The sequence below is a fragment of the Motacilla alba genome, chromosome 1 (genome assembly GCF_015832195.1).
Source record: "Motacilla alba alba isolate MOTALB_02 chromosome 1, Motacilla_alba_V1.0_pri, whole genome shotgun sequence".
NCBI classification, from domain to species: Eukaryota; Metazoa; Chordata; class Aves; order Passeriformes; family Motacillidae; genus Motacilla; species Motacilla alba.
Genome location: NC_052016.1, coordinates 37224094 through 37280579, shown reverse-complemented (window position 1 = coordinate 37280579; position 56486 = coordinate 37224094). Strand labels below are relative to the sequence as shown.

The window sequence follows — 56486 nt, the reverse complement described above, 5'->3', positions numbered from 1 at the left end:
ACCTGCTGCTCCTGGAAAGAGCCAAATTTCTGCATTCAGTCAGATACTGTGGTACAGGAAATGCTCATTACTAATGAGTGTGCCAGTCAGTCTTATTCTAGATCCTCTCCTTCTAGGGCTCTCCACAAAGAGCCAAATTAAAAATCTCAGTAAAACTGGACCACATGACATTGCTATAGAAAGGCATGATGGGAAGAGAGTTCTGTGGTTGGAACATGCAAGAACAAAAGGCAATTTTCTGTGTTGAGGTCCAGTAGTATTTTCTTGTGCTATTTTGGACAGTGTTTATCTTGAACATGTAAGGGTCTTCAAATCTTGTGTGCCTGATTTGAAAGTAAGCTCCCTCTAAAGTACAGGAATTTTAAATGAGTCTTCATTTCAAGTCCTTAAATTTGACTATTGCTAGGAGGAACAATTATGTCCCACTCCATAGGATATGTCAAGTGTTTTGACATCTTTGCATGGTTAAGGATATAGAAATGTAAAATGTTAATGGCAACTCAACAGTCAAGAGAAATTGACAGGAAGCTAGATGAAAGCCTGTTACATATTGCACACTCCAGAAACCAAACATGAGGAAGATTTTCAGGTGAACTGACTGCATGATTTGGTCTTGCAGACAAAGATGCAATCACAAATTGGGAGCATATGTCTAGCACTGTACATCTGCATATGCTTCCACTTATTGAGGAAAGCTTTTACCAGAACAGCCAGGGAATGGGAGCTCTGTAGCACAGGACTTTTGATGAGCTTCATCTGTTGCCTAAAAGTACCAATTCTGACATTATTCTTTTAGAGACAGATGCTGAAGAAGAGTTGTGTGTTAAGACAAAAAGCTCAATGTTTTCAAGATGTTTTACATTTACAAAGCAACTTCTATCAAAGGTATGCAAGGCAGAAATATGGAGAAATGTAAACCCATTGTCTTCTCTATTCCATTTTTCTATTACCCTCTAAATAGCTGAGCAGAGACAGCAGTCACCTATACATACACACATAAACACAAATTCTATTCTCTCTTTCTTCCCACACTTAACTTCAAAGTTAACTTTGCAGTTCTGAGTCCTAATTTATTGAATTTACTAAATGCATTTAATTTCTTGGGGTTTTTTTTTCCCCAGTTCAACTTATTCATTATTATTCTGCAGCACTCATATTTTCCTCAGAGCAGAAGCTTGATTCATATGTTGTTTCTCTTTGAAGCAGGGAGATCTGAATACTAACATGGCCCAACATGAACAGGTACTGGAAATGTCAACTATAATTTGACAGTATATGAAGTAAATTAGGCAGCTATTATGAGAAAAAGCTTTTAATCTGACACCACTCAGCTAAAAGCATCATCCAGATATAAAGGCATCTCTAAAAGACTGCCACCAGACTGAATACCTTTCATAAGTGCTGAAAGGAAAATATTATTACAGAAGCTGAAAGTGAGTTCGTACACATGAGTGTGCACACATGAATATTCACAAAGTGACAGGCACACAGATATGAATGAGGCCAAATCTCAGAGTCCTTTATATACTTATCTAGAGGACAACATTTATTTTTCTGATCTTCTGTAAAGAAATTGCTGTCCCTAGTAAGCACTGTGGGAATAGCCAGGACTCATTGTCCCCCTCAATGATCAATAGCTTTTCTAGCTTGCATTTTTCTGTTTCATTCCATGTCCTCGTGGCCATTTCTCTGTCTGTAATGAGAAATCAGAACAATTTTTTCCTTCTACCTTCCTCATCTTGTGCAGGATTTTTTCATCTCTGCATTCTTTGGAGTCACTGAGTTCTTAGGAAGAAACATAAATAGTGTATCTGCCTTTAACCCCTGTGATCCTCTGCTATCTTCTTCTTCTATCTGTAAGAATTTTTAAGGTTAAGGCAAAGCAATACTTCACACTGTGTCTGGCAGACCAGTCACTGAAGACTGTTGTTTTCTTCTATTTATGCCTTAAGCACAAAGCAAAAAGAAAAAGGCCTGGCAAAATCTGATGTGTGCAATGTATTGGATCCATCCTCATGTCACAATGTTTTAGGGTTTCCTGTCACATTTGCTACATGTCTCTGGGAAACATCTCTTTCTCACATATGCACTGGCAGTCTCTGAGCTGAGAGAGAATAATGAGATTTAGCTTCATTGCTCATTTTAGCCATGGGCTAGCCAAGGATGCTGATCAGGAAAAACTCAGCCACAAATGGAAAAATCAGAGTGCCTCTTAATCCCATTCACTTTGATCTCTGCTGTGCCAGGATTTCAGTATGTATTAATGAAAATAATTTGCACTTCTCTTCTAGTAAATATGGGAAATATTGGACCTAACAAATCATCGATTCTTTCCTTTCTTTTTCACCGACTTATACTGAGTTGTAGCTTGAAAGAATAATGAGTGCCTTTATTTTCTAAGTACTGGGTACTTTTGATAATGCCTGGAAGCCCCCCAACATTGTTGTAATTAGACAATAGACAATGTGAAACAATGTCTATTGTCTTGTGTATTGTCTGACAGAAAGAAGAAACAGTTTCTGGACAGGAAAATTGGCAAAAACAAAGCCACATAGCAGTAGAAGAACAGGAATAATTGAAAACACATCTTCAGATGGAATGATTATCTTGTTTTCTCAAATGAAAAATAAATCATGTACACAGCTCTGGAGCAAGCTTAAGGGACTCTAAACAAATTCCTCCAAGCTGTCCTTTCAGCTAATAAAGAAAATATCTCAGATGTTCTTCATTGCTTTGATGAGAAAGAATGAATGCTGGGAGTTAGCAATGCTCTGCTGTCTGTGGCAGGAGCTCATCCTCTCTCTGTTGGCGTGTCTACAGAAGTTGTTTCCCTTTCTGTGATAGTTAAGTCAAGGCTGAATGAACTCAAGTCCTTCATCACCATTCCAATGACAGCTCAGCCACTGATGTGGAACACACCTTCACTTGCTCATGCATAAATATCCTATGAAACTCATGACTCCTCCAAGGCTAACACAACTCCCTATCCATGACACGCTCCACTTGTTCAAGGCAAGATTAAGGCAAAATCAACTGTGGGCCATGGAGGCACTTCCCCTCTTCTGTCTCAGACTGTGATGTTTTACACGTTTCAGTTAGGTGTTACCAAACTCATACATCCTGCGTGTGTGAAATGAAAGATGGAAATCTGAGTCAATGCCTTCATGTCCAGTGTAAAAGTTTATCACTCCCTGCAGGTCTGTGATCCCCTGTACTGTGAAAACAGTGTTCCAGCTGTTTTAGGGGGAGCATTCACCACCACCTGTGATGATGGTACAGAAACTTTTCCTGCTTTTCATGTTGGCGTAAAATACAGACATGATCTAAACTTTTTAGGAATCACTTTCTCTTTTCTCTTTTTTATCTGTTTTATTTCTGTCTGTCTTCTATATCTCTATTTCTAGTCTGATCATTATTTCTTTTCCTTTCCTTCATCTTCTCCCACATGAAGCAGCACGTTTATTAAAAATGTGGAATGCAAGAAAATAGAAAGACGGAATGGAGAAATTCTGGTTGTTCTAGCCAGACAGTTCTCTGAACCTACAGTTGTCCTCTTACAGTTAAAAATTCCATTTCTGCCGTCTTGCATCTAACCCTCCAGTTTGGAGCCCAATTTCTAGGCTCAAGGCTTGGAGATCCATTGCGCAGTCTTGCAGATTGTCGGAAGGATATCAAAATTCCTGGCCAAAGTGACTTATCTTGAGGTTTTCAGGAGTCTACTTTTTTAATGTTTCTTCATAGATTTTAGAAAAAGATAACATCAGAAAGTTTACTTAGTTTAACTTTAACTTTGTAAAACAATCTTTGGAAACACACTGAAATGAACTAGATTGGAAAATAATTTCTTGATTGCCCCAAATATGTTTTCTCAAGCGTAGATTTGAGCTCAGCAGAAAATTTTCCTTTACAATGAAAATTATTGCATTGCCAGCCTCACATTCACAAAGCCATCTGAAAATATACAAGTAGTACTATAAGTACAGGGAACAAGGTAGTTTTCAAATACAGCAGTGCCTGAATGAAGCAACTACACTATGGGGCCGAAATTTAAACTGCTTTTTTATGAAGTGAACAAAAGTGAAATGGAGGAGTCTCTGACAACTTTGTGATGCTTTGATTATAAAAATGCCCCTTATTTATTTGCTAAAAGTTATTTCTAACATCTTTTTTTCTGCATAATTCTGGGTTGGGGTTTTTTTTTAAACACTTTTCTAGTTGGCTGAAATGTAAAAATGTAACAAAATTATGAGACTTGGCAAACAAATTTTGCATAAGTTCCCAGTTTCTAGAGGCAAATGTTTTGACTTACTGAGCTGACATAATGAAGAGTTAGGGTAATGTTAGAGGCCCAGTGTCTGACCTCTTTATCATTATGTTTTGAGAGAGAGCCACATAGGGATTTTTTAAGTAGAAAAGCTTGAAATAAATGACAGCTGCTCAGTTATGTGCCAGTCTAGAAAATATAACTTCAAATTCAAACAGGATATCAAAGTAAGAGCTGTAGCACTGCACCTCCCCAAGTGAAGGCCTTTAACACAACCGAAGAATATACCTAGACACTTGTTTTGCACATGAAATTTCCAGGGGAATCTAAGAATCCCTCCAGGTTTAAAATACTTTAAAAATCCATACTACCAGATTTTGGATAGTGGCATGCATGTCTTGTTGAAGAATGATGGAAATCAGGGTGTCTCATGGGCAGAAACATAGGGTCAATAGTTTTTGGAAGTCTTCAGTATTAGACAACACCTGTGCAAATGATTCAGCCAGAAGAATGGGAAAATTCTTTAGTGCTATTTTCAGATCCAAAGAAAACTTTATCTTCATATTATTTTCCTCATGATTTTCAATTTCCTTTGGTTGGTTGGTTGGTTTTTGTTTTTTGGGGTTTTGTTTGTTTGTTTGTTTTTGTTTTTTGGTTTTGGGGGTTTTTTGAGTGATACTTAGGAATTGATCTGACAAGATTTCATGTCAATTAAATATAAGTGTAGTGTAACTTTGATGTTATATTGGAAATCTTCCAGGCATCTGCATGAATAAAGTGGAAAGGGTTTGGCTCCCAACATGACAGATCACCAACATTTCCATTGTTCCCTTTGTTAACTGCCACAGAATACTTCTTTTTACATTCTCCAGAAGAGCTACATGTCGTAATATCAGTTTCATGTTCTTTTTCAGCTTCAAGTGAAACAGGGCCTGGGCATCTTCCTGCTCATTGTCAAGAAATATTTATTATAGCAGTTTGTGGTTTTTCCCCCTGTAAAACCATCTCCATTAATAGGATCATGGGCTGTGTTCCATACAGCAACAAGGAAGGAAAAGTTGAACTAAACTTGTCTTCTTTGAAAACTAACTATTTTCTTCTCTTATATCTTTATGTTCTATATAATGAAATACTCATGAAATTTAGTATTTCACACTAAACATCTCTAGCTTTTTTCTTCTAAATTTTCAGTGACAAACCCATGAATAAAACATCACTTGCAGAAAAGTTAAACAGTGGTTAGTCACTTCTGGATTTGTTCCATGCATTTGCTTTCCTTTTAATCACTTTTTAAAAACTCTCCTGTCCTTTCTAGATTTTGTTTTATTTATTGGCATGCCGAACTAGTCAAACAGGACTCTCACCATTGCTGACTATTTTTTTATGTGTCACAGGGTTTTTCCCAGGTCTCAAAGGCAAAATATGCACGTAGGTGGCAAATGCAAACAGAGAAGGGTTACTTGTGTGCGTACTGAAGTTGGCAAGTGAAGAAAATGCTCAGTGGTTACAAACAAGCAATTCTCACTTCTGTGTGTGTTGGGTGTGTGTTTGATGTGACCAAAATGAATAGAAATACACTAACCACATGTAACAGGGTGTTTCTGGAAAGACAAATGTCTGCCCCTCTTCCTACTTCTTCCCCTAGCTTTTATTGCTGAGCACAGCATCATATTGTATTGAATATCCTTTTCATCAACTGGGATCAGCTATCCCAGCTGTGTCCCTGCCCAGCTTCTTGTGCATGCCCAACCTCCTTGCTGGTGGGGCATTGTAAGAAGAAGAAAAGACCTTGACACTGTACAAGAATTGCTCAGCAACAACCAGAACATCTCTGTCTTGTCAACACTCCTTTAATCACAACTTTAAAACACACCACCATACAAGCTATTGTGAGGAAACTAACTCTATCCCAACCCAAACAAGCATATTAAATTAATTTTCTGCAAATATTATTGTGCAGGAAGCCTAGATGGCTAAATCACAACGGAAGATAGTGTGGAAGAAATCCCCAAATGAGTTGGCACAGTAATAATGTGAAACAAGAATCCAGCTCCCATATTTCCAAACTCAGCACAGATGTCCAATGAAATAATGTGAAACCCTGGAAAAAATATTTAAAGCAACCTGCATTAAGTACCCAGTTCTCTTACGTGTTTCTGTACCTTGTTTGCATACTCTTCACGCATGCCTACAGAAAATACTCTGGAAATCATCTGACCTTTCCTGTAAGCCTGAACTCTGTAGTTCTCAAAATGCTTTTGAATCTGCTATGCAATTACTATTAAAAACAAAGATACTAATAATAATGCAGCATTTCATCATTTCACCATGAATGTAAGTCCAGGAGTAAAACCCTGCTGTTCCTGAGTTTCAAAAAAAGCAAATATGCTTTGCATAAACAGAAGAGATCTTGGGTGTAGGTGTCTTGAAAAAGTGATTGTATATACATAGACCTTTAAATGGATCTCAGTGGTTAGGGGTCTGTGAAGATGATAATGAAAAACTGTATTGTAAATTGTTGATCTATCTCATTTCTGACCTTCAGCAATGTCAATCTGAATAACAGAGTGCTGTTCCCCCGTGCTGTGGGGAAAAAATGATTATGCCTTTGTTCTCATAGGCATCACCATTTTAGTATACTACTGTACTACAGCAGGTGCAGTTATGTCTGCCTTAATTTCAGGGTTTTTTTAATTGAATTCCTTTACTTTTTGTTATGGGCCCATACTGACTGTACTCGTTTTCATACCTTTAGCACAGAGCTCAGGGCATGAGTGGAGGTGCTGCGCAGACAAGTTAATTCTAGGCTTCTTTGAATTGTAAGCTATGAGGAATATCTTACAAGTTTGAGATTTTTTCTGTATTTTAGCCCCAGGAAAATATCTTTCTTTTTCTAACTGGCTCTGAACATTAGTTTCAGTGTTAGGTTGCAATGTGATGCTGAAAAGGGAATTTATTTGTTGCAGAGCTGCAAAACCCCCAAACCAGTGTGCAGGTCTATCATGTAATAAAACTAGGAAAGGTTTTGATTGTATATTTTCCTGTCAGGGAGTGGCCCCAAACGAAAAAGTTTTAAAAGACAAATTGGCAAAATCTCATACAAATCTCATACTCAAAGAACTATATGAAAGTATTTAGGGAAGGAGCTGCTGAAGTAGTGAAGAAAGAGAGTAGATGGAAACAGAAAACTTCTTCCCTCCTTCCTACTAAAGAAAATCCATATATAGAGGTATATAAAATATGAAGACAAATATACATCTAAAGGAAGTACTGCATAGCATAGATCATCAAAATGGCTGTCAGAACCACTTATGACCAACAACACAGACACAACTGTTGTAAAGTAAGGGATCTGTTTAATATTATTAATATTAAATATTAATATTATTTAATATTATCAACATCTTCTGACCAGTCAATAGGAGAGGTGGTGGCTCATAAGCAGGCACAATTAAATATAAATATTTTATTTATTTAGCATTCAATTATATGCCTGAATCTTTGGACTCAAGTGTTTGGAAATTACTGGAGAGGTAAGGTTTTAGAATAGATCTTCCCAAGAAGATACTGTTCCTGATAAGAGTTCCTGACTATATCACTTTACCCTTTTCCTATAATTAGTGATCAGTTGTGCTATGGTTCAAAAATGCCCCTCACTTTTCAGAATTCATATAATATTTGTCTATAAATAGGTCACTTCTTGTGTATTATGAGGAGCTAGCTCTGACACTTGATCATTTGTGTTGATGGCTCAAGAAGACAAGCACCATGGTGGTTGCTTTTGTAGTTTGCTAAGGCAATGCTGCTTCAGATTCTCCCAGCACCCTGTTCACCAACTACTAATTCTGGAAAGTCATCTTAAAAATGCTCAGAATCACTTTCATTGAATCTTGCTTTACCCGAACAGTGTTCAACATTATGCATCAAACAATCTTGAAGGAAAAATGCTGCAGAAAGACATAAAGGACAACTCCTGTTTGAAGTGAAGGAGAGGTGGAAACGCATTGGTACCATATGTAAAAAGCATTTCAAAACATCCTATCCTTGCCCTTCATAGAGAATAGGAGGAGAGCATTGAGGCTGGTTGTGGAAAGGTGGTGGCTAAGATCTTAGCACAACCAAAAAACCTGGACTGACTACATGTCTTCTTTCAGCATAGGTTCCTCCAGACCATGAGTCTGTTGAAACTATTATGCTTTAAGCCCAGGAGAGCAGCTAGGATCACCATCAGCTATTTGGTGAGCCACTCCTTCCACCAGCCCTGCCCCAGTGAGATCAGTATTTGTTAAAGGTCAGTTGCTTTAGAATGAAGATCGATACTCTGATACGTGTGTGCAGGACATCCCCAGCCAATGCCAGCTGCTGACACAATGCAATGAAGCTGACCTTTTGCACACTGACATTTAGGATCCATTCCTGATTATTTCATACATGGAATATCGTACAGTCTTCCCAGTGGGAGTGGGTGAGGCCCATCCCAAACACTGAGCCACAGGAGGAAGAAGCATGCCAGCATTGTCAAGCATCTCAGCAGTATTTCCAGAGTATCATGTTAGAAAGAGCCAGCCTCTACTGCTTTAACAGTCCAGGGCACTTTCCCCAGGAGACCAAGCAAATTAACAGGACTATAAGCTTGAAAAAATAACTAATTCTCATCTGAATTCATTGGATTCTGTTTCATATCTGACATAAAAGATAATAAGAGGAAACACTATGGACATCCATGTGCAGAAGGAAAATATATGCAGCTGTATCTGCCTTGTACCTCCTTAAAACCTATTCTTGTCATTTTATTATCTTTTAGTTGAAATGCAAAGAAATGAATTATTTGCCCTGCTATGTCCTTGGGAATTCTAGGAAGCAAGCACTTTCTCCTCAGTTTTCCATCCATGACCCAGACAGAGCAATGCACAGTATGGTGTTGACAAGTGGCTGTCACAGCTGCTTGACTACACCAATAAAAGAGTTGATTAGTATGTGTTGCAGATATTGTCACTCTGGAAGCTTGGATTTATTGATATTTTATATTAAAAATCTTCGATTAACTTAGAATTTCTCTGAGATTATAAAGAATAATTTATTCTGATACTTTAAGCTGGTTGAGCTCTCAGAACAGTGTTTTCTTTCCTATCCTGATTATTTCCAACATACAGTCTCATTGAATTCTTTGCAATAAAAGGAGAACTTCAGCCAACCAATGCATTTGATTAAGGAGTAGGAAGGTGTTCTAAGGACAAGGTTTTCATGTATGCAGAGGGTTGATGGTAGAGTGTGCTTCTTTTGGAGCAGCAGAGAGGAAACAATTCACAATTATCAACTGAGCATAAAACCATAGCAAGACCAGAGGGTTTTCATATGGCCCATCTCAGAGATGCTTGCTTACATCTTTACTAGTTTCTTGTCTTGGATTTTAGATTTGTCAGGACACAACACTTGCCTGAGACTTCTCAGTGCACAATTGAGAGCTTGATTTAAATTCTGCAATTTCAGAGATAAAGTTAACCTTATTCTTAAAATCAATAGTTAATTGCTCTAAGTATTACCCTAATCCTCTATGAATCAAGTATTTGTTGAATTGGTTCATTCCCATTTAGGAAGCTTTCAAAAAATCAACTTGAATCACATTTAAGAAGTGGTGCAAACATCAAATTCAGTGAACCATGATTATACACTGGCACATTATAAAACTGAGTTATCTGTACCTGTTTTGCATGTGCATTCCTGAGAAAACTCTGCATAAATGTGTATTTTATTGGAGTTGTTGCCTCACTGTCCAACATACATCATTCCATGAACATGAAAGGACAACTTCTTCCCTGAAGAAAACTGCCCTGCAGTTTTCACTAAACTCTCAATGACTTTAAAAAACAGGGCCTTGGCAATTTATAGTTTGAGCCAGAAATAAGTATTTGGAACATTATACAAACTTTGTATAAAGAAATACCAGACGTGGATTTCTGTGGAACAACAGATTTAATTAAAAAAAAAAAAAATTAGCGTGGACCCATATGTGACAATACAAACAATTGGTCAGCTAATGCCTATTATTGCTGCTAGAAAAGCAAACACAAAGATTGGCTCCTGATAGTTACTTTAGACACAAAGAAGCAGTCAAGGCACTCCATATTTTTATTGTCAGCAAAATATATCTCATTTAACTACAAGCAAGTGGATCAAAACATTCATTCATCACATTATCATAAACTTCAGTAACGCAGAAGACAGTTTGAGGTTATCACTTTCAGAGAGGGGAAGAATGCTTTGAAATCGTTGCAATATTGTTAGGAGAGAGAGAAAAGACACCTTGCAACAGCAAGGAGCAGCAATACTGTTTCAGAATTTTAGGATATAACTACACCAAAAAGCACAAAACTTGAAGCAGCACATTCATGCAGAATATTACAGTGAAAGTGCTTGGCCTCTGTGTGACTGCAGTCACTGCTGTTGCTGAGTCAGACCCAGATTGCATTGAAACAGCTCAAAGGTTATTCCAGTGCCTCCTATTATTTCACCACCTGAGATTCACACGGGTGCATTTCATGTATCTATGTCCAAATGAAAGAGGGTAGGTAGTCCACATTTACATATTAAATTTAATATTCCCAACAACTGGTGTGCCCATTACATCTGCCAATTTTCCACACCTCTAGTTTTCTTCTGTAGCCATTTATCCTACAGATAAATAAAATAATTCTAAAAATGGTCTGCATCACCGATCATCAACAAAAGACTGGGGAATCAATTTACTATTGGTAAAATATTCTGCCCCCTTTTGCACAAGGGGGTCTTTCTCCAGTGTTCTGGTTTTTTTAAAATATGTAAGTCATTTTAGGAAATTGGAAGTCAAATTCCAATAGGAGCCAGTAAGAAATGTTTTCACAATGAAGGTGGGGAAATACTGGAACAGGTTTTCCTCAGAGGTGATGGGTGCACCATCTCTGGAAACATTCAAGGTCTGGTTGGACAGGGCTTTGAGCAACCTGATCCAGTTGAAGATGTACCTGCTCAGTTTCTGGGCTACATGACCTTTAAAGGTCCCTTCCTTCTATGATTCTGTGATTCTCTATCCTATTTACATTAGGCAATTCCAAAGTCAGAACATCAATCACACAGTTCTGATGTTGCTGTTTGCAGGGGTTCTATGCAGGAAGTTTGAAAGCTGAGTATCACAGGATGCAATTTTAGGGAAGGAGGCACTTGGAGAGCAGATACCAAAATTAAAAAAAATGCCTAGGGCTGGTAACTGAGTTATGTTCTGCCTCCTGCCACGTCAAAGTGTTGTTTAAATACCTAAGATCAAATTACTCAATGTTTATAGCAAAGAAGAAGAATGCAAAATCAGAACCAGGGCCTACACAACTGGTACTTCAAACTACCATTATTATTATTATTATTTATTATCATCCTTATCATTATTTTGTCACAAGGGGGAGTTCTTTCATAGAAATGACAGTATGTGGTTCCATTGTAACTGTATTTTAGCAGTTTTCAAACTAGTAAAAATTCTTCTATATTTGGGGCCAGGGATAGAACCTGGAAATCCTTAGTTCTCCCCTTCTGGCTATTGCCTATTCACTATGAAATAGAATTAATCTACAATCAGAGCAACATTTCACAGTTCTGGTTAACATACCACATTGCTCCCGTTTCCATAGATCTCCAGTGAAAAGGCCAAAGGTTTTGGGAAGGACTGACAGCACTTCAGTGACTGAGACCAGGCAACACTTTCAATTCAATAACATCAGTCAACTCAAAAGCATACAAGCATACAATTGAATTCCAGAGTGACATCCTTCTGTCTGTCTTCCATTGGCAGACAAACAAAAAGAAAAAAAAAAGCATTCAAGTAAGAGAAAGTGGGCATTTAAATAAATACACACGATTGCAAAGATCATGATACTCATTACAGCACCTGCAAGTGAGAAGGTGTAGGAGAGGTTTGCAGTGATAATTCAATACAATCAGAAATCCACTGGATTCAGTTTTTTCATTGTCTGCTTTGATTATCACAGGGTGACTTGGCTCAAAGTCTAGTGCTAGATAAAAATCTTTAATTTCTTAAAGAACAAAGTTGCTGTTACTAGTACCATTGGAAGGAAATGTTAAGACCGTGGATTGCTTTCTGCTTAACTTCTGCTACTGGAATGAAACTCCACACTCCTGAGAATGCAAAAAAAAAAAAACCTGAAATGACTGTCCATTTCTCTGAACATTTCTTCATTTTTCTTAAAGTGGCCTGAGGCAGATGATAAACTGACAGACTGGCACATGCCTGGAAGGGAACTGTTGATAGTTGTTCATTGGACAGTTTTAGACTTATTGTTCATTGGATGGTTTTAGACTTTCAGAGAGAGACAGAGAGAGCACCAGTTTCTGAACTGTCTCTGCAATAGCTCTTATGCATCTATCCAGCAACTCCTCACCATTTCTTTCTGTGTTAAGTAAGAACTCACTACCTTGATGGCTCATTTGTAAGTCAGGGAACTATGGTTCAGAAACCTATTCTTCCACCAAAAACAAAAGACCAGATTTAGCTTACTTGGGAGATAAATATCTCTGCTGAAATTTCACACTGCTGAAAGTCACCTAACCAGGTCATACACTCTCTCAACTGGAAAAGAAGTTCCCACTTTAAAATCCTCCCAGGAATAGCAATCACATCTTTTCAAAAGTTTAAAGTGCATTCATGTGACAAAAAATTAAAACAAACAATAACATCCATCACCAATAAAAAAATCCAAACAAGCAAACCAAACCAAAACCAAAACAGTCCTGCTAAGCCAGAAATGTTGAAATTGCAGTTAATGGAGACTGCCTTTCTTCAGAGGGCAAGTCTGTCAGGCCCTGAATGCCAGCTGAGTAGTTACAGTCCTTTTCAAGCATCACAGTGTCAACAACTACCTTCATTCCTGAGATCAGTTACAGGATTTGTGGGATTTTGGGGAGTTTGGGGTTTTTTTTCTGTTCTGCGTCAAATCATAAATCAGAACTTTAGTCATTCTTTGCTATGAGAGCCTTGCAATTTTGTGAACCTGGGGGGGATGATACTCAATGTAAGTCTGGAAGAGGGCTTACTGTGATCACTTCATTGTAAATGGATGAAATCCCACTGCAGGCTTCTTTTGATCATTTGCATAACACAGCTCAACAAGCCCACCAGCTCGGTGCAAATATCAGTGCAATTGCAGAGACGCTTATAAGTAGGAGAGACAAAATTGCATTCTTTTGTCATAGCACAGATGTCATGAACTGCTCACAAAATCTTCACCAGCAGAGTTCTCCAAGGCTGATGAATGTGTGTGGCACAATGGGAGTGTATGAACAGCTGTAGAAGACAACTGTCATGGCAAAAGGGCCACTTCACATATTGTGGAGTGAAAATAGAGGCTTCTTAGACATCATAGACCTCCTCATCCACAGCAGGACCGACCTCTCCACAGAGCTGGCGGAAGGTGTTGCGCCTCAGTATCTCCCAGCCACGGTGAGAACTAGTTCTGGATGTGCTTCGTGACAGTGACAGAGCAGACATTTCCTTCTTGAACAAGGTGTCCCCATTGGTTTCCAGCTTTTCTGAACCTTTGTCATAGTTATCCCTATCCTGAACCTTAAATGCCTCTGTGTACCGCATCATCTTGTGCTTGTTGGGATCAACCCTGTCTTCAATTCTGGAAGAGGATTAGAAAATATAAACTGAATGAAGCAGAAAAGTGCCAGTTTATCAACAAAACCTCTCCAAGAAACAAGCCTACTGACACAGATACTCCAGAAAAATTGGCACAGGAAACTGATAATAGGCAGGATGCTAGGGGCTGCTAGCACAGTCATCTCCTAGACCTTCATCCTCATCATTGTCTTCAGTACCTTTGTCTGTCCGTGATTTCTTGTCCTTTAAGTCATTTCCCAGTTATGATTTGCCCTTTCCATTTTGCCAGCTGTAAGCAATTAGCAGACCTTGATATATGCATATATTCATATATATGCATGTATTAATTTATTTTCTCTGTTCTTGACTTTCCTCCCCTGATACTCTATGGCTGCTAGCCTCAGGATGTCACTCATCTCTAGCTGAACTTTCATTTAACTGCTCCACTTCCACCAATCTTCTACATTACTTACAGATTGCCTTCTGAATTACTATCCCACACACATATAAGGAACACCCATGTGATTTGACAGAACTTAATCACAGCACTCTTTTCTCACAGCATCCAGTGAATAATTGGCATTCCTAATTATCCCTGTGAATTTATGGGACATTGCTCTTGCAATGTAAATTCCATGACTTGGACTGAAAGTGTTGCACCACTTCAGGTCTGCTTGTTCTGCCCACTAAATATGAAAATCCACAAGGCTCAGTTTGCCTGCAAAACCTACAGAAAGCCCTGTGCAGGGCCAGGAGTTGGAATCTGATGATCCTTGTGGGTCCCGTCCAATTCAGGATATTCTATGAGTCTATGATTCTATGATTCATATAGCCACCACTCCCCCTTCTGGCTTCATCAGCAAAAGATGGCACAGTTAGAAAAGGCAAATGCCCAAAAGTTATTTCTTTTCTCACCAGGAATAAATATTGATTAAAATCAGAAATAATGAGGAATTTTGTGTTATCCAGACTACAAACAGGTTTTTAGTTCAGTGCCTAAGCTGAAATCCTGGACTTGTACCTTTACCACCTGTGGATATTATGTTCTGTGCCTTCAAGACTGGCTCTGAAGAGTGAATGTTTTGTTTTGGGTTTTGTTATCAGCCCGCTCCCCCACGGCTGGCGGGACACAGAGACAGGGAGTACATAGTGCGGCTTTTGCTTTTTGCTGGGCTTTTTGCTTTGCTCTTGCTCTGGCTTCTGCTTGCTCCTGCTTCGCTCTTGCTTTTGCTTCTGCTCATTAGCTAGTTTAGCTAAGCAGTCCAATTTTTTTTCCTGGACTGTTTTTTTTTCTTTTTCCTTTTTTTTCCTTTTTCCTTTTTTTTTTTCCTCCCCTTTTTGGAACTACTTGAACCTGCTCTGGACTGGGACCTGGAAACACCGAGAGCTTGCACCTCGTGGCTTGTAGCAGCCATCTCCAGCGTCGGAGGGACTGACAACAGAGCAACCACCCCCCAAGAGAGACTTTCTGAATTTGTCATCCTTTTCAGAGTGGTGAAGGAGTGTTATCATCTGGTATTGTTCATTCTGTGTGCTGGGGGGTGCTGTGCCTGTTAAATAAACAGGTTCTTTCCACTTCTCTCTGAGGAATCCTTCCCGAACCGGTTGGAGGGAGGGGTTGTGTGGGTTTGCTTTCTGAAGGGGCCTCCTTTTGTAGATTTTCTCCCAAATTTGCCCTAAACTAGGACACATAGTCATTGCAAAGTATAACATATTTACTGGGTTCCCTCAGGAGAGGAATTTTGACTTTAATTATTCCTATTCTGATTCTGAGTCATTCACAGACCAGCCCATTGCTGCTGAATGCCTGATAGATTGATTCTGCCTCTGCCATTTCACGTATCCAAGGGACAGGGACAGCCAACCAAGCACAGCAGTGAAGTTCAGTGATACTCAGTACAAGAAGTTTGAAAGAAAAATTCAGGTCTTATAACGCATGCAGTTTCTGGGAGTCTGTCCAATGTGATTACTGGATGAGAAGGCATCAGCTGATTTCACAAGGAAATGCACAGCAGAGCTTTCTGAGGGGGACAGTGCTTGTCTATCTATCAGTCACAGACAGAAAACAGATTGGGGTCTGTATTCTGTAAGGACAGCACTTCTAACACCCCCCAGACCACTGGAAAGACTCTTTATTGACATCCATACATTGGGTTCTTCTCATTGCATCCTGGCATGTACATACTCCAAGAGAACTCACCTGAGATACCATCGGTCCCCCAGCCCGAACTCCCGCCCACAGATTCCCGAGCGAGGCCAGAGGCACCGCGGCAGTTTCCGTTCCAACATCACAGTAGTAGCAACAACCTTTGTAATGAGAAAAAGGAAAGCATTCAGAGGAATTAGGAAAAAAAATCAGACTCACTTACAAAAACATTAGTTTCATGAGCACTGACCCATACTGTACTTCATTACAGCATCTTAAGGAAGAAACAATATAGAGTCTATACTCCATTTCAAATAAGGCTGTCACTAATTTAGGTCTAACTGTGACATGTTATGAAGAAGTAATGGTGGTCTTAAAACTCTGTTCCATTTCTTTCTTTTTATACCTCATGGAAATGATTAGGGTAATTAATTGCAAGCTAGAGAAGAGGACAGTATCTATACCCACTTTAATTGTCATCAGAACTTGCCACTGTGGCCACATGACCACATGTTACCATTTTCTGACTTCTTTCTCACAGAAAAGCAGAGGAAATGGATTTCCTGTTGATTAGCTATAGAACTGGTTGAGTGTGTTTGCCTTTTGACCAAGACAGTCAGGCCAACTTCTCTTAGTGGATCAAAAGACATTTCTGGCCTTCCTGTAACCATTACCTAGTGTTCTATCACCACTCATTCGATCCCTATAATTATAATTTAGCTCTCAGTTACACAGCAATGTGCTTTGCAAAAAAAAAAAAAAAAAAAAAAAAAAAAAAAAAGATGCAACTTAAATTCTATTTAACAAGAGATTCCATCCATAGGGAACAAACTTCTAGGGAGACGCAGCATGGACAGAAAGGCTGATGGGCTTCTAGCTGCTATTTGAAATAAGGTAGGAATGCCCACCTTAACTAGATTACCTGGGCTCTCCAGAGCTCATCCTGCTCATGGGCCACTCTCCAGTGGGTGTCACCCATCATGGCAATTAACAAGTTGAGCATAAGGAGGGTGGCAATGATGGCGAAAGCAAAGTACACCACACTGTACATAAAGGGCAGGTCCACATCATAGTTTGCAGGGCCATCAATGATAGTGAGGAACAGCTCAAAAGTGGTGAACAAGGACATGGGATAGTTGTAGAACTGCCCAAGGTTTTCAGGGTTCTCCGTCTGGAAGATGATGTAAAAAGCTGGAAGAGAGAAATCAGGAGTAAAAAAGAGAGTTTAACAACAGGAATCACATTCCAGGAGGAATAACAGAATTCTATAAGAGATTCTGACCAAAAAAACGGTCTAGGCAGAACCTGCATGTGCTTCTATGCAAGGACAAATCCCTGATTAGAATCACTGGTCTCCATGATAAAATGACCCAAAATTACTTTGATTATTTATTTCTCATTTATTTGATTTATTCATTTCTCAAAGTAGTGACTTTTTTCATCCTCAAGGATATAATAAAGCTATGTGTGTTAATCAAATTTTCCATAGACAAATATCATAAATGCAGTATGTTCTTAAATGTTGACTTAATAATATATGGAATTATCTGAATTATCCTAGTTTCTATTACCCTGGAAAGAGCAAGAATTGAAAACCGAACTCATGGTTTGAGAACTGAAGTCAGTACTGGGAAAGTGACCACGCTCAGAGGAAACAGAAGCTAAACATCATCATCAGTTTTCCCAGCTATTCAGAAGTCGATCAGAGATTCAATCAAAACACACACTCTTAGTTCCTGCCAAAGCAGTTGGCAGGGGTAACATATGATTATTTTCTCTTCGTAGACTCACCTGATGCAAAGCCCAATATCACCACAGCCATGAGCCAGCAAAAGCGCATGAGATCTCCAAATATCATCTGTAGAGCAAAGACAGAGCCACCATGAGGCCCAGCTGTTCCACCAAGGCACAGTGCCACCCCATGTAAACCTTTCTCCAGATTCTGAGACCATGAGCGAACTAAAGGAAACCTTTGCACTGAAGAGAATGTGAAAGTTCTAAAACGCTCTGTGCAGACAAGAACCTGTCCATTTGACATGAATGTGAAATTAAGCAAATAGTCCTGAGGAGGGAAAAAAGTATTCTTACAGTTCTCCCCATCTGCAAAGAGGTGCCAGGATAACCTGTATTTGTTTGTGTCTCACACCTTCTGGATCATGATGGTGAAAGGTCCTAGCATCTGGAAGCCCCGAGCGAAGTACATGACGTTGCACCACCCCAGCACCAGGGCGAAGGACATGGGCACCACCTCCCCAGTTGTGCTGGTGAGACGCATCACCATGGTCACCAGGATCATGCAAGCATATGTGATGCTGCAAGGAAGAAGAGACAGCAAAAAGAAGTTCAGTAAAGGAAATATTAGTCGAGCCATTAAGAGAAATAAACCCAGAGAAAGAATACTCTAAAAAAACGGAGAAAGTGACTTATCTGGCAAAAGAGAGCAGTGGGGAAAATGATAGACAATGTATTTATTAGACTTATTATGTTCTCTACTTACACAATTATGTGGAAAGGCCCTCCTAGGATTGTTTGTCCGAAGTATTTCGCTGCTCCAACTCTAAGGATATCTGGAATCTAAGAGAGACAACCTGTAAACTTAAGGACTCAGACAGTTTCCACAACACCACTAAATGTCACGGCAACCACCAATATTCACAGGTTCTTAGGGTCAGCCACATCTCCTTTGATGGATCAATTCCTATGCTACTTTAAAATCTAAGAATGCTTGGGCAGATTGAGAGACTTGTCACAGAGAGGTGCCTCAGTAACAAAGACAAAAAAGACCTTCTTGGGGAATCAAAGGAGTTTGTTATAATTCACACTGTGCTGGTTGTAGCCTTAGCCCCGGAGTCCTGACTAAGCACAGGAAGAAGGATTTGTCCTTCTAGAACATACCATAGAATCAAAACTGCACACTGCACTCAAGCTGAGGTCACACCAGTGCAGAGCAGAGAGGGGCAATCACTTCCTTTGGCCAGCTGGTTACACTGTGCCTGATGCACCCCATATAGGCAGAAAGCTGTTTACAAGACCTGTTTTATTTCCAGTTCTTCCTGTCATCATCTTCTGAGTTTTCTCAAAAAAGTTTCAATCTTCTATTTGCTAGTATAATAAAATCAAGTGGGGGGTAGTTGAGAAAGGCTCCTGTTACAAGTCTATAGAGTAACTGATCTCCAATTAAATGCAAACTTTTCTGTTTATGCACAGAAACCACTTCACCCAGCACCCCTAAACACAGGAATATTTATGGGTGCTGGGTGAAGCAACATCTGGGAGTTATCTGGACCATGGACGGTGCTACAGGAACTGTGGATTACCCTGCAGACAGTACTTGAGAGTGCGACCAATCCTTCTAATTGCTTCTTCCGCACCTGGAGTCTTACCAGGACATTGCCACAGTCTCTGTCTCATCTAATAGATACTGTTGGCAATGTGTATTGCCATAGACATATATTGAAGCATTCAGACTAAGCAAATAAGCCCTACCAAGTAGTGAGCACAAATCCATGTTTGCCTAGTAAGCAAAATCTGCCTTGATGAAACTTGAATCTGTATAGCTGTTTCTCTTACCTCAAGGACCAAAATTACTACAGCTCCAATGACTGTGATCAGCTCCCCCACCAGCCTCAGCTCATCCTCATATGCCACATATGATTCCTGAAAAAAAATTATTGAAAATTAAAATTGAATTTTAAATAAAGTGAAAGTAAATTTTAAAAGAGGAGGGGGGAGAAGAAAGCCTGTTGTTACTTATAATAAACATGAGTAGATCTGGCAATGCCAGAGGAACCAGCCCAGCCACAGCAATGGAGAACAGAGCACACCTCCTATTCCTCCCTGACAAAGGTCAGCTGGCTGAAAGAAGGGAGGAGGACAGCAGCAACAGCTGAGGACTGGGCAAGGATTGGCTTTTCCAGTTAAGTAGGTTAGATAGGAATTGCCCAATGGGGGCTCGGACTCCTACAGTCACAGTACCTGAAGCATTTTCTGGACATAGACTGTGTTGTCCCTGCTGCTGGTTCTGTTGCCTGTGCGGGGTTTCAGAGGCCGGTAGACGCAGCACATGGTGAAGCAGACCATGTAGAGGATGTAGAATAAGGCCAGGAAACAGAAATAGGGACGACCATACATGTTCCACTTCAGGCTCACCAGCTCCTTCACAGGTGTTAGGTCCAAGATCTGGCGTGCCTGAGGAAGAGAGGAACAAGGAATTAATTGCCAAAAGTGCACTGTTTCATAAACAGCATTCACAAATTTTCCTGACAGAGTGTTAAAAAACTATTCTCATCTGCCCTATTCAGCATTATGAAACTGAATTTACTTTGCAAAAGTGGAGTGATCTAGTGGGCATTGGATTTGCTCAGTCTGACAATAAGAAGCTTCGGAAAAAATAAATATATCCTGCAGAGAACAGCTGTTAAGTACCAATGGGAAATACAAGAAAAGCATATTAGATACTGGAATAAATTTGTCCTCTGTGTAGGAACATAGAACTGAGGATGACAGAATATTCCTGTTAGGACAACAACACAAGTTTCTGTATCAGGCATTTTAAAATAAGAAAACCGAAACATTTTTTCTAGAAGATATTTGTACTTGTCTGACACTCTACAGCTTATGTAAAAATACTGCCTTTTAAGTTTCTGCCTTATTATCTAGGTGATAACTAACTGAATTGCCTATACCAAGCCTTCAGCTTATACTAAAAGACTGGCAGAGCACAAGTAGGAGAGACAGGTGTACTTACGAATTTGAGCCACATACTTTTATTAAATATTTCTAGACTTACTTTCTGTTGTTTAGGGGACCACTGCAGTAAGTGAGAGGAAAATGTGAGTCAAATTGTTGTGACTGGGTTACTTAAAAGAAAAATTACTTAATGCACTCTGGATGTTTTTCTTGTCTTGCTACAATGCCCTGTTTCCTCTAAGTCAGCCAAAAATTGCTGAGTGCACAAAGTGCAGGGAATGTTTCTATAAATGGACATGACTCCAACAAAACTCTTGAATGGCCTATGAAACATCATAAAGGATCAAAACTGCATGAGAGAGAATCCACCTATGGGTGTTCTGGTTTTCTGCAGAAGTCAGTATTCTAAAATTCTTTGCATAGAAGAGTAAATGTCATTTTCAAAGGGATAATACAGGTTTGAAGCTTACTATAATCTTCCCGTAGCTTAGTTGCCATCTACTTTTTTACTTTTCAACCACTTCAGGATCAGAAAATATATCTTAGTACCTATGTGTGTATGCATTCCCCTTAATACAAGAGGAACCTACTTCTGTCTGGGGGCTAAAGGTGCTTCTCTAGTACATTATTGAACTGCGAGGGGATGATGGGATGGGGTCACACGTGGCATTCTTCTAGAGAGACAGCAAACATTTTGGGCCAAACATATCAATTCCAAAAAAGAATTACCAGTTATGCATCAAAAAATTACAACTGCATAGAAGCAAGAGGATTCTGGAAAACAAATCATTATATCTCTTGATATTTGGAGACATCTTATCTTCTGAAATTAGGATTCTTGGATCTGCATGCACTATATGAATGTTTTGGGATAAGAGAGGCCCAATATTCTGCTTTCTTTTTAGAATTACGGTTTAGTCTTCTGAAGTGGACAACTTCTAAGCCTGTTATATTTTTTGACATGGACTGCTTCTCCCTGGATTTCTGTATGTATCCCCACTCATGGAAATTTAGAGGATTTCACAGAAAAGCAAATAAGAGCTCTATGGACACGGCAGCTCCACAGCAAAGCTCTCCAGAAGCACAAACTTTAGTTAGAAAGGTTAGACTAAAATTTTGATAGATGAAAATAATACAGGATGGGCAGAACTGTGCTAATTGAAGTGTCTTCTGATTCATTTCCTGTCCTGTTAGGGTTATTTAAGGTCATTACAACTGATAGGGCTGTGTACCTTGAAAGTCCTAGGGAGATCTATCAAAGCTCACCATTACACTCAGATACTTTTGTCTTATTAATCCCTTTACAAGCTTTTGAGCCTACAGCAGAGATAATTTGCCCACTTTGTTTTGAGTCATAACCTGTCATTAAATGAAGGGAATAATAACAGTGAGTGGTTTTTAAAGGCACTCCAGTTTAGGATTTCTGAATGTACTCCTGTCTCACAGGGATATTGTGAGAGTTAATCAGTATCACAGGTACAGGAAGATACTTGCTAGAGCTACTCTACAGGTTCTTAGCGTATCTTTGAGCCTGCTGAGAGAAGACTTTTTTCTGTAGTTTGTTCTTTCAATAACCTTCAATTTTCACACCTCAGAAGAAACTGTATGTAAAGCATCAGATGAAGCCAGACCATTAATAAACTCCTATACTTCATGTGTCCTCTGCAGCTCATGGTACAAAGTTCTTGCTCTATGGATTGTATCAGTGAGCTTGAACCTTCAAACTCATCATTCTTCCCCGTCTATAATCACCATGGTCTGCACACAGAGTGCATGCAGTGCAGTACCTCTCTCTTCTTGGTGGATACTATGAGCTCGAGGAAGGACTGATCTTCAGCCCAGGAGTCAATCTCTGTGATATCATACAGCACGGTGCTCAAGGGGCCAAAGGACCAGAGATTCTGCTTCCGCTTCTGCATAAGGTATTGAAACATCTGAGGAGAAAAGAAGGAGGCAAGGATATCAGAAACTTCCCAGTATATAGTGTATTTGCAATGAGAACAAATACAGTTGTTCAAAACCCTCAACTATTACGTGTTTTCCTTGAATTTGGTAGCTGTTGTAGTTCTCATATCTCTTGGGAACAATTACAGCAGGTTAAGAAGTGGAAGAAATTTTTCTGATTCCCATTTGATTATTAGTTCATGCTTGACGCAAAGGATGAGTTATTTTTACTCTAATCAAACTACTAAAGTTACTTGACACAGTTATATTTCCTGACAATAGACTTCAGATGGAATTACATGTTGATTAGAAAAAAAATGTTTTAATACTCTTCTACAAGACATCAGAAAAGAGGTGTGACAAGGGAAATGATCCTGTCCCTTGTGAATCTACAGAAGAAACACTAACCAACTTTGACTTTTCAGTGAGTGGAAGGATGAGGGTTTACATTAAATTCTAAGATTTTGTCTGTGAAAAAATGCCTGTGGGTACCTGAAGAGGTTTCCCATGTGTCACACTTAAAGTAATGAAATCTAGATAAACAAGACAATAATTTCTGCGAGCCTTTCAAAAAATTACTTGGGTTAAATGTGTCTGTTAACACCTGTTTAACTCAAATGGTCCAAAAATTGGGGAAAAATATCTGTTCTTTAAGCACTCATTTCTTTCATTAGGATAAAGAAATTTCTTATAAAGGGTTTTTGAGACCTACATAAGACTTCTGGGAAAAAAAAAATCTTGTTAAGTATCTCCTACCCACTCAGAACATGCACAAACACCCTTGCTCTCAATGATGTTATTTTAAGGTGTCCATTCTTTTGAACAGAGGTACCAGTGTCACACAAACTCACCACAGTGTTGCCCTCAACTCCAGCCAGTTTGAATGGACTAAGCCCCTCATTGTTAGGAATCAGTTCAAGAGACCCTGGTCCCTCTTTGTTCCTGTCATAGGAAAGTATCAGGCTGTACATGTGGCAGGCAAACGTCTTATTAGGTTGGAGAACCAGGATGTGAAGAACAGTGTTACCTATGAAGGAAGCAGACAGGATGAAGTTTCTGGAATAGCCCAGCCCTGTGCAAAGATAGAGAATGGACTGATGGCTTTTTTTTTCCTCATATCCCTCATCCCACAGCTGTTTCTAGTGAGAGAAGAATATTTGCATGCATGGATGACAGCCTGAATTAAAACGTCCAGATCCACTCTATGCAATTCACTGAGCCCCACAGCACATACCCAGAGAATCTTGAGCTTTAATGTCAGCTCCATTTTCAATGAGCAGCTGCACAATTTCCTCATTTCCCACACAGGCAGCAAATGATAAAACATGTTCTCCTGAAATGAAAGGAATGGGGAGAAACAACATTAGGGATCCAGGAGGTAGGAGAGGTTGAAGCATGCTGAGGGAAAGCTATCCATGCTATGAAGCCATAGGATATGAAAGGAGGAGTTACTTTAGGTAATTTGTAAATTTCCTGTCCCACTTCTCATCCTAATCAGAAAGGTTAAAGAAGACCCATCCCACACAACACTAAAAGGAAGAAATGTTCTTTTCAGTGGTTTACCTCCATAAGAAGGTTGACAAGTAATTTGGTGCTAGGAAGACATTAAATTACAATTTTTATATATGTATTTATTTGCAAACATGCCAATCTATAAAATGTGTATTGTTTGTATTGACATAACATTCACAGGCTCAGAGGAAGTCTTACTCTCTGCTAAAAGGTGTCTGATGACACTTGGAGATAGGAGCCTCTGTTTATCCACTTTAGATGGGGACTAAAGTAAGGCTCCCCCATGTCCCCTCACCACTCTGCTGGTTCCCTCCTATAGCAGCAAGGGGAGAAGTTAAGGCTGTACCAAAATAGAAAAGGTTCTGGGAACTGCGCCTGAAGAAGTGCCCAGTGGCCCTTGCTGTGCTGGCGTTGGCTCCTCTCTTAAGCAAAGCCTTCACCAACATGGTGTTCTGGTTGGCTGCTGCAATGTGGAGAGCTGTCTGCCCTGCAAGACACAGAAACAAAACCTTGCCTTTCAAGAAAGCAACTTCAGGCTGATCAGCAGCCTGCAGTTCACATGTCAGTCATGGCAGATGGACATTAGCTGAAGGAATTGGCTTTGAAGTTATCCCTGTTGTGTGCAAAGGGCTGTGCTAGAGATTTTCCAGAGGTTCCATTCTAGGTAAATATTTTCATTAATTTATTAAAACTGACTTTACAAATTGCCAAAAAACTCTAACAGGGTTCACTTTCTAGATTTTTTCCTAGGGAAAATCAAGACATGTCACTCTCTCCTGGGAAGCAAACAGAAACTTGTGAGATTGACTATGATTTCCTTCATAAGAAATAAAGATAAGGTCAAGACAAAACTCCCAAAGACTTCCTCTAATCTTTTAAACTAGGCTTTAGAATTTAAAAACCCCCATTATTATTATTTTATTGAGATTCAGACTGGAATTTCTGTGTACTCAACCAGAAGCATTCTTTAAAAATATGGGTAAGAGTCTAGCCTCAAAAGCAGTGGCCACATTTCTCATTTTCTCAACCAAATAACTACTTTTTCTCCTTTCAGGGAAGATCAGGCAGATATCCCTTTTTTTATAAATGAGTAGCTCAGAAAGCAAACTGTATATATCCTTACAATCCCTTTCCAATCCCTTGCAATTCCCTGCTTAAGGCCTTTGCATGTTTGCACATGTTTAATATAATTCCACCTTCCAAGAAAGGTCAGAAGCCATTTGCATGTTGGTTTTGCTGTGTAACAGTTCAGCAACATATTGAACCAGGAACTGTATAAGCCTAAGTTTCCCAAAAGTACAAGTAGTACTTCCTCTCCCTTCCTGCAGGGAATCCTGCCCACCCTCATTCCCAGTGATATTACCTTCATAAAGTTCTGATGTCATCCTCTCATTGATAAGCTCAGGAGCTGCTTCCATCAGAGCCACTGCTGCCTCCAAGTTATCGTACATGGCAGCTACATGAAGGGCAGTCTCTCCCACTGCACCTAGAAACAGTAGGACAAGCATGAGAATCACTGAGAATAGATTCATTGAGGTGGGGTATTACAGGAGGGCTATGTCCTCCCTTGAGTAGTGCCTGGTACAGCCACACAACTGCACAGTCTCTTCCTGCACATCAACAAAATCTGAAAACTGAGCAGAAACTTCAGGTGTCTGTAAGTGACGGCCAACCTCAGGCCTGAAGTGAATGAGCATAACCAAGTCAGAAAACTCACTTTGTTGCAAAGCTGCTGACATAGAGTTAGGACATCCAAGTCTGCTGATGCAAATGTTTTAACAAACAAGTTGCTCACTGTAGGAAGCTCTTTCCTTCCACAGAAAACCATTTTTCTCAAGTAATCCAGTTACCTCTCTGATAGATATCGCATGTTCCGTCAGTGAGAAGTTTCCTAATGGCAGCAAGGTTGTTCTCTTTGGCAGCCTGGAGGAGTGGGGATTCCCAGATCCTAGAGTCAAGAAAAAGTGGCTGATAAGGAACAAACACATGGTGCCTCTCTCCTGAGCTAGCACAGCTTTTGCTCGAGACAGTTTGTATCTGGAACATTTTCACTGCAAAATCAGCAATGCACATCTACCATCTGAGGTATTCTGTGAATGCACCGAGAGAAGAAAAAAACAAAAAAAACAGAAAAAAGCAGAGCAGTGCAATTCTAAAAACACATTGAAGTTCATAATCTCTTGGCTTACTGGTGCTGAGCCATATGGTGGCAGCAGAGGGAAAGCTGTCTAAACCAAAATGTTTATTGTTTTTATATCCCACTTTTTGTGGCACAGAAATAGTGAAGGATGGGTCATTGAAGCCCTTCAGCAAGTAGTTATCTCAGGAGCCAGAAAAGGCCTGTTGCTTCTTCACACAGCACAATAAATTAAGAAAAGGTTGTTGTCTGAATTGTTCCCATAGTGGATAGAAAAGGGAAAACAAGCATTCCATCTGCTCTAGCAACACTTCCTATAATTAAGAGACTGAGCTCTGAAATGTAGTTCTTGCATATACAAAGTTAAGGAGAAAAATTTGACAACTTAGCTATACTACTGTTTTCTCTAATGCTGAGAGAACTGAGGAAATTGTTGAGAACTGAAATATGTTCATGTGCTGAGAAAGTGCATGCGCTCAAACAAGTTCCAGACAGAGTGGTTCACTCATAGCTGAAGCATGTCCTCGAGTCCTCCATGAGGATCTGGGTTATTTGAGCATATCTTTTAGGCTTGGTGAAGAATTTATAAGTACAGCCACCAAACTTCACTACAGCAAGGTCTTCGGAAGCAAACAACAGGTCAAGGGAGGTGATCCTCCCCCTCTACTCAGCCCTGGTGGGGCCATACCTAGAGCCCTGTATCCAGGTCTTAGGATCTTCAGTACAAAACACAAAGGAGCTACTGGAGAGAGTTCAGAAAAAGGCAAAAAATGATCATGAGAATAAAAAAATTATCCTCTCAGATGAGGAAAGGCTGAGAGAACTGTGACTGTTTAGCCTGGAAAAGAGAAGGCTCCAGGCAGTGTTCCTATCAATTTGTATAAGTACCTGAAGAGAGTCTGCAGTGTTTGTTCAGCATCCAAACAAGGCTTGCCAATGTTCAAAATCATGAGCTGGCCACACAAAATTAAAAAAAAAGAACAAAATCTCCAAAACTGAGGTAAATATTTCTGTTATCCTTGAGTATTTTCCGGTTCATATTTTAAATCATAAATTAAAAAATGGTTTGAGGTGGGCTTTTAGATTTCTTGATTTTATACAAATAAAGAATTATAAGTATCCATATTCAGGAGGTAAAGATTAAAGGGGAGGAAATACTCTCAAACCAAAAGAAAAAAGTTATGTCTCATGAGTTTTCAGTATGAAATAGAAAGACATTCCTCTCTCCCAACAAGACAAGGTCAGTTTTAGAACTCTGTTCAAATTAAAATTTTGTGCTTTTATCTCACCCCTGCTGTTTTCTAGTACACATGTTTAATTTGATCTTAATTATCTAGCGTGGCCCAGGTCAGCCTGCAATGTGTGATGTGAAGTAAGTCTAAGGATTACAGTAGAAAATAACAAATTCAAGCTGATATGAACCAGGATAACAACAGCCCTTGTTTTTCTACCAGCCTCTATCTGGTATCCCTTTACTACAATCTAACAACTGGCAACAGATGTCTTAAGCACTCCTCCCAAAAACCCACGTGGGACAAATACATTAGCCAAACCTTACACCTGCAGATATAGTAAATGCTTCCCCCTGGTGATGTTCCATGTATTCTGGCATTATTTAGTTACAAGATTTTGGGGATAAAGCCTACATAAAGCAATAGGTGCTTTGCATTAAGTGGTAAGCACTGATGTGAGGATACATTACCTGTGAATATAACTCTGTTATAAGCCACAATAAAACCCACATCAGAGACACGGAGAATATAAACGGCCCATTGCAAAAAAATGTTTTCTTACAACTCAAACATCTTAAGTACAGGATAATTCAACAATAAAACAACAGGAAAGCAGGCAACACGAATTCTGTGCCTTACAGGAATATGTATTTCTTGCTTTAAATTATTATCTTATGAACAACAAGATCTTGAATCTAAAAGAAATTTATATGCTGTTATATCTGGATTTAATCCACTTGAAATGTGAGAGTTCTGCTCTCCTATATAGTGGAAAGACACTGGAGATACTTGAGAAAACTTGGGGAATAAAGCAAAACAAAAAAAATATCAGAATTATACAGAAATCATTTGAGTAAGTGTAAATTAATGGACATGGGCTACAAGTAATCGAAGCATAACTGAACATCAGGTTTATCACCCCACAAATTGAGCACTTCCTGTCACCAAAACCACCCCATTTTCTAAGTCACTAGGAACTAAACTAGAAAACCCCTGAAGAGCAGAGGAGAAATAAAAACATTCAGGATAAAAAGAACCATCCTCAACAAATCAGGGAGCCATTCTGAGATATTTTTATATGTCCTTCACACTCCTAGTTAGGGAAGTATTCCTTCTATAGCTTACTCATGCGTCAGTTTCATTACTAACTAATGACAAGATGATTTGATGAGGAGATTGCATCTAGGACCAAACAAACAGGAACTAAATGAAAAGGCACTCTAAGCAAAAGTCTTATAAGATTCAGTGTTAGTGAAGTCAGCTTGCCACCTCTGCCACTATTTCGGCTAAGAAAGACTGTGGTTCTGGAAAAGATAAGTTTCAGAGGCAGGAAGTGGGAAAGAGGTGGGGTTTCAATAGTATAAACAATGCTACAATTAATATGTTGATGCTTTACTGGGTAAGCCTTTATCCCTCAAATGACCTCAGAGAGAAGGAAGGATTGGGCAAGAGATGACATGGGAGGACACAAACACAATATCTTTCTCTCAAAAATTACCAAAGTTCTTGTAAACAACTAATTAAATCACGATACTGCTACAAGGAAGGCACCTAAAAAATACTATGCTGAGCTTTTGGAAACTGAGGGCAAAATTGTCAAACATTTCTTCTTATTGCAGCAACTTCCAACTGGGATTAAAATGCCAGAGATCTTGGGCCAAAGAGCAAACCAGAAGAGGAACTCAGAAATCCTGGCAAATGCCATGGCACGCTGCTTGTGAAGTATCAAAGGTTTGTGAGTTACATGCTCCTGGCATATGCTTTTACTCTCATTTAATTTTCTGTCTCATAATTGGGGAAACATTTTAACCTCATTTAAAACATACCGTTCTAATTATCAACTAATTTTTAATACATTACAGCAATGTACAGAGCATATAAATGTCAAAAACTAAGGGAAGCAAATTTGCTAATATAAAAAATTAAATTAAGTCACCTGAATTTAGAACTTTCAAAACATTTTCAATTATTTAATTCAGCATATTTAACCAACTTTCTTCCTGACAGATCAAACACAGCACAGAGTTTTGCATTTTACTACTTGGGCCCCTTTGAGTGTCAAAGCAGCAGCTGGCAAAATCTGTAACTTAAGTCTCTTAACAGAGCTGCCTACAGTAGATGCTTAGCTTCCAGAAAGTACCATTATGTCACTGGACAGTGAGGCTGGCTTTCAGAAAATGATTCAGCAGACATATCCAGACACCCTGAGATAGTAATTCAGCACATCTAAGTTAAGCTCCTCTTCTAATGCTGCTCATCCCCTTCAACAGCTATGGGATCAAGGAATACTAAGCTCCTGATTTCCCCAGCTAAGTGAAGTTTGTAACACTAGGCAGACTGGATGTTGCCTTTCAGGATCAGTTTAGGTTCAGCTCAGCTCCGTAGCAAACCAGTAATTCTGAGGGGCAAGGAGAACCACAAGAGTATCCACCTGGATGTGCTCCTGGGTTGTTCTTGCTGAGCTAAGGAATGTGTCAGTGTGGAGGCATGAGTGAGTCTTGGTCATGCCTTACTATCAGCCAGTTTTCTTCACAGGTGATTCCATGAGGTGCTCGGGAAGCCGGGAGCTATTTTTCCAATATAGGTGAGGGCAAAATCAGGAACACCCAAAAATCCATTGTGAAACAAAGAGAAGATAAAATGTAGGTCAGATTCTGACTGACGGAGTCATGTAAAACAGTTCTAAACAAGGTTAAAGATTTCACAAGCACTTTCTGCTGGCAATATGTACCCTTTTAGCTTCTTAAGCACTTCTTTTGGAGTGCAGCCTGCTCATTTCACTTATGGAGAGATACAGAATGCACAGACTAGTAAATAAGTCTTAATTTCATTATAAAAAGAAGAATTTGGATTGCTATGATTATTCTTTCAGAACAGGGAAATATTTTAAGTATGTGAACTGTCTGGACAACAACCAATCTGAAGATTCTATTTCACGACTGAACTCACCACAAAAGCAATGAAGCATCTCTTTCTGTTCTTCCCTTATCAGATTCTACAATTTCAATCATTTACTATATGGAATTTCCCCATTCTTTGCTCTAATTTAAGTTTGCTTCCAGGTTTAAGCTTCATACCTGTAGAGAGTCAGTTCCTGGGATTCTAAAGCGGTTATTTTAACCTAAGCTATAAATTAATCATCAGAATATTATATTAGCTTTCTCTTCTTTCCCTGTTGTGCTCAGAATATCCATGCTCTAGCATTAATCATGAAATTGCCAGAGGAGATTCATCTTCTCCCTTCCTTCTGCTGGCATGTGCATGTAAATGTGAGAGAGCCTTCAGGAGCGCAGAGGGCTGCTCAGAGGAAGCCAAGCAGCTGAAAGAGGATCAAAGCAATCACCTAGCAAGATGCCAAAGAAGGAGCTAGGGAATAATTGCCCAAAGTGAAAAGGAGCCAGATAACAGGGGCTTAGACAATCGACAGGGTCAGCAAATTTTTTCAGCACCAGCAACAAGACTCAGCAGCTGGGACCCCTTGCTCATATATGTCAAAGCCCCTTCAGCTGAGAGTAAACAGAGCTTCTCTGGAAATAAATTAAACAGGTTAATAATTGCCAATGTTACTAGACAAGAAACTGATAGGGAAATCTTATCCCGTCAGATATTTAACTATCTGCCACACAAAGCAATTGAAATCTTGATCAGTCATTTCCAGCAGGGTATTCTGCTTGCATTAACATTTTTTTTCCTAATTCTGCATCTGAGAACATCATAAGAATAATCTCATGCTGGAACTGTTTTAATGGTTCAGAAATTGTTATTTATTATCACTGAAGCAGTCATAAAACAAATTTTTTCTCTGATGTATGACTTCATTTTGCATCAAAACTTCCATTCCTCCTCAAGAGTGATTTTCTTACAGTTTTATTCCAGGTTGTGTTCCTCATCCTGTGTCTAATAATTTTTTCTAATAGCTTTTTAATTTTTGGGTGGGGGGGTGGTTCGGGGCAAAAATTTAATGTTTTCTTCTTTATATGGAAACCTATGGCCAAGTTTAGAAAATCAAATAACTTCCTAAATCTACAAATAACTTCCTAAATCTATGAGCCTGAGATGCATCTTAGGCTGAGATTGGGGGTGGGCATGTCTGTGCATTGCTGGGGAAACATGACTTCTGGAGGACCTCTACACTTGTGAAAGTAGGGAGACTGTTTCCCACTATTAGTCTCAAAACTTTCATTAGGATGAAGGTGTATCAGTAGAAGAAAAGACATGAAATGCTGCTATTGATGCTTTTGATTTTATTTTATGCGCAGCAGCCAACTGTTCTTTGCATCTTGACTACTCAGAAGCACTGTTGTTGAAACAAGCTGTAAATGAAGTGCTGGAACTGGAAGCTGGCATCTTTATTTCACTGTCACTTTTGGGAGCAAACAAACCAATTAATACTGACAGGCATTGTGGATTTTAAGACAAGGTAATCCTACATTCAATTGGGATGAAAACTCAGTAATGTTGTTTAGACAAATGAACAGCCAAACTATAGGAACATCTCATTCAGTACCAGCTTGAGAAAGATTTGTGTAGAAGCTGAAGGCTCTCTGTGTCCCTGCACAACTCTCAAACAAACCAGTTTACCTGCATGAGGCTGAGCTGCTTCTTTATTTGTGCCACATATGTTTCCAGGGTAAGCCAAGCACTTCACTAATATGTCTGGGACACTAAAGAGCCACCAAAGAATTTGGAAACCAAAGGTTTTATTGTGACATCTTTGGAATGACCATAGCTCTCTGCAAGTTATGCAAATTGTGTATTATACTATTTATCAATCAAAGTTGTGAATACAGGCAATAGCAGGAGGAAAAATACTACATTATTGTTATAGTTTTACAGGTACTGTTACCATGTACTCACTTGTTCTAATTTATATATTGCTTATTTTTTATGAACAGTGCAATTCTCATAGGGTGGTTTTTCTAAAATCACATTCTAGGAGGAATTTGTTCACATTTCTTTGGAAACTCTTGCACTGAAAATAATTTCTAGAGGATCTATTGTACTGTGACAGACATGTGATTCTTCTTCACCTCTTTCTGTTCTCCATCATTATGAATTACGTTGAGGGATTATGCTCATAGGCTTCAGGCTGTGCAGATCCCAGAGTTTGCTTCCAAAGATGATTCTAGAGAGGACACATGAGATGTGACCACTGTCCCTGGGACTCCACATTGAGCTACAGGCTGTTTAAAAAGGAGAGTCTTCAACAGAGAGAAACCAGAAGATTAAGGCCAAATAAACTCTAGGAGATTGTATTGCATTTTCTGAACATGGATTCCCCTGAGGAAATATTATAGAGTGCAATATTAACCCCTTTCTGTGAATAATGCTGAGATCTACTGCTAGTAAGATTCAAAGGACTGTTACATACTAAGAAACAGAATGAACATCAATGCCAGGGAAGGTGACAACTACCATAACAATCAGTTTTCAGGTATTATCACCAGTCGTCAGACAGGAAAAAAAAAAGCTTTGTTCTTCTCTTACAGACTTTCTGTGTGTGATCAGAGAATGCCAGTTAAACAGCAACATATTTACCACTGGCTTTCAATAAGACAATAGTAGAATTCAACCACTGCTAATTACTGTATGTATTCCAACACCATTTTCACTAAGAAGAACTCAAGCTGAAGCCACAACACTGCAGATCTATACCACAAAATGACAGGACGCAGCAAAAGCCCTTTTGGCTTACAACAGTTTTTCCACAAAAGCAGAGGTTTCATAAGAGTAGTTCCCACACACCAGTCACCAAAGGTCTTCCTGCTGTGTTTTTCTATCTGTACGTAACTAAAAATGCAAAAGCAATAAAATCAGTCCTCTGCAAAATGTTCTTTTTTTTTCCTCTCTCCTCAAACTCTGAGCATCCCTGGGGACAAGAAAGGAAAGAGTAGGATAATAGGAGGAAGAGCTGGTCCTGTCCCTCTTTAGCAAAAGATTTTTCACATATTGGCACCACGTAATTTGTGGCCAAATAGCAGGAGGCTAATTTGTGTTTGTTAAAAGCTGTGGGAAACATACAGACCTAAAATGGAAGGGAACAATCATGTCCCCATGCAACCCTGATTTCACAGAGAATACTGCGCACCCTGCATGTGTTTTATAGAGAGCTTTATAAAGAAGCACAGAAAAGTTAACTTCGGGGCCAGTGGGATTGCACTACAAGGATCTAAGAGAAGTTCATGCAGAAGAGTTTATATGACTAATATTTCTTCTGTTTTCCTCCATCAGTAGCAACACACAAGATGTTCAAGGGCCTGTAGCACATGACTCATGAGGACCAATAAGCAAAGAGAAGTGGAAATCTAACAGGAGCCTGTGTGACAGGGACAAAACAAAAAGGAAGGGACCAAACCCCTCTTGGCAACAGCAGATGGTAAACAAGGGACAGGAATATCATCAAAATCAGGTTGAATATTTGGGAAAAAAATACAAACAAACTCTTTCACTAGGAGGTTACTCCAGCACTGCAACAGCTACCTAAAGATATGGTGGAATCTCTGTCCTGGGAAGCTTTCAAGAGTGAGTTAGAGCTTAAGCAATGTGATCTCTTGCTGGCAAGAGTTCAGCTTCAAGTGGGAGGTCAGATGGAGATCAGATCTTCCTTCCACATCTCTTTGACTTAAAAATATGATGATAATGTTACAATCATTAAAAAACCTGTATTATAATTTATTGCTTATTGTTATTAATTATCAGTATATAATCAATATAATTAATTTTATATATTAATATATTTAAGCTTCTATTTTGCACTCATTTGGATCTTACAGAATCTGCTGAGAACTTATTTTTCAGTTACCTGTGATGCTTTTCATGAACACATCAAAATGTAAACACTTTAGCGTTCCACAGAAACACTATTGTTCCCATTGTCCCTCCCATTTAAAGTGTATTTAAGTCCCACTGCTCTGAAGTAAACTGGAACAGGCTTTATTACTTGGTCAGAAGCTGGATAATGATACAATTCTTTCCCTAAAGGTATACTTTTGTCCCTCTTAATCTGCTTCTTTGCATATTTCTATACATGTATGGACATATACATATGTATAGATAGATTTTGTCCCACACAGTCACCTTTTTGTCTCCACAGATGTTCAGAGTTATGCACGGAAAGAAAAAAGAGATTTTACAAGCAACTGGAAGCAATTTGTTATTTGAGTATTGCAGCATTTGTGCATGCAGAAATGACAATGAAAACCAGATCCATCTGTATTTCCATGAATAGTCCCACATTTCTGTGTGTGGATGGAGCAGCCCTGCACAGCACTAACAAACAGCCTTCAGTGCTCACATGGGAAGACACAGCCAATCTTCTGGATAATCTAAGGTCTAAGAGGAGTCACTGTACATGTTGACACCAAGGTCAGAGGTCTGAGAAACCACAGTCTGACCCAGGAGGTGATTGACCCCCAAAACGTTCAACAACATTAAGCCTACTCTATCCAGTAAGAGCAACCTTCAGAGAGACAGAAAGCAAAATCCTGACAAAAAGCACCACTATTTCAGCTGACTGCAGCTTATGCATCACACACACTCCTAATAATAATAATAATAGTAATAATAATAATAACAAGAATAATAACAATTAACAACAAACCTTCATGATTTTCCTGTGAGCTTTACCAATGAAGCAGGAAAGACAAGAGAATACATTATTAATTTGTGACTGAAGTCCAGTACTCAGGGCAATTCAATTTCAACCTGGTAAATCTACCTGTGAAAGCAGATAAGATTGGAACTCCAGAAGCATTCCACCTTGAGAGAAGAAATCTGATAGAGAAAAGTGCTCCAGGGTTGTTTAAAGTTTATCTACTGGCAGAAAAGCCTAGGGGGGAAGAGTGAGAATCAGCTACAGGGAGAGCAGCAGAAGAAAGAGAAGACAAGAAGGCTGAAGTGCACCGTACCTTTTCTGCTGGAGTAAATAGATTTCATCCAGATGTTTATCCCAGGATTTTTTGCCTTGCAGCTTCTGACTTAGTCCATTCCATATCCGGGAATAGAAGGAATTACTCTCCCCAAATAAAGGTACCCCCATATCAGGTTCCTTTTCCTTTCTTGCCTAGCTGCCGGCAAGCCAGCAATCCCCACTTTGGGAAAAAGTCAGGAAAGGCTCACTGCAGGTCACCACTCCTCCGCCCTCAGTTACTTACAGAGGAGACTGTCAGTCAACTGCATCAGCTGATCAAAGTACTTGTAAAAACACACAATAAAATCACTTGTTCCTAGCAGACCATACCTTGAGCCTCATCAATTACTTAGTTTCCAAAATAGCCCAACCCAAAGGTGTGTCTGATTTAGAAGTAGCTCGCCAGCAGCCTACCCCTCAAAAAGACCCTGTACAGCAACTGAAGAATTCATACAGCATCAAGGTCCTAGGCTTCTGCTATTTTGATGCTGAAATCTAGGCTTTAGAAGCAATCATCCTCCTTTTGTATCTCTGAATTCCTCTGGAAAGCAACATGTAAGCAATTTTGAAATAGACAGCTGAGCAAGTCGGGCAAAACACCTTTAAGGTGAGTGAACATGTGGGAACGTGCCCTTAAAGACACAGGCTCTGGGAAGGTGGCAGAGAGGAGGACACACCTCCCACCTCAGCTGTCTGCAAATCCCATTAAAGAAATTATCCTTACAGGCTCCACCTTCTCCACGTAAAACAAAATCACCTTACTCCTCAAGCTAGAAGAAGAGTTTATATAGATTAATGTGTAAACTTTATATATTTCATTTTCATTTAATGTTCTACAAACTCTCATTATTTCTTCTCATTTCTTCCAGAAAAATCTTATTTAGGAAAGGGATGAGATTTTCCATTTAACAAAACCTTTTTTTTTTTTTTTTTTTTTAACAAAAACTTGATATTGGCACGGAAAAACATATTCAGGGTCAGAGAGAGTATTTGTCTGCAAAGCAGTAGACCAAATATGAAAATGAAGAGATGAGACATCCTTCTTTTTGTGAAGAAACTGGATGCTATGAGGGAGAAAAGAAAAAACAAAAAGTAACAAATAAAAATGAAAGGAGAAAGCTTCTAGTTTCTAATCTTCTTTCCCTAAAGACTTGTCCCAGTATTTTTGCACCTTGAATGAACAGAAATATCCCTTCATTCCTACTCCTGCTGTAGTGGTAAAGAATTCTGTTTAGGGTGCCTGGACCATGACAGAATCAGTAGGTAAGAGAGAGAAGTGTATAAAGCAAAAGGACTGAGTCATCTCTTTGAAATTCCTCGTTTATTTACAGGTTCCTTAGAACTACAAAACCAGGATTAACATCCAAACTTCCGTAAACTCATGATGTATCCTATCCTATAAAACCATAAATTGCCACACAAAAACCAATGCTTTAAGGCAAACCTGAGGGATCATACCCTAAAATGTAAAATTCACTGAGTTGACCTGATCTGGGAAGAAGTGTCAGGTTTTGCTGTATAACAGGAAGAATATATTATTTGCTACTTTGAGAGGTTTGACTTTATACCAGCCAGGTGTTTTGATCATATGTTGTGTTTTTAATAGGGTTTTTTTTAAGATTATCAATAATGAGTCCCTCCTAACACTGTGAGGGGTGGGGAAAGCAACTCCTCTTGAAGTTGAGAAAGATATTTAGACACTGAGGTGTTGAGAGCTTCTGACAGACGAACGCAATCTCTATTTCTTCCAGGCAGAGAATGTTTTCCACTTTCTCTCCAAGGAAGCCCTAGAAGAGTGGCATCAGCAGGGCAGGAGAGCAGTGATTTATTCCTGCCTCCTCTGGGCAGCGCTGCCACCCTGCCAGCAGCTCTGGGGGACAAGAAGTGAAGAACAGTCAGCAAGAAGTGAAGAACAGTCAGACAGCAGGCTGAGGAAGGCGTTCTTAGCTCACCATGGAGGCACCAGCTGCAGCAGCCAGGGCAGTCCCAGCAGCTGCAAACCCGTGTCTCAGGTGGGCTCACCTCATGGTCGAGGGCGGCTCATCAGAGCTCTCATTATGGCTTCAGACTGCACTAACGCTGGCTCAATAGTGGGGTTTTTTTTGCCCATTTGTTTGAGCATAAAGTCTAATACTGCAAAAGAGTGTTTTCCTGTCATTCATGGTAGAGGGCATTTTCAGCAGAAATAGAATACAGAGAAAGGTGGATGAAGTATGTAAGGGTATGGTAGGGACTGAAACCTCTTTAGCACATCATGATCATACCACTTGAGCACTGCTGGGCTTTCAGTCTAGCAGGCTGTAAATAGTTTTATTCAAAAACTAAGTACCTGATAAGCCTTGCAGTTGGGGTGTGGATTGTAGGTCTATACAGTTATGGTGTGTGTGGTTTTCCACATACCTGATAGGTGCTTCTAGGTCTCTGAATCCCTTTCCTCAGCTCCTGAGTCATGTTGTGACTGGCTTCTAGCCCTTTAGCTCCCGACACTACTCTAGCTCTACTTGTTCCTTGTTCCTTGTTCCAAGCTCCTACTGCAAACAGTGTCTTTATCCTGGCTGCCAGTGATGCCCTTTACTGGTGTATGCCTTGACTTCTCTTGTTTCTGAAATGGGGTAATTCTGACGGACCTGATTCCTGTACTCTCTTGATTCCAGCTTGACCCCTTCAAACAAATATGACAACAGATATCAACATCTCCTTCCACAGAAATTCCCTTCCAGATCCATAGGCCATCCATAGCAATGTAAGCATGAAGAAATGCAAAGCACAACCTGTCCAAATGTGTTTCTCACACCACCGTGTCTAACTACACAAAATTGAAACAGACCAGCAATGACAGAACGATGTTGGCTCTGCGCAGTTCAGTCACCCTGTGGCTCTGGGGAATCTACCAGTATCATACATGGCACAGTTAGGTTGTGCTGCCCTTTGCAGGACTATAGAAACTAGAAAAGTGCAAATAAGCCAGTGTGTGGAGATACTTCAGCAACAACCAATTCCTATTTTTCCATACCTGCCACAAATACAAGGGAGAAAAACACCCCACTTTTGTCACTGGGGATTGTTATCTTGCTAAAGACAATACTCTGCACTTTTTCTATAGTACAATGCATTCCTTTTTGGTCAGCCCTTAATTTTTTTTTAAGCAAATCTGAATAGTTGAATGTGAATGAGGTGACCTTTGCTGAACCTGAAATTCAAGCTAGCATTTGCCAGCAACATACTTGAAAATGAAAAATTATAACAGGAGAATTAGAGAAAAACACTACAGCAGAATTTTTCACATAATCTCCAGTTTTGTTTTCCTCCCAGCCACCTTTTCAGTGCCTTCTTTTCAAAATTAAATCAACACAGCTATTACCTAGCCTACTATGAAAGTAATTTCAGTGCTAATGTAGAGACAGACGTAATTTGCACAGTACATGGATTCCTTTCCTTCTGAATGTTCCTGACCCCTACATTCCATGTTCTTACAAAACTCCTGTTAACCTTCCTGGAAATTTTGAGTGCTGGAGGTATGTAAGATTAAATCCAATGTGCTTATCTGGTGACAAATCAGGATGGGAGTGCTTTTTTTATTTTTAATCTTTCTGTTTTTATCTTACAGGGTTTTTAGCAGGAGGGGGAATTGCAAGAGCTGCATGGTATTTTAAAGTTACTACAAAGTTGTAAGTGTAATCCCAATCTTTCACAAAATCCACAGGAATGCAAACTCTGAGCAGCAGGAAATAGAAAAGATAAAAGGCATTGTAAAAGTAAGGAAACCTATTGAACCTAAAGGAGAAACCAAATTGGCCGGACATGGTAGAAATCCCCTATTTTAATATTCTGAACATTTTTTTAAGGTTTCTGTTAAGCACAAAAGATTATGTAATGAGTGGTATAAGGAGAATTTACACAAAGTGGCTTTTGAAGAGAAAGGAAAGAAAGGGAAGTCAACTCATTTATTATCATGAATTGAACATCTCTTCTTCATTTACCTTCCAAATTTTGCCCCCCCCACATCCATGTTAAGCATCTAGTAGACAAATAAAGCAGCATAATTAGATGCTTAACACATTCAGAGCCACTGAGTAGCCAAGTTATCTTGTCTAGAGCACGGACAAGTTTTATCTGTCAAAGGTAAGTATTGCCCCCAAACATCTGCCTGGACAAATTTTCACACAAAGATTTGCCTCTTCTTCCAGAGCCATAGACTGCCAAACCAATTCAGAAGTTCTTATTCTTCAATGTCTTTTTTGCATATAATCTCTCTGAACCACATATATGCTCAAACCTTAAAAATAAAAACACATTTTCTATTTTTTTCTCAAATTCACAAAAGAATTTCACTAATCGAATTAGCTCTTAAAAATTCCCAATTTGGAAATCACAAGAGAAATTCTGTCATTTCAGCAACAGCAAAAACAAAGTGCATGGATTGCATTCCCAAGTTTACAGTACCATCTTAAGAGCAAGACTGGAAGTGCAGTCTACAACCAGACCAGTCTTTTAACACTTCCCCACTCACATTTCTGAGTGTACTGCAATTCTTTGTCCGAAATCTTGACATCTAATAAAAGCTATAAAGATGAAAGTTGTGAGAGAAAAGAATGAGAGCAGCAGAAGTACAGGAAAAAGCAACAACAGAGAGAGTCAGAGTAAGAAGAGAGAGCACTAAACAGAAAGTCAAGAATTCACCAAGTCAGCAGTAAACAGTGATGTAGTTTCTCCCTGTCTATAATGGATAATCTTCCATCTGAGAAGATTGTAATAATAACTAGGCAGCAACTGATTGATGTATTACAGATATGTTAGGGAATCCTGTTGGACTGTGATATTTCCAGTTGTTCAAGTTATATATCTTACTTGTGTGGCACAGGAAAACAAAGCTGAGGATGATTGTATGGAAATGCACAGCGTTAGGTACACTTTGATATCACACAGCTGAGTGGAGATACCTATCAAAAACCAAAACAAAGTAACAGAGGAAAATAACTAGATATTCTAGAAGCAGAATACTAGTGGTGTTATCTCCACCAGTCTTGAGAAACTCTTACCTTCACAAGATCTCATCTGCTGGGTAAATATGAATTACTTCACCACCAGTAAATCACAGGTAGCTCAGCAACAGACACAACTTAACAATGCATTATAAACTATATCAGGGCATAAGTGTCCTTGAAGGATTTACTCTATATTATGCAACTAATCCTGATGTGTAATTCCATTAATCCATCTCCTGGCCTGGAGGAGTGCGAAATGCTAGAGGGAAGCTGGTTGTAAATAAAATATTACACCAAATTCCCTTAATTAATTGTGTGGCCTTGTTGTATGTGAATGTGTGTGTAGTGAGCCTGATTAAGAAAGTTAAGGGGAAGTGGTCTCTACTTCTTGACTCAGATTAGCAGAAGCAAGGACAGCTACTCGTGATGAGGAATGGCAGCAGAGGCACAGACTTCCTTGAAAGATGCATTCCTGAGGTCCTGGTCAGTTGGATGAGGGATCAGTGATAGCACCACTGACTGTTACAGAAAAGCAGCACAAAGATCACTAGATTTTGTAAAACCTACCTCCCCCCCCCCCCCCAACATTTGCAGAAGACTTTGTAACATTTCCAGAAAAAAACCAAAAGAGAATTGAAGATCTTTGATAACTGCAGTCATATTAGCAAAGTGAAGGAGATCTCTTAGTGAAATAGGATCACCAAGAGTATTACTAATTCCTAAAAAACCTTGATTGAGGGAGTCAGTGGGATTTACCTCACTGGGGAAGCCCAGACAAGGATCTGGGTGGTTTTCTACTGTTATGATTTGAGGTACTAGCTCAAGTCAGAGAGCTTTCTCTGAGTGAGTTGGGAAGCTTATTTACTGGTGGTTTACATAGTGACCAAGGCCCCAGCCTCCTGTCAAGGGAGTGTGTCCCAGGCACTTGTGCACTCAATGGAAGCAGAAGCATATTCCTTTATAAAAGGTGGACTGAGTAAATGTGAAACCAATAATCTACTCCTGCAGATAGGGAACTGGTAGTGGGTCCTAACACAAAAATAGGTAGTAAAGAAAAAGTAAAAAAAGGGCTTGGATCTCCACCTGCACTGCAGACTGACATTAAAATTGTGACAGTGATGCCTTGAGAGGCTACGTGGAACAGAGGCTGGACAGTGTTAAAGGAATAAAGTAGGTATTTATTAAAAGGTCTTCAAAGGATGCACTTTGGGCAATACAAGAGCCCGGCCGTGGCTCCAGCCAAGATGGACAATAGGTCCACACATTTTCACACTTCTATAAGTTTTGGTCTATTTACATATTGGGGTTGTCTAATTAAAGCTTCAGATGATGAATCCCATTCTCCCAGATTGCTCTCATCCATTCCCTGTTGTTTATACTTTTTGGGCCTGAAGCTGCAACAGTGTCCTTGGTTCTCGGGCTGGAAAAGGATTGTTTTGTCTGACTAAACTGTGAAGAGAACTTGCTAACACTTTATATGAAGTTCAGAGTTATATACTAATGCAGTACAGAATCTGGAAAATAGGAAAGCTAAAACCTAAGGCATCAACAGTAAGGTTATAAGATACTCAAATCAAGTCATGAGAGCCTTCTAATTTAGATTTCCTCAATGGAGGTCTGGGATTTAAAGGTAGCCCAAGGATGTTACCAGGAATCTCCAAACCAGCCTATAACACAGTGGGAAAAGCCATTACCAAAAAAAAACCAAAAACAAACAAACAACAAAAAAAACCAAACAACCACAAAACACCTCACTAATTAGTTTTATTTTGTGGCCTTGAATACCACAAGAATAGCTAAGGCTTTCATTCAGCAATTGTGAAGTTCTGTGCATGAGTGAGTAGACCCCGCTTTTTCAGTGGAGACTCTCCTTGATCCTAAAGATTCACAAAAACATGGAAGTATAACTCTGGGATACATCTATGCCAATGTTAACCGCCAAATCTGTGGCCATCAACATTTTTGCAGTTTGGAGAAAGGAAGAAGTTGGTGTAACAGCTACTTTGTTTTCATGCCTTATAGCATTGATTTGAGACTGGGTGTGAGGAAATTGACTCCCAATTTCATAGCTGGCATCAGGCTTAAAAGATTCTCTGGAACCTCTGATGTATGAATACATCCTGATTTTATTGAGGTTTTTTTGGGTCTTAGCCCATAGGAACTGTACTACTAAGTCAGGATAGCAGACAGGAAATCAAACTTGGATTGTGACTGGGTTTTTTTGGTGACAACAGATGACATCGCTTAGTACTTGGAATGCACAGCTCTGAGTTGTCCAAAGCACCATTAGGGGAACTCCTGAATATATGCTTTGGTGTGAGAGGAAGAATTTTGAAGGTAAGTGCTGATGACAGAGGTTAAACTTTGGTCCTGACAAACAGGGGAAATCTGGACCCTGTTAAATGTTTGTCTTTAAGAATATCCTGAGAGCAATTCCTGGTAGAGCCATTCAACTGTACATCTCAGATTACAGGGCTTGCTACAAATAATGCTACAAATTTCACAGGTTGCTTGCTGCAACCAGTGAAATCTCAGAGCAGACTGAAAATCTTTGGTTTTATTTCTCTGCTCCACCTTGGTCAGGTCCCTGAGTTCTACTAAAATGCTTTAATGGTCCTGACCAGCCTCCTCTGATATCTCCAGCCTCATACTCATCACCTTAAAGTCTGTATGGTCTCTCACATAACCTAGGTTTCCAGGTTTTCTCCCTTGTTCCCTAGGGTTACATTCCCCTGCTTCCTCTGCCTTGCCCCATCCCCAAACCTTGTCAAAGGCGGGGTGAATTTTCCCACTCTAGGAAAAACAGGCCTTGTCTCCCTCGCTGGACATCATCCTGACCAATGGACTAATTTCCTGGCTTGCTCTTAGACCTGCCTCACCACCATGAAATTGCTTGAAAGTCTAAGCTCTTGCTTGAGCGACCATCTCCAGGTCTGCCTTCTCACCTTGCTCAAGTAGTGTGGGACTGTACCCCAGATGTGAGGCCCCTGTCCTGTCTGGTGTAAAGTCAGGCTCTGTCCCATCTGTTAGGGTGCAGCCAGCCCTTGCAGCTTCCTAACATTTCCCTCACAATTTAAGAGGTCCTTTAAATACCTTTGCACTTATTACTCTTCGAATTGCAGTCTTGAAGATTGTCCCAGTGAAGTTTTGACCTGTTCTGAAAATTTTGGCAGTAGCAGAAGGTCATGGGCAGATGTCAGCTCTGACTGCTTGTGCTGCAGAATTAATAGAAAATCCATTGGTCCTAAAGCAGAAACAAATATCTCTGCCTATGTGAACTTGTTGCTTTCAACACCAGAAGAGGAATGATCAATGAAAACAGTAGATTCCACTTATGGTATCTGAAGAGCTGCTTACAGAATTTTTCTGGTGGAGAAGTGACCCAGAAGACAGTGGTTTATTGCATTAACTACTGGAAGATCTTTGATTAGGTGAGTCTATCAGAGCTAGATACCAAGCCAACAGAGCTTAAAATGGTCTCCTCTGAGACAAAGCACAGAAGCTAGATATGTTCCTCTCAAAGGGGAATATCCTGAAGGATATTCTTCAACATACTTGTTGCTGGGAAGGAACACTTACTGCTAGGTAATGGCCCGTTCAGAAGTATTTGTCTATTAGTCAGCTTTGGTTAGCTAAGCCAGGCAAGGTTCAGGTTGTTGTGTTACTGTGTGAGTAATTCTGCTCTTTTTGTGCAGATATGGTATTGCAATAGTTAAGAAAGATACTCAAGGGCTGCAGAACTCACTGCCCTGAGCTTCTGGGAAAAGGACTGTTATACACCTCATGGAAAATTTTATGGCAGAAACTGGAGTCTTGTACGCAAAGGGAAACTGATCCAGGGAGATGGCAATGAACTAAACTTAAAATAAAATTTTATAAGCACTGAGAAAGGAAATAACTAATCTCCTGTAAAATGGAATTAGTTGGGTTTTATTTAATGCATTTATTAAAGTAACTACTGGAACGAAAATAATTTGTTTATTTGTTTACTTATTAGTAATTTGTTAGTAATTTTTTTACTTATTAGTAATTTGTTGTACTTCTTCTGGAAAACTTGATGGTTGGGTTCTTTTTGTTTGAATTTTTGTTTTTCCTCAGATTCTGTTGTATTCACCTTGTTGAGTAATGCAGGATTCTGCTTCAGATTCCTGTTATCTGATTAGATTTTATCAGCTAATGAATTTTGAGCCTGATATAACATGACATCCAAATCTACAAGAGCTGTATTTGCATTAGTGAATTTTTACCCTCATCTCCGCCAAGAACTTGAGAGAAATTGTACTTCACCACAGAGAGAGGCATGTTCTAACCACACAATTAAAGACAGATGAATGATCAAAATTAACCATCACACACTTCCCCCTGGGAATATTGGAAATACCAGAAAGCTGTCCCCTGAAACAGATGTGCACTGATTAAAACCAAGTATAGAACAAAATTATCCTGAGAAGTCAGGTCTTTGGCCACTTGTACATACTCCAGGCACAGCTGAATCTTTCTGTTTTGAAGACTGTCCTGGAAATTTTGAAGCGCATGTTCACAGTGACGACAAACTACTTTCTTAAATGGAAAGAAGTTGCATTGACTTACATAGCCCTGAATAGGACTGACGTTTAGAAAACAAACTATTAGAGCAAGTGTTCTATCTTCATGAGAGACTCTGAGAATAGGATTTGAAATAAAAAGTTAGTACTCCCTTTGCAAGTATGATTCATTAATTTTCCCAGGCTCATTTATAGCCTCCCTAAAGTCTTTTACTGTCATCTGGCCATGGACCAAGCAATTAAATATGTTTAAATACTCCTTAAACTGCCTCTTAACCTCTTAACTAAGGAATTTTTTTTGTTTGTTTTCACGATCCAAAATGACACCTTTCCCTTGAACGACCAACAAAAATATCACTCATGCTGCTGAAGGGAGTTTGGGTGATGTGACACAAAGATTACGACAAGGCACCACAAAGTTGGTATCATAAAACAGCATCATGAGGTGACTCAGTAGTAACACGATTTCTCCTTGATTCAGCCCTTATGGAAGTCCCAGTGTGGAAGTGTGCTCAGTGTGCATCCACTATCACTAAACACAAGCTCAAGTCTCAGTGTAACACTCAACAGTTGAACAGCAAATATAAACACATATTTTATCTTAGTTATTTCCAACAGTTTCCATAGTGACTTCCCTAGTTTTTAACCAATTTGTCTGTGAAACACAACAAGAGCTGGTTGTGTGGAAGCTTTGACAGGTCTCTGTGCCCTGTATGTTAATTATGTTAATTAGGAAGACTGACTGACCTCTGCTGGATTGATTGGAGTTGGTTCACACTGTTGATAGCATCACAAATGTGTTCAAAGTACAGAGGGCACCTTCAGTGAGTTGATGACCCCAAAATGTGGGGAATGCTCACTATACTGGAAGGCAGGGCTGCCATTCAGAGACTACTTGATAAAATGGAGTAGAGTCCAACAGGGATCTCGTGGGGCTCAACAAAGACAAAAACTCCATCCTGGATCTAGGGTAGGAAAACTACAGGCCAGGGAAAGATTGGCTGGGGACCATCTCTGCAGAAAAAGTCTGCAAGTTGAACATAAGCCAGCAGGATGTCCTTGCAGCAATGAAGGTCAACCACATGCTAGACTGCATTAGCAGTACTGTAGGCAGTACGTCAAGAGAAATTATTTTTCCCTTCCATTTCAGAGGGGTTAAACTGCGCTTAATAAGAGACTGCATCCAGGACTGGGCTCCCCGCACTGGCAAATGGGAGCACGTCAAACAGAGGGTCAGAACACTGTTCAAGGGGAGACTGAGGGGGTTGCTTTTGTTTATCATGGAGATTGCTTAAGAGGAGGGGAGGGGAAGGGAAGGAAAGGTATGGGACTAATTGCTGTGTCCGCCAGGGTCACAGGGGTGACAGAACCAGACTCTTCTAAGAGGTACCAAGGGAAAAAAGCAACAACTTTCAAACACCGCAGTGAGGGTTATTCTGCAATACAATAGGTTGTCAAGAGAGGCTGTGACATCTCCATTCTTTGAGCTTTTCAAAACTTAGTTGAAGAAGACTCTGAGCAATCTGATCCAGTTTTTATGTCAGCATTGCTTTGAGCAAGGAGAGACTGCAGCCCTTCTAAAGGCTATGAATGTATAGAAGTGCTTCTAAAAACTAAAAATTTGGCAACTCTTTAAAATGTATTTTATTAATATATGAATGTTCTGTATCTAATCATTACTTATTCACTGATGTTAGTGCATGCTAGACCCATACAGTCATCAAAATTACAATGTTGTCATCTCCTACAAACATTAGCCAAAGCAGTTACTGGAGGTGACCAACTATCCAAAAAATGTGACTCTGTCCTGGAGGGTTTTTTGTGTGAACCAGCTCTGCACACCGGAGTCCTCTGTGAACCAGCTTGGTTCTTAACCTGACTTCTCTTGAAACCTCTACAATCTTTATGTCGGGAAGAATCTGCCCCTCCTGATTTCAGTGCCAAGTTCCTGGATGTTCAAAGCAATCAGTCTCCAAATAAATGAAATGATGGCATCACTTGGAGTGGGACTTTCACAAGCACTGATTCAGATCAACTGAAGCCCTTAAAAAGGCCATTTCCTACTCATACAGCAGAGTAACAAGCATTAGTGCTCAAGTCCCTGTCCATCTTCTGATTTGAAGTCTGCAAGATCAGAGGTCACGTCTCTAGAACTGTTGGAAGAACACTGTATCCGGGTGACCTTCATCCAAACCCTGGGGAAAAGACCACAAAGTATTTTTCCGCCTGAACATCTCCTGTGCACCCACGGCATTTTTCCATAATTTGCCCTTTGGAGTCACCAAGTTTATTGAAAAAGAAAAGGTAACTGAATACACTTATTCCATTTGGCTTCTCCTGTTTTGAATTACCAAGGAAAATAGTTATGCCTTAGAGCCTTCATTACATCTTAAGTTTTTTCTGACGTCAGCTGTAAACATTGACTCCCAATCTAATTTCATGTGATGCCATATACAAACGTCAGTTGAAAACTGATTATCCCTATCACTGACCAGATCACAAGTTTAGTGCTTTGGTTCAAGTTTTCAAAAAGTGGCATGCCACCTCTTGCTCTTTTCGTATTTAGGCTATGTGGTATTTTAAATCATTCCTCGTTTGGAAATTTCCTTTTACTAACTCTTTTGAGACATTTTCATTTCCACCATTCAGTAATAAAACTCTGATACCTGTTTATTTTTCAGGAATAATGTGCTCAGAACTTGGATATGAGAAACACCCACATCAATACCCTAATTCTTACAAAACCTGTTGGACTTACTTTGCCAACCTATATCCACAGCTCACAAAACTCTGCCAACTTGCAGCCCATGAGTGCTCTGCAGCTGTGCAATTATTTCATGGACACTCTTAACTCCAAAACATTTCTGGTTAAAAGCACCTTTGAAAAGGTTACATTTTTGTCAATGACAATATAGGAATAATAAATTGGAAGAAAAAAACTACTGACAGTACAAATTTAAACTGTATCCCTAAATTTCTTCTCAGAACTGGTGATTCCTGCAGGTATGGCAGCTATGTCTGACACTACTGATTTCTTTGCCATGGTATGATGAACACAAACTGTTGGCTGCATTTTTAGTTTGCATGGTGCCATACAATGAGTGTTAAAGATATCTTGGTGATGACTTTAAACTAAGGCAATCATTCAGCTTCTCTTATTTTGTTGCATTACCTGTGCATAACCTTTGTAATAATAAGCAGAGATTATAAGATGATAATAAATCATAAGGTAATTTAACACTGAGTAATTTAAATAGTCCGTTTTTCCACAGCTGTCTACCCTATGTGAGTGGTATACATTGAAACCATACCCAAGTGAACAGATAACTTTAAAAGACAAAGGAACATATCACATGGCTAATGAAAGATCATTTTGCCATTTTAAGAATAATTCTCACTGCTAGAAAGCAAATGTAATTTCTAGCATTTTATCTTTTGTGTCAGTTCTCTAATATTGCCTATGCACTGTGTAGTATTATCCTTTCCTATGAAAGTAGGAAATATTTCTTATAATCATAGCATATTGTTCATGTTACATAGAAATAGCACACATTTCAAGCCATGACTAGGAAGTCATAGGGAGAAAACCCTAAGAGTATTCTTTTTGGGTTAACTGTGTCATTTCACATGAAAAGAATCTCAAAAGCAGCCACATAAGCTACTAAATATAGGACATTTGAACTTCTCAACCTTTGGGGTTCTTCTCTACATAAACCCTCGTGAATCTGCTATATTTGGAAAGAAGGAGGAACACCAACATAAAAATCTGCTAAACAACTCCTGCTATTTGTTTCCTAGGGCCAGGCTGCCGGACATGCACAAAGGAACCCAGGAAGAATCTGAGCTCAGGTGCCACAGTAGTGGGCACGGTTCACATTCCAAAAATTACAGATCAGATTGCAGATTGGGCATCACATTATCAAGAGTATGGTGGGAAGAATGCACAGTCTGGCAACTCCTGCCCTCTGTTGCAATTCTGAGAAATCATAATAGTATTATCATTCTAGGGAATAGTCCTGTCTCAGCTGTGCTTTCAGAACATGTTCACCTGCATTAGAAACGGGGTAAATAATTTGTTGGCAGTATTAATGTAGTCCCATTTTGGAAGGAGTATCTCTAAAAGGGAGAGTCACAGGTTTCAAAGAACTATATCCAATAGATAAAGAGAAGTTCAAATGCATTACAGAAGGTACAGGTAATGCAATGCATCTAAGATATCTCTGCATCTGCAGCTATTACTTGTCCAGTCTGTCCTGTGATACAGTGCTCAGTCCAAATGCTTCACAATGGGACACAAACACTTCTCTCTCCCTCTCCAGACAACTCTGTTTTACACAATTGAAATAATTTACTAGGAAATAACATTGAAATGTTCAATTTTGGATTGACTGGTTGTGTTTTGGCGAACTGAAAGCAAAAAAACCCCCGGACACTCTAAAATTTAGAGTGTTTATTGTGTAACTGCCAGGTGTCAGACACCTTGAAGACTATTTGTCTTGCTCCCACTTAGCTAGCAATCATGCAGGTACTACTTGAGTGAGATCTTGGCTCCAATGAAGACACTGCAGTTTTGCAACTGACTTATTTTCAAAATCCAAATGCTGTTACTTTTAAAGGGACAATGCAATCTCCTTCATCATTCTATTCCATTACAGCAAGTCAATATTATGGACCCCAGCTTAAAGATACTGAAGGAAGAAACATGATCTATACTGTTTCTAAACAGAAGCAGACTGGAACAGTAAAATTTCTCTGAGCTGGAGAAAGAGAGAAACTGGAATGACATCGATCCCATGGGAAATTCAGAAGTGAGAGTCACCAAGGTTAACAAGCAGTGTTCAATGGCTATTTAGAAAACACAATTAGAATAATAAGAATTAAAGACAAATTTATTTCATAGTCTTATTTAATTGTCTAAACATGAAATTTTATATTTAGTTATTTTAATACTATGTATTTTTCCTTGCTAGTATGAGTGACTGGGATATACTGCATGACACAGACTGTGCAGCATCAGAGGCAGTTCAGAGCAACACCTCTGACAGCAGTGAACTATCACAGACTTACTTATCAACTACCTAATTATCTTGGATCTCCATCTTATCATTGTACTGCCCTCATTTACCCCAAACCAAATTACAGCCTGGAAGGAGACTGCAGTGGTGATTTGTGTATTTTATCTGATGAACAGTTGCATCATGTGGTCAACTCTGGAAAGGGTTCAAGAGAAATTAAGACAGAACCTTGTATAATTGCCCATTCATAAAGAAGGCATGTCAGAACAATGTCACTGATGTTTTGCCTGGGGAGAAAGGGATCCAAGGCCCTGACAATGCACCTAATGACTTCTGCATTCCCACGGTTCTTATACCATTCCTCTTCTCTGTATTTTCAATAAGCAAATGCAGAGTTGCCTCACATTCTCATTTTCAAGAATCCTGGGTATATGTACACTCCACCCACTTGGAGGCCCCATTCTATTGCCATAATTATATAGACATTAATTTATTAAATTATAAATACTAATTATAGTTATTAATTTAATTAAATACTTATTAATTATATCTTTTTCTGAATAGACCTTGGATCATTTAACAAATGAGAAAAAATTAGTGTCTACATCATAAAAGATGAATTAAAAAGAGAGGTATAGATATATGCAGATTCCATGGGAAATGAACATAACTTGCATTGTACAAGCACTGCAATGCCTTTTGCAGAAAGCCTACAGTGCATGTTGGGCTGCATCCCTGGATTTTTTGAGCTTTTAAAAAATCTGTTCCTAGATTTAATTGCTAAAAAACGAACCCAGAAAATATTAAGCAAGTATATTCAGAACAGAAGGCACAAAATATTGCCATATTGTGTTTCTTATAATCTTAGTTAGTTTATTAATTTTCTTAAGAACTTGCTTTAATAACTGTGATTTTCTGAAATAATAAAAAGCTGAAACTCTTTTCAAGTAATTTATGTCTTACATTCAGTCTACATTTGGTCAGGGTAGCCTGAAGTAAATTAGAGAAAAAACATAAAAGTGTTTGAAAATGAGCATGGTAAGGCTGTTGTAAAAGATGTTTCAATATTTATTGAATTCATATGGAGCTGGCTGATGATAGACATAAAGATGTTTGGATAAATGATGTGAGTCTTAACAGGCCACACAGAGCAGTGTCTCAACAATTAAAGCTACTTCTGACTCCTCCATTGATGATGAAGCAATCAGGTTCTGCAATCAGTGGAGTTGTTCTGATTTAGAAGCTTCCAACTGTGAACTTTCTCCTTTATCTGAATTCACTTTTCTCAAAATTACAGGCAGGGCTGTTTATTTTACTTAAATCTAGATATATTTAAAAATATTAGGTAAGTCTGAGTAAGTGTAAAGAGTAACAGCTCTTTGAGCTGGTTTGAAAGAACTGTCTTGTAGAGGTGACTCTCTTGCTCTTAAAGAATACTAGATTTAAAACAGGTTTAATTTATACTGTGTATCTTGCATGTGATTCTATTGTTAATATTTTATCTAAATAATATCAGTCCAAATAAGAAAAAATGAAAACAGAAATGGCACAAAAAGAGAATGAGAAGAGAAAGTGTTTGTACAGCCCATGCCTCAGTGGAAATCCAGTTTGGACTATTTTCTGAAATAACCATCCATCACTCCCAGCTGAGGAGTTTTCATTTGTCATTTCTGCATCATGGTGAGATAGACAAAACCTTTGGGGGAAGGATGTTATCCTCATCTCTTGCATGGGACGACACAACCTGGCTGCTGCTATCTGCTCTTAGAAGAAGCAAGATATTTCCATTTCCAGAATCTTGTATTAGTGGTGAAAGACGGCCACATTTCAAAACCCTTTTGCTCTTTATGACCCCTCCCTCTAAGTTTTCTTTTTAGTGATGACCTCAGAAGCTGTGAATTCTGCATGAGAAAGCAGAGAGGGAGAGTACCTGCTTTGGGATTGCCATGAGCAACTGGACTCTGACAGATTAGTACAGGAAAATGAAAAGCCAGGTTTGCCGGAAGGGAACTAGTTTCTTGGAATTTGTAGGGCACTTTATGACTCCCTGCAACACCAGATCAGTAGCCATAGCACAGAACTGCCTGCAGTCCCTTCACCACAGACCTCTACTCACAACTGTCTGTGGCCTGAGCTGCAGCTGGTGATTCATCTCAAGCACAACACCCATCATTCCTGCCTTGCAGCTGCTGAGTCATTTCCAGCCTACAGTGACAAAAACCTCTGCCAGTTCCCTCTGTACTGTCCTGCGTCTCTCCACTTATTTCTGTTCTGGAATCCTCATAAAGTTCTGCTTGTGCCATTCCCCATTACACTGATGCCTGGCCTCTGTAGGCCTGGGCACTCCCAAGGGAATCTGCTTTCAGTCATGTTCTGGGGTTCCCCAGACTGCAGTATTCCCAAATTCTCCATCAGTTTCTGATCCCCCAGCATCAAAATCAGCCAGTAGGTGTGCCTTTAGTTTCCTAGCACTATCCCGTTCTCTGAGAAATACAGCCTTGGGGTAGGATGCAGAAATTTACTGATTATGATCTTTCAGCCCATTTCCTTTCTTCCCTTCATTGGCTCCTTCTTGCCTCAAGGCCCTCACTGCTCCATCTTGGGAATGACTTTACAGCCTCATCCACCTCCTCATTACAAATCCAATGGGGTTTTGACCTCACAAGGGGGAGTCATCTGATGCAGACAGTGATAACCTTCCTGGTGCTGCCAATTGTCCAGAGCTTCACTGGACCGGAGAGCTGCTTTTACTGGATTTCATGCACCAGCTCTTTCAACCTGATGAGGGAGAAGGCATACATTAACTAGTCTGTTTTATCCCCCTCCCTCAGCCCAGCCTGGGAGCAGTGGCCCATGTGCTGTTCTGCCTTGGGTATTTTCATCATCTTTGCACCACACTGAGTCATGTTGCAGAATTTGCTAAGGAAGAGAAATGTGAAATACTGAGTCACAATCCCTAGAAAGAGAAATTATTGCTCTAACTGGTTTATCCAACTGTTTCAGTGTATTCATCTTTCTCATATCCTGCCAATTCTCCACCATTGTACGGACAGAGGAATCTGTATTCACTGTTCTTTTCTACCTTGGAGCCTCAGCTTCAAAGGAGTCCAAGGGCAGTCCTTTGGACTACACTAAAATCCACTCCCTCACCTACAGAAATGAGCCTGTATCTTTTGGTCTGGCTAGAAAAGCACAGCCTTAGGCAGGAATCTGTTTTCTTCTGAAGTCAGTGTGACAATAAACAGAAAGGATCATGAGGATTCCAGGGAGGACCAGGCCATGTGAAGTGAGGTTTTGAAATGGGAGTAATTGCTCTTCAGAAGTAAGAAGTGAGGTTAGTCTACTAATGTGCAGGCCAGGAGAGGCAAAGCAAAAAAAAGAGTTTTAAATATGTCCGACTTAGGCCCAATATCCAACAACATTTACAACAAAATAGTTTATTGAGGATAGATTTTAAAAGTGTGGTACAATTAATGAGGTGGCAGTGCTGGCAAAGGGTGATTTAATTCTGGGAACAGAGATGAAGTAGGGTGGAAAAAAGTAATTATTAATTTAATTCTTTCAACCTTTTTTTTGTCTATTGTGCGGGATGCATACAAATTGAAATTTTTGCACATACTTGCATTCACACATGCAAACCAGAGAACAGCCAGAGAAATATGTATACAAGGTCGGAGATGGCCAGATAAATATTCTATTACTGTCAGCCACACTGAGAAAAAAAACATTAGGCAGACAGTCTGGTTCTCCATATTTATTTTTATTTTAAAAAAAAATTCTAGTTTGATTTTAAGAACTCTTCAGTGATGGAGTGGTGTTAAAAGAGTAGTGCCTAAATCATTTTTTTAATCTTAAATCTTTCTTTTCCAAGCTTAAATCTTCTTATTTTTCATTTCACTCTTTTTCTATTTTAATTATATATACTTTGCTAGGGAGCATACATAATGACAAACAAAGCAAAACAGGAGTCAGAACTCTCTGTACTCGAGCAAGGATTGCATAGTCACTGTTTCTTTTCAAGGCCATGGCTTCTTTTGAATTTGGAGTGTCCATCACTCAGTAAAGGGCAGTCCAGCCTTCCTCTGTCCCACCCCACTCCTTTGTTTCTGCTGGCTCACTGCAGAGTAGCATTTGTGGGACTGCACAGTTAACTGCATCGAAAACTCACCCAATAGAAAAGTGACCTAATAAAACCCGTGTTTAAAATTATTTTTTCACCTAATACACCCCATTAACTGAGCCACACCAGCACTAGTGTCAGCAAAGGAAAAGATGTAGGAGCAAGCGTCCAGTGGCAGGAACCCTTGCTGAGGCAGAGTGTGAACTTATGCCAGAATGAATATGTCATCATGACCTCAGTCATACAGAGTTTCACATCTGGCATCTATTTACCTACCTACTTCAGTGAAATAAAGAATTTCAGAGGTGCAGGTGAGGACTTGAAAGTATCCCACACTCCCTGTGAGGAATGCAGAACACCTTTGAAATACAATCTTATGCTGATTTGGGTACAGATTACTTCAGATGCAGAGATCTCTGTGGGGAATATGCCCCTTGAAGTTGCTTCACTAATTGCTCTACAGGACTGAAAATTCCACTCCCTCTTACCCTTTCTGATGCAGATCTGTTGAAGCTTCTGTCCTACTCCTGTGTTAGAATATATACCTCTTGACACCCAGTGTATTGCCCTGGGTATTATTACACCATTCAGTAGGAACCGGTAGAGCAGAAATTTATTTTAGAGACCAACACATTATTTATTTGTTGAACGTAATATTCAACAATTCTGCTCAATGAATATTTCTGAAAAATTGATCTTCTAACCTCCTGAAGTATATTTCTAATGAGCACTTTCTGGGCTGAATGCAAAATCCTCTCAAGACAAGCAGGAAAAAAGATCGCTGAATGTCTTGGACAGCAAGCTGAAGCTGACCTAAGACCTGATGTAGAAATCTCAATGCCTACAAATCAGAATATATATCCTTGTATGTGCTTAAGTCTAAGGCCTAACCATTATAGGCCCAGGCTAATTATTATCTTGATTTGATGAGCTAATTCTGGCTTTTGGGCATCTAAAAAAAGAAATGTGAAGAACTTGAATGAAAAGACCATTGCTATTAGTAGAAAAGGGAAAAAAAACTCCACAAAAAATGACAACCACCCCCCAAACCACCAAAAAAACCCTCCAAAACAAAACCAACACAAATGAAAATCAACATAAAAACAAACAAAGTGAGAGTAAAGTCCAAGGGATCTTAACATAAATCTGTATGTAAATTTCAGGGGTGTGAAAGAAATTTGGTACAGCAAATAATAGTTGGGTTTAAATGTGAGTTTGAAAATAACTAGAAAATTGTCTTCTATGCTATGTGGTGAAAAGTCATCATCAGAGTTCTAAAATGCAGTCTGGACAGAGATTTAATGAGACTGGGCAATTTGGTCTGGCAAAGTCAATGGCAAGGGTTAATAAGACATGAGATGGGTTTTTTCTCAGTAGAATAGGTACTTTGCAAGATGAGTTGTTTCTACATTGATGTTGTTAGATCACCATCTAGAGGTCATTTAAAACACATGCTTGTCATTCGACTGGATTTAAAAAAAAAAATTATTTCTGTTTATTAAGGTTGTTTGAGCCAAACAGCACAAATTACTAATAATTGCTTAAGCACTGAAGTGGGAAATTTGTTACATTTTCCACTCCATTTCTACCAGTTTTATAGTACGCTGCTTGTTCAGTTTCAGTTAGTTGTCAGCTACGGAAATATTCAGGATTAAGTGTGATTTTTTTTCACACTAGGTAGTGTCCTATTGTTATGATCCTATCCCCCTCATTCTCTTTTTTACCTTTCAGCAGAGACATAATTTGTTCACTTATTCCCAAAAGCTTTCATACTCTTTCCTTGCTTTGGGGTCTTCTTAGCTACATAGGGTGAAAGTCCACAGTGTTTCTGCCTAACAGCATGGAGCACCTGTATGTCAGATGGTGTCATGATGTCACAGTGTGCCCCAAACAAGACCGTGGTGGTAGTTACGTCCAGACTCCATTACCTGAAGAGTGTCTTGTGCTAGACAGCAAAATAGGATGGGGGTTAATGCCACCCTGATAATTTTCCTGGGTTTTGCCATCTATCTGATGAGCTTGTTCCCGGCCACTTACTGCTCAGTACCAGTGAAAAGTCAGAGCATGATTCGCACTGCCGAGAATGAACAGGAAGAGGAAAGCAGTCCAACAGCAAGTGAGAGGATGGGCTGAAGAGAGAGGATGAAAAATAAGGGGCTTGAAAGGCAGCTAAGGGCAGGAAATGACATTAGGTGTGGACACAGAAGAAAAAAAATTCTTTTTGTAAAAAAAAATCAGAGGAGGAACAAGAAGATATATGTCAAGGGGAAGTGGAGGTCAGATGATCCCTAAAGAATAGGGGGCCTGCAAAGGAGTGGGATAGCAAGGCCATCCCACAGGCCTAAA

The 56486-nt window shown here is 39.5% G+C and overlaps 1 protein-coding gene across 3 annotated transcripts; it reads right to left on the bottom strand.

Moving 5' to 3' along the window:
- Nucleotides 1–10375: 10375 nt before the first annotated feature.
- On the bottom strand, nt 10376–36394 carry LOC119705762 (transient receptor potential cation channel subfamily V member 6-like). Of its 3 annotated transcripts, none has more exons than XM_038148537.1 (15): nt 35475–36393; nt 26049–26146; nt 25562–25684; nt 24545–24685; nt 23921–24019; nt 23538–23713; nt 22530–22676; nt 20029–20241; nt 19624–19710; nt 18551–18627; nt 18200–18365; nt 17845–17911; nt 16976–17244; nt 16108–16214; nt 10376–13929 (listed from the first exon to the last, which is right to left on the bottom strand). In XM_038148537.1, exons 1-15 carry the CDS (start codon nt 35603–35605, stop codon nt 13656–13658), a joined length of 2175 nt encoding a protein of 724 aa, XP_038004465.1. In that variant the 5' UTR covers nt 35606–36393; the 3' UTR covers nt 10376–13655. The 3 variants fall into 3 exon arrangements, with proteins under 3 accessions (XP_038004465.1, XP_038004477.1, XP_038004472.1); XM_038148549.1 differs by lacking the exon at nt 35475–36393 and adding an exon at nt 35168–35435; XM_038148544.1 differs by lacking the exon at nt 26049–26146 and having other exon boundaries at nt 35475–36394.
- Between the last annotated feature and the right edge of the window lie 20092 nt (nt 36395–56486).

What these genes read in the sequence shown, in the direction of transcription:
- LOC119705762 (XM_038148537.1), bottom strand. Translation starts at nt 35,605, where the DNA reads ATGGGGGTACCTTTATTTGGGGAGAGTAATTCCTTCTATTCCCGGATA. An exon ending in GACATCAGAACTTTATGAAG is followed by an intron (nt 24,686 to 25,561) that starts GTAATATCACTG and finishes TGTGTCTTGCAG; the next exon opens with GGCAGACAGCTCTCCACATT. An exon ending in CCAGAACCTTTTCTATTTTG is followed by an intron (nt 24,020 to 24,544) that starts GTACAGCCTTAA and finishes CTTTCATTTCAG; the next exon opens with GAGAACATGTTTTATCATTT.